The sequence below is a fragment of the Lepidochelys kempii genome, chromosome 1, assembly GCF_965140265.1.
Source record: "Lepidochelys kempii isolate rLepKem1 chromosome 1, rLepKem1.hap2, whole genome shotgun sequence".
Lineage (NCBI taxonomy): Eukaryota > Metazoa > Chordata > Testudines > Cheloniidae > Lepidochelys > Lepidochelys kempii.
In genome coordinates this window covers 187,958,035-188,030,123 of record NC_133256.1, presented here as the reverse complement: position 1 = coordinate 188,030,123, position 72,089 = coordinate 187,958,035, and positions in this window count along the sequence as shown.

Sequence of the window (72,089 nt, the reverse complement as noted above, 5' to 3'; positions counted from 1 at the left end):
GAACCAGAAAGGGTTCATAGATTCATAGATATTTAGGTCAGAAGGGACCATTATGATCATCTAGTCTGACCTCCTGCACAATGCAGGCCACAGAATTTCACCCACCACTCCTAAAAAAGACCTCACACCTATATCTGTGCTATTGAAGTCCTCAAATTGTAGTTTGAAGACCTCAAGGAGCAGAGAATCCTCCAGCAAGTGACCCGTGCCCCATGCTACAGAGGAAGGCGAAAAACCTCCAGGGCCTTCCAATCTGCCCTGGAGGAAAATTCCTTCCCGACCCCAAATATGGCGATCAGCTAAACCCTGAGCATATGGGCAAGATTCATCAGCCAGATACTACAGAAAATTCTTTCCCGGGTAACTTGGATCTTACCCCATCTAAAAACCCATCACAGGCCATTGGGCCTATTTACCATGAATATTTAATTACCAAAACCATGTTATCCCATCATACCATCTCCTCCATAAACTTATCGAGTTTAATCTTAAAGCAAGATAGATCTTTTGCCCCCACTACTTCCCTCGGAAGGCTATTCCAAAACTTCACTCCTCTGATGGTTAGAAACCTTCGTCTAATTTCTAATCTAAATTTCCTAGTGGCCAGTTTATATCCATTTGTTCTTGTGTGCACATTGGTACTGAGTTTAAATAATTCCTCTCCCTCTCTGGTATTTATCCCTCTGATATATTTATAGGGAGCAATCATATCTCCCCTGAACCTTCTTTTAGTTAGGCTAAACAAGCCAAGCTCCCTGAGTCTCCTTTCATAAGACAAGTTTTCCATTCCTCGGATCATCCTAGTAGCCCTTCTCTGTACCTGTTCCAGTTTGAATTCATCCTTCTTAAACATGGGAGACCAGAACTGCACACAGTATTCCAGGTGAGGTCTCACCAGTGCCTTATATAACGGTACTAAAACCTCCTTATCCCTACTGGAAATACCTCTCCTGATGCATCCCAAGACGACATTAGCTTTTTTCACAGCCATATCACATTGGCAGCTCATAGTCATCCTATGATCAACCAATACTCCAAGGTCCTTTTCCTCCTCCGTTACTTCTAGTTGATGCGTCCCTAGCTTATAACTAAAATTCTTGTTATTAATCCCTAAATGCATGACCTTACACTTCTCACTATTAAATTTCATCCTATTCCTATTACTCCAGTTTACAAGGTCATCCAGATCCTCCTGTAGGGTATCCCTGTCCTTCTCTAAATTAGCAATACCTCCCAGCTTTGTATCATCTGCAAACTTTATTAGCACACTCCCACTTTTTGTGCCCAGGTCAGTAATAAAAAGATTAAATAAGATTGGTCCCAAAACTGATCCTTGAGGAACTCCACTGGTAACCTCCCTCCAACTTGACAGTTCACCTTTCAGTAGGACCCGTTGTAGTCTCCCCTTTAACCAATTCCCTATCCACCTTTCAATTTTCCTATTGATGCCCATCTTATCCAATTTAACTAATAATTCCCCATGTGGTACAGTATCAAACGCCTTACTAAAATCTAAGTAAATTAGATCCACTGCATTTCCTTTATCTAAAAAATCCGTTACTCTCTCAAAGAAGGAGATCAGGTTGGTTTGGCACGATCTACCTTTTGTAAAACCATGTTGTATTTTGTCCCATTTACCATTGACCTCAATGTCCTTAACTACCTTCTCCTTCAAAATTTTTTCCAAGACCTTGCATACTACAGATGTCAAACTAACAGGCCTATAATTACTTGGATCACTTTTTTTCCCTTTCTTAAAAATAGGAACTATGTTAGCAATTCTCCAATCATACGGTACAACCCCTGAGTTTACAGATTCATTAAAAATTCTTGCTAATGGGCTTGCAATTTCTTGTGCCAATTCTTTTAATATTCTTGGATGAAGATTATCTGGGCCCCCCGATTTAGTCCCATTAAGCTGTTTGAGTTTCGCTTCTACCTCAGATATGGTGATGTCTACCTCCATATCCTCATTCCCATTTATCATGCTACCATTATCCCTAAGATCCTCTTTAGTCTTATTAAAGACTGAGGCAAAGTATTTGTTTAGATATTGGGCCATGCCTAGATTATCCTTGACCTCCACTCCATCCTCAGTTTTTAGCGGTCCCACTTCTTCTTTCTTTGTTTTCTTCCTATTTATATGACTATAGAACCTTTTACTATTGGTTTTAATTCCCTTTGCAAGGTCCAACTCTACTTGACTTTTAGCCTGTCTCACTTTATCCCTACATATTCTGACCTCAATAAGGTAGCTTTCCTTACTGATCCCTCCCTTCTTCCACTCCCTATATGCTTTCTGCTTTTTCTTAATTACCTCTCTAAGATGCTTGCTCATCCAGCTTGGTCTACAACTCCTGCCTATGAATTTTTTCCCCTTTCTTGGGATGCAGGCTTCCGATAGCTTCTGCAGCTTTAATTTAAAATAATCCCAGGCCTCCTCTACCTTTAGATCCATAAATTCTTCAGTCCAATCCACTTCCCTAACTAATTTCCTTAATTTTTGAAAGTCAGCCCTTTTGAAATCAAAAACCCTAGTTGCAGATTTATTTTTGTTAATCCTTCCATTCAATTTGCACTGAATTAGCTCATGATCACTTGAGCCAAGATTATCCCCTACAACCATTTCCTCTATGAGGTCCTCATTACTCACCAAGACCAAATCTAAAATGGCATCCCCTCTAGTCGGTTCAGCAACTACTTGCTGAAGGAATCCATCAGCTATCGCATCTAGGAAAATCTGAGCCCTATTATTATTACTAGCACTCGTCCTCCAGTCTATATCTGGGAAGTTAAAGTCTCCCATGATCACACAGTTTCCATTAGTATTTACTTTATTAAAAACATTAAAAAGGGCTCTATCCATATCCAAATTAGATCCCGGCGGTCTATAGCACACCCCAAGCACTATCCCAGGGGAGGCTCTAATAGTTTTCTTCCCCAATTTAATTGTTGCCCAGACAGACTCAGTCATATCCATTTCATCGCTTCTTATTTCTTTACATTCTATCTCATCATTGATATACAGTGCTACTCCACCACCTTTACCTTTATTTCGGTCTTTCCTAAACAGCACATACCCTTCAATACCTGTAGCCCAGTCATGACTACTATTCCACCAGGTCTCTGTTATACCTATAATATCTGGTTTCACTTCCTGCACCAGTAACTCTAGTTCCTCCATTTTGTTACCTAGGCTCCTTGCATTAGTGTACAAACATCTTAATTTTTGCTGTTTGGCCTCACTCACATTCTGTACCCTATTAGGCACGGTTATTTTACTACCAGTATAACCTATTAGACTTGTATCTACACTGCCCTTCCTCCTACCTACAGCTGTATCCACTCTTACTTCATTTTCTTTCCACTCTATGCTAAATTCTGGCGTGGAGATTACCTGGACATCTCCCAACCATCTCCCCCAAATTCCTAGTTTAAAGCTCTCTTAATCAGTTGTGCCAGCCTCCATCCTAGAAGTCTATTTCCTTCCCTACTCAGATGAAGTCCATCCCGAGAGAACTGTCCTCTATCCATGAATGCCTCCCAATGGCCATACATCCCAAAGCCCTCCTTATAGCACCACTGCCTAAACCATCTATTGATAGTCATAATCTTGTCACACCTTTGTTGCCCTTCTCTAGGAACAGGCAGAATCCCACTAAAGATCACCTGAGCCTCAATTTCCTTAAGCGTCCTCCCCAGCCTAGCATAGTCTCCCTTAATACTTTCCAGCGAGAATCTAGCCGTATCATTTGTTCCCACATGAAGGATAATTAGGGGATTCTTTCCCGCTCCCTTTAGAATCCTTTTCAACCTCAGGTCTACATCCCGTATCTTAGCACCTGGAAGACAGCACACCCTCCTATTTTCTGGATCAGCTCTGGTTACAGGCCTATCTATTCTTCTCAGTAAAGAGTCCCCAATCACATAGACCTGCCTTTTCCTAGTGACGGTGCTATTCTCCAGTCTATCCCCTGTTCCCTCTGGCTGCAAGTTTTTTCCATTCCCATTCTCCCTTGTAATCCTTTTTAACCCATCCTGTATCCTCCTGGGGCTCATATTTGGTGTAATCTCCATTAACTCTTCCCCTTTTCCTATAGGACTAACCGCTCTTCTCTTCTTCCTTGCCCTGTCACCTTCAGTGACTACCTGCTGAGCCCCTTCTTCATTTTCCAACTCTGCAAACCTATTCTGAAGCTCTATTTCTCCTTCACTAGCCCGTCTTTTCCTCTGCCTAGTTCTTTTAGTCACATGCTTCCACTGACCACTTTCCTCACCCAGTCTCCCCTCAGAATTCCCTAGTCCTGCTTCCATCTGCAAGTCTGAGCTTTTCCCTTCAGATACCTCATGTCTTTGCTCCATAATCTGCTCAAACCCCTTCCTAAACTCTACCAGACTTTCCACCTGCATCTCCAAACCTCTGATCTTTTCCTCCATCAGCTCTATCATACGGCATTTCATGCAGACAAAACTCTTACCAGGTGCCCCCTCCAGGATCATGTACATACCACAGCTTCCACATCCAGTCATCTTCATTGTGTCATCTGCTACATGGGTCACTCCCACTGCCACCTCTGAATCTGTCATAGCCTTCCCACCTAAATCCTGTTTATCTGGGAAACACAAACCACACCAAAACACCACCACCCACAGCAAAACCAAACCCCACACAAGCACCACAAGACAAACTCCCCTTTCAAACTCCCCTGTTTACAGCTCTGTTTGCTAGCTCCTGTGCCACTGCCTGACTGGCTGCTACCTTTATAGGACCCCTAGTCAGTGAAGCCCCGCCCCCTAATCAGGGCTCAGCTTCTCTCCCAGCACAAATCCCCTACAAGCCTCTACACATACAGATACTACCAATACAAAACCAAACAAACACAAATACCTTCTCCTCCAACAGAACTCCCACTCAAACTCCCCTGTTTACAGCTCTGTTTGCTAGCTCCTGTGCCGCTGCAGCTGTCTGCAAGGGTCTTGCTTCCAACATGTGTCCTTTGAGAAGCTTAATCCTCAGCTACTGTGTCCTGAGGGTCTGGGGAATCCAGAGTGACCGTGACAATTCTTTCATCCAACAACAGGTGCAGATAGCCCAGATCCTGAATATTTCTAATTTCTAATTGCTGGGTCTGCAGCCACATCCCAGCTCACTCCCAAGCTAGTATACCCACCATGGCAATCCCTTTGAATTCCTCAGAGCTTGCTGGAGAACCCTATCCACTTAAAAGGACATGGAAGGAAAATGACACTTGGGGGCTGGGAAAAACAGATGTTCCTAAACTTATAAGTGTGGTGAAAGGAAAGGGCCACTGGTGCTGGGTGTGTAATGGGACAGGGCTGAATCTAGGGAGGAGCAGCTGTCTCCAATACATCGTGTCCCATGGTGTATGGGACTATTCAAACAAGGTTGGAGAATGGCGAACCGGGTATGGAAAGATAAACTTCCTCTCAACCTGGGATCAAACCAAAGATTCAATCTCTTGCTCCCCCTACAGCCTCCCTGAGAAAAACAGCACCATCTACAAATGTCATGTGAATGCTACCTCTTCTCCCAGTGAAAATCATCCTGTGTCCTTTGGGGATACTATTCCTCCTTTGTAAATTCTTACATGTCAAAGGGTTGCAGTCAACCCTTCCCAGCTTTAATGGGACATCATTGGGTTTGTGGGGAAAATGCTTACACTGTGTTACCAGCAAATTGGTCAGGTATCTGTTATCCTGCTCAGCTTTTCCCACAATTCTGGGTGCTTCAATCCCTCCCACGAAATCGCCTCCGTAATTTCAGGAGGAAAAGGAGGGACTTGCCAGATGCTAAATGGTATGTGGATAACATAAGCCCCCTAATTTGGGAAGAAGCTGTTGGCATTTCTTTAGTCCCAGTAGGGGGGGTAATCCACCATGCAAAAAGGCTTTTAAGGTTACAAGCGGTGGTTGAGATCATGGCCAATGAAACAGGAGAGAGCTTAAAAGCTCTAGCCAAAGAAGCAGGAGCAGTCCGACAAGTGGCCCTCCAAAACCGTCGGGCATTAGATATAATACTGGCAGCCAAAGGAGGGACCTGTGCTCTAATTGGAACAGAATGCTGTGTATACATACCTGATAATACTAATGAGGTAATAAATTGTGCTAGCCATCTGGAGTAAATTGCATACCTTCCCCACGAAGAACCAAGTTCCTTGTGGAAATGGATAGGTAACTTATTCAATTTCTCTAGTCTGGGAAACTGGTTGTTTCAAGGAATCCTGACTATCCTATTTGGAATTCTAATAATCTTTGTGTGTTTTCAATTGATTTCTTGTTGTATCCAAAACTGCACAAGACACACCATCCATCAGGTTACCCCTAACCAGAGTGCTAATCTAATGTTGTTAAATGTCACCAGTGAAAGTAATGAAAAAGAACGATTGATGTATGGAATCCAGTAAATCATTGGTCATGGGCGTAGCCTTGACCAAAAGGGGGGATTGTGGAAGTATAACATTGTATAAGGGGACATGCTGGATACATTGTATATGAGAGGGCATGCCAAAACATGTTACAAAGTATCTGAGGGAGCACACTTAGGGACAGTCAGCTTTTGAATGGAGAAGCAATTAAGATAGAGCCAGCATGTCTAAGAAGCAGGCATCAGAATGGAAGGTGTGAAGGGCAGTTAGTTAAGTTAACTGGAAGCTGTTAAAGGAGATTGTTAAGGGCGGTAGGTAATTGAAGATACGTGACTGGTCTCAAGGATCTCGAAGGGTGGTGACTAAAATCTTTTTCTTCTTTTGTCTGTAACTTCTCTGTAACTTGTTCTCCAAAAAACTGTATAAATTAAAAGACACAAACCCCGCTCGGGGGGCTCACTTCTAAATGTATTAGCAGAACAGCTTTGCTAATAAAATAGAGTGGTCTGATAAATTGTGAGTCTGAGTCAAACTTTGACACTCTTGTGCAGCGATGTTATATCCATCTTATGCAGAATATGTGCTTCCAAAGATACACCCCTAAAACCATCTTTTTATACCTTACATGTTCAAAAGTAAAAGGTACCATGTACATCATCTGAAACTAGATTTAATCAATCCGTTTTTTATCTTTTCTTTTCCTGGTACCATGGTGTATCCTTTATCTCTTTGTTCCGAACACATGCATTTCAGGTACCAAAGGGTGTGAAGGCACCTCTAAGGGCATTACTAAGGTAGAACAATCATATGTCTTGTCCTCTTCTTTTGGGACATTTCACTACAGGCCTATGAGAGTACCTGCCGCTCTGTTGCTGTAACAAAACACTCATCTGTCCTGATGTTGACAGCTTCCCTATTTGTTCAAGCCAAAAACTTACTTTGGTGAATGCAAGGAGTTATGGAATACTTGGCATAGGTGAGCAAGGTTATATAAAAGTCACAGGCCAATTTAGGCTATATAACTGCTCTAATATGTGTACTTAATGCTATTGGCTCTAAATGCATACTTTTTATACACATGCACACACACACACACAGAGTGCAGCAAATACATGTTATTAACATGACACGTATATATATGCTAGACAGCATATATTAGTTAACAAAAGACAATGAGCATAGAAGTTATTTAAAGTCACTTAGTCAACTGGCAAAGCAGACCAGTATCTCAAGTTGTGCACCCAGGGTTGATCCCCCAAACCCTAGTCACATTTGAAAGTGTAGAGCACTGCTTAACCCCATCTTTCCTAGATACAGAGGGAGGAACCCAGATATTTTTGTGAGTCTGGGGTCCAAATAATTACTCATATATAGTGTCTTTTCTAATTTGAGAGAAAAGGGAAAAACTAAACGAGTGTTCTTAGTTGCCCTAGGCCCGCTTATCTCTTATAATCTTGCTTACTCTCGCCTTAAAATATTTTCTCCCCAATATCATCAAAGCCTCAATGTTTCTTCTTGGGCACTTCTGTCTATGTAGGTTAGGTCAGGAAACAGAAACAATACCACGTGACTTGTGAGAATACAGCACATACTCAGAGACCAATACAAAAGATCTTTGAGCCACTGTTTCCTAAAGTGTGGGGTGATGTCCTTTCAGAGATGGGGCATTGACAGGTCTCAATTATTCTCCCATCTCAGTTTTCATTTTTAAAAAAAGTATCTTTGTTATGGCTGGTAAAAAAAAAATCACAACCCTGATTTTGCAGACAGCCTCAACAACAGTTGTGAAGTGTCCCACTTATTTCAGTAAGAACTAACTCAGAAGCCAATGATAATATTTCAAATCTCACAGATTATATAAGAAAGGCGAAGCAGCATCATATTACCATGAGCTATACAATCTGTTCTGAATGACTGCTCCTTCAGGGTAGGTTTTAACACCACATGGCAGGACTGAAAGGGGTGTGTGACTGATTTAATTTTAATCAAATTTCAGCTATCAAAAGTTTAAGAAACGCTACTATAGGCTAAAAGTTATTTCTGCAAGCTATTTCAACAGCTGCAAGTAGTAACTACATCTGTGAGAGTCATAACCTCTTTACTGATCATTAGTGAATAGAAAAAAGGGCTAAAAGAATCAGATACATTTGCAAAAACATAAAACCTCTTTATTATTAAATGTTTCTCTGTTAACAACAAGTAGGTCCAAGCAAAACATACAGGGCAAGTTTTCATTCAATATCCATATTAGCCACTGCCAAAAATGGACTAATGACCAAATAAGGACTGTGATTAACTGCTAGCCTGCTGACTATTGTAGCCTCACTGCAGTGGCAGCATTCTTTTAAATGCTAATTCCACCGAATGCCAGCACTTAAAATAAGATATATTGAATATGAGGTTAATTACAGTGAGTACATAAATTAACAGGCCTTTTTCACCCAAGTGAAAGTGAAGTAAGTACTGCCAAGAAAGAGAAAGTTACTCAATAATATCAATAAAGTGTCAAAGTTCCTCTTGCTCACAAGAGAAAATATTGGCCTGCAACCACAGGTTCAAAGACCTCTTCATTCAGAGATAGATAAATTTAGTACCACGCAGTTTATAGTATGGAGCTTTTCCACATGAGACCTTACAAGCAAGGTCCTGTCTGCTGTGTGGACACTAAAGATCCCAAGTTATCTTAAATAAGAGTAAGAATTGGCCTGGGTGTCCCTAGTTCAGCTATATTCCTCTCTACTTCTGTTATGCACAGAGGCAGAGCCATACCAGATCAGTGAATCCAAACCAATTTGAACTCAGGTACAAAGTTCAGATCTGAATCCTGAGTCCTATCTAATAAAGTAGATGTCGTTTCTGAAGTGCAATGAGAACTTCAAGATAGAAATTTTCTATTATACTAGCCAAACTTGTTATTGTCTACATAATGAATCCAAACCACTTCCCTCCCAGATATCCCTGTCCAGGACCTTAGAACTACTAAGAATGTGGAAACCTATTATCATTTATGTTGATGTGTAAGTCACTCCACATTTTCAGGGATTAAAAGATGTTTTGTTATCTGTTCCTACATTCTCCAGCAGTGCTGAAAACACACTTTGCACAAACATTTTGCCTAGTTGTAGATGCACGTTCGGTAGGTCCTAAATAATTGCGTCACTTTTATTTGAATTCTCTCTTCAGGTTCACTATGGGCACAGAAAGGTACCATCACGATGGACATACATTTGGAGCAAGGGGGTCCGATTCCCAGCTCGATCAGACGTACTTGTGCTAGTCTTTTTGAGCTAGTGCGCTAAAAATAGTAGCCCTTTTTCCCCACACCTAGACAGCAAAAGTGGTGGCATGGATTAGCAGCCCTGAGTACAAACCCATTGGAGTCCCATGGATGCTATATACCTGGAGCAGGTAGCCTGTGCTGCTGCCCGCACAGCCCATGCTATCACAGCTGTACTGCTATTTTTAGCATGCTGGCTCAAAGAGAGCTAGTGCAAATATGTCTACTTGAGCTGGGAATCACACCCCCCGCTCTGTATGTAGACCTAAGCGTTAGATGCCAGATCAGCACTACCAAGACGTGCCTGGTCAGCAGATGTGAAGGGAATTTTGTGAGAGGTTGCCTGCAGATTTACACCAGAATCAGACTGAAGTATAACTGAAACCTGGAAATATGGGAAGAAAAAAAAGATGTTCATTTGATGCAACTCTTGTAATAGTAGAAAGCTGTAAATTTCCAAAGTAATGATCCAGGTGGGTTCAAGCTATGCAGTGCTAGATTGCTGCTTCCTATTTGATTTAACATTTTGTGAATGGTTCCTTCATTATGTTAGCACAGTAAGTTATTCGCCTCAACCAGAGGAATTTGTTTTAGGAATGTAAACACATCTGTGCACAATCTAGAAGGGCAGGCAAAATTGATTGGGAGGAGAAAATTTATAACATTTTGATTAGGAGGAGAAAACTTTTAACGATTTTATTTTAGAGCAACAAAACTCCAAGCTGTGAGGTTTTGAGAAGACTCCTGCAGAATGCCAACTGCTATCAATGCTTAATTAAATGAATGGGAGTTGAGGACACTCAACCCCTGGCAGGAGGTATTGAGCACTTCACATTATCAAGCCATATAGAAGGAAAAAAGGCTTTTAGGCATTAAACAAAAAAATAAGTCAGTGTGTGTCCTGGAATCAGATAGAAGAGAAACAAATATCAGTGGAATAAATCAGGGGGTAGCCATGTTAGTCTGTATCCACAAAAACAACAAGGAGTCTGATGGCACCTTAAAGACTAACAGATTTATTTGGGCATAAGCCTTTGTGGGTAAAACACCACTTCTTCAGATGAACTGGGTGAAAATTACAGATGCAGGCATTATATAATGACACATGAAGGGAAGGGAGTTACCTCACAAGTGGAGAGCCAGAGTTGACAGAGCCAATTCGATCAGGGTGGATGTAGTCCACTCCCAATAATAGTTGAGGAGGTGTCAATTCTAGGAGACTCAAAGCTGCTTTTGTAATGAGCCAGCCACTCCCAGTCCCTATTCAAGCCCAAATTAATGGTGTTAAATTTGCAAATGAATTTTAGTTCTGCTGTTTCTCTTTGAAGTCTGTTTCTGAAACTTTTTGTTCAAGTATAGCTACTTTTATATCTGTTATAGAATGTCCAGGAAGATTGAAGTGTTCTCCTACTGGCTTTTGTATGTTACCATTCCTGACGTCTGATTTGCGTCCATTTATTCTTTTACGTAGGGACTGTCCGGTTTGGCCAATGTATATGGCAGAGGGGCATTGCTGGCACATGATGGCATATATAACATTAATAGACTTGCAGGTGAATGAGCCTCTGATGGTGTGGCTGATGTGGTTGGGTCCTCTGATGGTGTCGATAGAGTAGATATGGGGACAGAGTAGGCAATGAGGTTTGCTACAGGGATTGGTTCCTGGTGTTAGTGTTTCTGTGGTGTGTTGTGTAGTTGCTGGTGAGTATTTGCTTCAGGTTGGGGGCTGTCTGTAAGCAAGGACTGACCTGCCTCCCAAGGTCTGCGAGAGTGAAGGATCATTTTCCAGGATAGGTTGTAGATCGTTGATAATGTGCTGGAGAGGTTTTAGCTAGGGGGCTGTACGTGATGGCCAGTGGTGTTCTGTTATTTTCCTTGCCGCGCCTGTCCTGTAGTAGATGATTTCTGGGTACCCATCTCACTCTGTCAATCTGTTTCCTCACTTCCCCAGGTAGGTATTGTAGTTTTAAGAATGCTTGATAAAGATCTTGTAGGTGTTTGTCTCTGTCTGAGGGATTGGAGCAAATTCGGTTGTATCTTAGGGCTTGCCTGTAGACAATGGCTCATGTGATGTATCTTAGATGGAAGCTGGAGGCATGTAGGTAAGTATAGAGGTCAGTAGGTTTCTGGTATAGGGTGGTGTTTATGTGACCATCACTTATTTGCACTGTAGTATCCAGGAAGTGGATCTCTTGTGTGTACTGGTCCAGGCTGAGGTTGATGGTGGGGTGGAAATTGTTGAAATCCAAGTAGAATTCTTCAAAGGCTTCCTTCCCGTGGGTCCATATGATGATGTCGTCATCAGTGTAGTGCAAGTAGAGGAGAGGCGCTAAGGGATGAGAGCTAGAAAGAGAGAGGAAGTGTTGTTCTAAGTTAGCCATAAAAATGTTGGCATACTGTGGGACCATGCGGGTACCCATAGCAGTGCCGCTGACTTGAAGGTATAAGTCATCCCTGCTCTGGCTCAGAAGGGGTTAAAAGGCAGCCCTTGGAGAGGGCCAGGGCTGAGAGAAAAAGCTAGGCTGATTGGGGAAGCAGCCACAGCTGGGGCCATGCCTCAATCAGGCCACATCTGGCCCTATAAAAGGGCTGTGAGCCAGGAGAGTCTCTCTCTAGCTCTTGAGAGAGAAGGACCTGTCTGCCTGGGAGAAAAGGGTACCTGGAGTGGAGCAGGGCAGGGGAGCTCCATCCTGGAGAACAGGAAGGCCAGGAAAGGTACTGGGGATTCAGAGGTGTAGCCTGGGAATAGGCAAAGGTAGCAGGTCCAAAACCCCACTTGCCGATGATGAGTCGTTTACAGACTGCAGTCTGCCCCAGTGAGCAGGGGCTAGATGCTGACTGGCAGTAGCCACTGAGGTAAGGTGGGGATAGAGGGTCGTGGGGGGTTCCCCTGGGAGGGGAGACCCAGAGTGTGGGGGCACTACCAGGGGTCAGCACCCCAAGGTAAAGGGGCACCAGGGTCCAGGAGGGACATGGGGGCCAGCAGCAGGTGAGACACAGAGGGCGCTCTGGGCTGGAAGAGCTAATTCTCAAGACAACTGTTAGGATATAGATATTCAGGCCTGTCTGCAAAGGCCTGTACTTTAAGAATTTAGGGGTATTCTTATCACTTGGCTAGTTCTAGAGGTATAAAAGAAAGAATCAAAATCACTGTCTGCTGGTGTAAGGGCCTTCTCTTACTGTGACAGTTTGAGGCCCTGTTCTTAGGCTAAGGCCTTTGGCTAAGCAGCACAGGCAGCCATAAGCTGGGAAGCAAATAGTCACATCCTCACATTCCAAACTAGTCACATTGAAATAAGGTGCTATTGGGCTGTCAGGCACTATCAGGACAGGATTGTATTCCTATCACCTCCAGAGAAAGGGAAGTGCCTAGAAAATGTAAAAGGAAACTTAGTTTGATAGCATCCTGTCTGGCAAGAACTCACTTATCAATAGCTGGGATGTGAAATCCTCACTTCTGTATTGTTTTGTCATTATAGTTCCCACTTTGCTATTGTTTATTGGCATGGTCTCTGTCTGGTTCTGTGACTGTTTCTGTCTGCTGTATAATTAATTTTGCTGGGTCTAAACTAATTAAGGTGGTGGGATATAATTGGTTACATAATCATGTTACAATATGTTAGGATTGGTTAGTTAAATTTCAGTAGAATGACGGTTAAGGTATAGCTAAGAATATTACTATATAAATTAGGGGCAAACAGGAAGTAAGTTGGGATTTGAAAAGAAAGAAAAAGGAACTTGTATTTAAGCTTGCTGGAAGTTCACCCCAATAAACGAATCAAATTGTTTGCACCTTTGGACTTCGGGTATTGTTGCTCTCTGGTCATGCGAGAAGGACCAGGGAAGTGGGAGAGTGAAGGAATAAGCTCTCTAACAACAACCAGCAGGAGGTACCACGCTGTTGAGTCTCAACTTCGCTACAGTCGCCAAATCTGAAATGGCTGTGGGTGAGGACAAAGTCACAAAGCTCAGCCACTAGGTGTGCCATAGCCTCATCAGGGATACTGTTCTTAACAGCTTGTAGTCCATTCTCATGTGGAATATTGGTGTAAAGAGCTTCTACATCCATGGTGGCCAGGATGGCACTATCAAGAAGATCACCAATGCACTGTAGTTTCCTCAGGAAGTCAGTGGTGTCTCGAAGATAGCTAGGAGTGCTGGTAGTGTAGGGTCTGAGGAGAGAGTCCAAATAGCCAGATAATCCTGCTGCAAGAGTGCCGATGCCTGAGATGATGGGGTGTCCAGGGTTTCCAGGTTTATGGATCTTGGATAGCAGATAGAATACCCCTGGTCGGGGTTCTGGGGGTATGTCCATGTAGATTTGTTTCTGTACTTTGTCAGGGAGTTTCTTGAGCAGATGGTGTAGTTTCTTTTGGTACTCCTCAGTGGGATCAGAGGATAGTGGCCTGTAGAATGTGGTGTTGGAGAGTTTCCTGGCAGCCTCCTGTTCATAATCCAACCTGTTCATTATGAGTACAGCACCTCTTTTGTCAGCCCCTTTGATTATAATATCAGAGTTGTTTCTGAGACTGTGGATGGCATTGCGTTCTGTACAGCTGAGGTTATGGGGCAAGTGATGCTGTTTGTTTACAATTTCAGCCTGTGCATGTCTGCGAAGCACTCTGTGTAGAAGTCCAGTCTGTCATTTCGACCATCAGGAGGAGTCCACGAAGAATTCTTCTTTTTGTAGTGTTGGTAGGAGGGTTCCTGTGGGTCAGTACACTGTTCAGTGGTGTGTTGAAAATCATCCTTGAGTCGGAGAGGATGAAAGTAGGCTTCCAGATCACCGCCCAACTGTATCGTGTTCGTGGGAGTGGTGGGGCAGAAAGACAGTCCCTGAGATAGGACAGACTCTTCCGCCGGGCTAAGTGTGGTTGGATAGATTAACAATATTGTTAGGTGAGTTGAGGGTACCACTGTTGTACCCCCCTGTGGCATGTAAGAGTTTAGATAGTTTACTGTCCTTTTTTCTCTGTAGAGAAGTGAAGTGTGTTGTAAATGGCTTGTCTCATTTTTGTAAAGTCCAGCGACGTGGAAGTGTGTGTGGCTGGCTCATTAAAAAAGCAGCTTTGAGTCTCCTGGAATTGACACCTCCTCATCTATTATGGGGAGTGGACTACATCCACCCTGATCAAATTGGCCCTATCAACACTGGTTCTCCACTTGTGAGGTAACACTCTTCCCTTCATGCGTCATTATATAATGCCTGCATCTGTAATTTTCACCCAGTTCATCTGAAGAAGTGGTGTTTTACGCACAAAAGCTTATGCCCAAATAAATCTGATAGTTAAGGTGCCACCAGACTCCTTGTTTTAGTGGAATAAATGTTACAACAGCCCAAATGTATATAAAAATATTAGCATGCAAATGATTAGGGAGGCAGTGAGCTTTGTAATGAAGCTAAGTTTTACTGAAGCGCACAGTCCTCTGTCAGAGAAACATGGAGAGGGCAGCGATCTGGCATTGCGGAGTGGGGCTATGGTCACTCCATAAGGACCCTGCTACAGGATATCATATTAAGATTCCCCCTACTATCCAAATTATGTTTCAAAATGCTCAGATGGTGTTTGAAGAGCATGGTAAGTCTCCAAAGAGGCATAAGATAGCATGAATGGCTATCTCACAGAGAGTAACACTATTAGAAGAGTTGACTTTGCTACCATTATTCTAATTAGATGGGAAGTGGTTTTGCAATCCTGTGAAACTTTGAGATTTCAAAAATATTCCCCAGTGGGACAAAACAAATGAGAAAGGGAGAGAGAGACCTCACCACTCAGAATAACCAATAGCTTTGTGGTTAGGATACTCGCCTAAGATGTGGAAGGTGAGAGTTCAAGTTGCCGCTCTAAACAAGCAGAGCAGGGACTTGAATGTAAGTTTCCCATATCTTAGATGAGTCCCCCAGCCACCAGACTATTGTGGCTTAATTGCTGTAAGTGGCTGACACACTCACCACCACCATCTTCCACCCTTTATCCTTGACCCCCACCCCAAAATCTTCCCAACAAAAGTTTAGTCAAAACAGATATATACCCTCAAAGTTTCAAATTTGACAAATAATTTTTTGACTAAATAAATAAATTAAAAAAAAAATCTTGACCAGCTCTCATTCTAATGACATTAAGGGCAAGTCTACCCCATGACGCTACATCTGTGCCACTGTAGTGCGTCCTGTGAAGACATGCTATGCTGACAGAGTGCTCCCCCATCATCATAATTTCTCCACTTCCATGAGGGGTGGAAGCTGTCAGTGGGAGAGCATCTCCCTCCAACATAGCATCAGTGTGGACAGCGCCTAAGTCGATGTAATTTGCATCGCTCAGGGGGTTGTCTTTTCACACCCCTGAGCGACATACGTTACATCAATTTAAGCAGTAGTGTAGATCAGCCCTTAAACAGTAAAAATGTCAGTATCACCATGGAGAGAACAAATTAAACATGAAGATGATATATTGGTCAACAAGACATAATGGAAAAGTTAATACTAAACAGTATGTTCTGTTAATGTTTCTGAGTGGCAGTGTTGTGATGTAGAGTGAGACACAGCTGTGGAGCTATAAATTCTATGCACACTGATGGTAGCTTAAAGGAGGGTGTTTTTTCCATATTTTTCTCATCTGCCATTATTCTTATTGTTATTACAGCTACTTATTTTGAACAGAACACTTTATTTAAATAAACTCAACAAGAAAAATAGTCTATAAATGTGACAATGAACAAATGTGTCTAAAAACAAGACAACAAAGCATCTTACTTTGTCACCAAGAAAGCTAGACAAAAAGAATTGTTCATTATTATGCTTCATGGACTACAAGCAACATTAGCTTGTATTTATCATTACCATGCTATTATTTCTTTAAAAGTTTATTTTCCCCATTTTTCCAGTGAGTTCACTTTCTGTACAAACACTGATTTGGGTTCTGATGACTACAAAGTTCTACAGAAATTTCTTTAAGTTTCTTCATGCAGATTTTGGACAGAGATTAAAATACCATCCTGTAAACCTGTTGTAATTGAAAGGGAAATCACAAATCCATAAAGAGGAGATCACATAGAGTTTGCATAAATCTAACTCACACTAGCCTACAACTCACTAACAGTTCATATGGCTCCTGCTGCCACCCCTTAAGAGTTCTATAATGCCCTTTGATCTTCCTGCTTTGAAAGGAGAGTATGTCAGTGCGCACTAGGGAACTTTTAGTGTACGGTAGCAGGGTCCATATAGAGAGGGTTAGTGCATGACAGGCTAGTGTGAAGTAGATTTACACCCTGGCTTGCCAAGAACTCAGTCATTGTATAGACAAGACCTGTGGATGCATTAAAAATAAAAATAAAATTTATAGAACCCTCACATAATAAATCCCTGCCAATAATATCACTATTCTCCCTTTAATCTGTTCATATAGCTTGCACTAGTTAAAGGAACAAAACCATGAAGTGTTCAAAGCCCCAACTCCCTTAAATACTGTGTTCAAATTAATTTTATAAATTGAGAAAAGAATGTTTAAACTTCAAAAGCACAGGTTAGGGCTTATATTAAGAGCAGTAATTATTAGCAAGAAAACTACACAAGACTCAGCTAATAGAAAAGAGACTCAGATCAGATCTTCAGTTGGTTCAAATCAGCAAAACTCCATCGTTGTCAGAGGAGCTATGACAATTTACACTAGCTGAGTTGTGGCATTACATTAGAATTGGAGAGCAGCAAAAAGGAAACGAACAAGCGCTAACGAAATTTGATTGTCTCTTTCATTGTTCTGAATAGGTATAACTAAGTTATATAGAAATGTACCTCGTTGTTTTCCATGAGAATTCATCACACTGAAATTGTTCAGTTCCTTTCATCACAGGTCTGAAAACAAAGCTATTGTGGTTTCTCTCTTCTGTAATACAAAAAAACCCAACCAACCCCGCACCTAAAAAAACCCCTCATACCTCTGTAATGCAGCTGTTTTAACAATGTATTTTAATTCGGTTTCAGATTGCTCATAGTAAGCCAAAAATCCGAATCTGTGTGAGAGTAGTGCTGCTTGTAGCTCAAGTTTATTAGCATAATGTTCTGAAAATTGTAAAGCTGTGAGCAATTCCTGAACATAATCATTACTATTTGAATTGCAGCAGTATCTAGATACCCCTATCGTCTACCAGGACCTCATTACGCTAGGCTCTGTACAAACACAGAACAAAGTCAGTCCGTACCACAAGGAACTTACACTCTAAATACTGACAGGTTTCAGAGTAACAGCCGTGTTAGTCTGTATTCGCAAAAAGAAGAGGAGTACTTGTGGCACCTTAGAGACTAACCAATTTATTTGAGCATAAGCTTTCGTGAGCTACAGCTCACTTCATCAGAGTTCATGAAAGCTTATGCTCAAATTGGTTAGTCTCTAAGGCCACAAGTACTCCTTTTCTTTTTACTCTAAATACTGATACTTAAATTCAAATATACTTTAAATTCTGATATACTTTAAATTCAAATATAAAATCACTTGATTCTTCTGCTTCCCTCTGTTCATAGTTTGAGTCTTACTTCTCTAACTGTTCTCTCCATCCCAAGTGATTACTTCACCACTTTAAAGTCCCCTCTCTATAGAATTCTACAAGTTTGATATGCAGTTTAACTCTTTTCTATTAACCATTTTTCTTCCATGTTATCTTATGTCTCACCTGAATATTAGCTACTACTTTTACACTAATTATTAATTGCTCACATATCCTCCACTACCTATCCTCTCCATCCATCTTAACCAATTAAACTCATGGTTTCCTCTTGCTTTCCTTCACCCAAATCTCTCAAACACAGTAGTACTTCTCTTGGAGGACAGGCACATCCACAAACATGACATCCCTCTTTGACCTCACGTCACACTTAATTGTCTCCATTGGCAATCATTTTGGGACCATCTTGGATCCCAACATCTTTCACCTCACACATCTCTGAGGTCTGCAAATATGTTCAGGTATTCCATTGTCTCCACTCTGCCACAGTACTTATATCTCTGGGCACCTTAATTATTTTAATTCCTTTTTGTATGGTCTTTCCCATTGTCCAACTTCATCGCAGGCAGCAAGAAATGAGACAGCTCCACACTGGCTCCCCTTTTTGCTTCAAGACCCTTTGGGACAGATTCATTCCTGCTATTTTCATCTCCCTAATTCCCACTTTGGTTACCACTGGTGTAGGAGAGTTTTTATTTTCTGCCAGGGAACCCATAGGAACTCATTGGTGAAGACTGCCTAGGGAGTGTTTTAATCAGTGCATACTCAGCCACTCTGACTATATCTCTCCCCAGCCCATGCTGCCCACTTCTGGGGCTGAGTTGACTGGTTGTAGACCCTGCCCACTTTGCTTATCTTTACTAACAATGCCATCACATTGTATAGCCTCCTGTGAGCATAGTATCAATTAAAATAAGCATCTTCACATTCAGAAGCAAATGTGTATCTTACAGAAAGTTAAATTCTATGCTAATTAACTCAGTTTCCTCTCTCCCATTTCGTTTTAATCAGTTTTTAATTCACTAGTTACAATAAGGATTATATTTATCTTGGGGGAGGGAAAAATTAATGAGAATACCCATGATGGTTGCACTGTACTGGTCAGTGACGTCACAGAATAAAATGATATAGGCACCTGGCTATTATTTTGAAAGGAATTAATACTTTCATAGTAAATAACCACATCACCGATATTTCTATGGAGAGAATATTGCAATACACATGTTAAACTATTTAGATTTATCTTCTTGCAGCTAAATCAGCTCACATTGAAGTTTGTCGGTGTCATGACTGGGGTGTGGGCAGTCTGACCTAGTAGTCAGAGCAGGAATCAAGCCTGGTCAGATACCAGGAGGTCAGAGTCCAAAGAAAGTCAGAGGGCAAACCTGAGAGTCAGTGTCGGGTTACCAGAAGAGCAAGAGAAGGTATTGCAGGGAGATCCCAGCTGGAGATCCCAGTTGCATGGACAATGTCTTGTGTCTATGCTGGGTTTATATAGAAGCTGTGAACCAATCGGGAACCCCAGTGTTCTGCCAATTGGATTCCAGGACTGGAGTCCCCTGTATGGATTCAGTTTCTTTTCTGACAACTACTAGCCACATCACTGGGTAGCAGGCTGGAACTTACTGGCTCCTAAGAGCCCTGTGGACCAGGGTTCAAGACCTGTAGTCCCTGATAGTGAGCTATGGGCCTTCAACAGCAGCCTATAGCTACAGGTTTTCTAGCTGCTGACTCACAGGGGTCTCTGGTTGGTGAGCCCTTATTCAGCAAAGCATTAAAACATGCTTAAGCATGTGACTAATACTGTCTTTATTCAGCAAGACTCTTACAGATATGCTTAAGTCCTACTGAGTTCAATAGGGCATATGAGGGAGTACTTTGCTGAATTAGTGGCAGGGCCAGTGGCTGAGACCCCTCTTTTCCATGCTAGCCAATCAGCACCCTTTCAGCACTTTCCCTGTCCTCCAATGAGCCCCCCAGAAGGTAAGAGCAAAGAAGCCAAAGACAAGGATCATCAAACACACAGGAGAAAGATAGAGGTAACCATTGGCCCAGAAACAACTAATGAGCATAGAGCTTCAACCAATTTGCATGTGAGATAGAAGGCAGGAGGGAATTAAGGGTGGGACTGAGGACCTGGGAGAAATGGAAGAAGGAGAAAAGAGAGCACTGGACATGGAGCTTAAGGAGAAGGTCTGTGGGTCTGGAGGGAAGAGTTGAAATGTAAATGCCTTGTCTACAGTGATGGTGGCATATAGGATGCAGGCAATACATGTACCTTGGTGAAAAGCAGGCTGCATTTACACACAGGAGTGAAAGACTCTTGCGAGTCAAAGGCAGGAGGACACTACACTGTTAAAAGTAGCAGTATAGATGTGGGAGGTGTTGCATGGACATGTAGAGAACCATGCAGAGTACATACCCTAAGGGTCTGGCATGTCTTTACTCTCCTTGCCTAAGTAGCACCTCACTGTCTACGCCAGAATTTATACCCACACTAGGGGCAGTTTATGTACTCTACAAGCCACCATATGGAGTATTCCGTGTAGACACCCCAATGCTTCTTCAATTTCCCAGTGTAAGGAAGGTATGGGAGAAGAAATGTAATGTACTGAAAGAAAGGGTGAAAGCTAATGGCAGGAAGTGGGGAATGATGCAAGCGTGTTTTGGGGATGGTTGGGTAGAAGTGTACTCACTTTGGAGCTTTAAGATGTGCACATGATGTTAATAAATATTAAACACCCACAATGTTTTGTATATAAAGTTCCCAGAATCCTCTTTCTATGAACCAAAGTGCCAACAGTCTGTACCATAAACCTAAAAGGGCTCTACTTAGGTTGAAACTTCATGGGTGACCAAATGATGGAACATAAGTAATCAAAGATGGAATATATGTAATCTTACTCTCGCCCCATTGACCTGTGGAGAATATGCCCTGATGTTTAGGTAGGGGCCATTTGTGATTGAGGAAAGTACTTTTTATTGCAAATATGTACTGTGATAGATGAGATAATGAACCATTGAGATTATTTTTAACTCATCATATATTCCTTTTGTCACACAGTTTCTGTAACAATGACTTGGTTAGGAAATTTCAGTTTATAAAGGAAATTTCACAAATGATTATATTGTGGGAAAAGGAATTTCTTTGTTTGTAATCACATACAATGTATAGGGAATTGTGGTTTTGAGAGATACTTGGCAGTAAATTGCGCTACAGAAACTTCTCCAGTTTCATAACACATAGCCTTCCTTTCTGAATAGTGCTGTATTAATCCTTGACTAATAATCTTTGATTAATAAATTCCAATTGAGCTTGGTTATCTGAAGTCCTATTAAGAATCAAAATTATACCTTAACAATGTATGTATATGTAAACAGTACACCATTCTTTCCTCAGGCTTTTGATTGAGATGTAGGAAGGTCTGCTGCAGTCTTGTTGTGAGGAAACAAGAAGAAAATGAGTTGAAATGACTGAATGAAATCTTCACTGGATCAATTTTAAGAATGCTATTTTACCCTTTAAAATAGTCTCCGTTTAGACATGAGCTAAATTTTCCAAAGGGCTGTGACAGAGTCAGACCAGACAGCTGTAAGAGTGGTGGAAGGCAGGACTATCGGCCCCAGAATCAGGGGTGAAAGTACAACTGAGCTCTGGTTGGTACTGGGCTGGGTCCGGCCCCCCCAGAAGGGGTGGGACTTCATTCAGAAGAGGCAGGGCTGGAGGTCCGTGTCCCCCAGCAAGCCCACCTGCACTGCCTGGCCTGCGCCACCCAGGCTCCAGTGGCAATTTAAAGGGCCCGGGGCTCCCTTTTAAATAGTGGCCCTGGGGCAGTTACTTCCTTTGCGCCCCCCCCCTCCACACACACACACACACCCCAGCTGTGGCAGCACTTTAAGCAGGGTCCTTTGCCACAGCAGCACTTTAACGTCCCTGCCCGTTTTGTACCCACATCAGCAGCCCTGACGGGTCATTGCTACCCCTTTTGTGCCCCCCAATCAGCAGCGGTATGGGCCAGTACTGGCGGCCACTTTTTACCAGTACGCCGTACCACTTTACTTTCACCCCTGCCTAGAATGGTAAAGACCCTTTTCCCCCAGAGCTGAAAAGAGGTTACCTGAGACCAATTAGGGACACCTGAGTCCAATTAACAGCTCCCTGTGACCTTTAAAAGCTCCTTTGAGAGAGAGGGGGGACTTTTTCTGGGTAAAAAGCCGCTCTCCTCCCTATGGGAGAAGCAACCATGCTAACGCTAATGGACAGTTTGGGGAAGGACTGGCACCCAGAGGGCAGCATAACAAGGCCACCCCTCAGGGAAGGGGGGAGCAGGGTGAAGTAATCGCTTTCTGTGTTATGAACTTTTTGTTTGACTGAAGACTACTCCTTGGGCCTACCTTGAGGCCCACTTTGTAAATACTGAAGAATACAAAAACCCAAGTGAGGTGTAAACACTCGGCAAAGTATGACTGATTTACTCCAAGGCCCCCATGGCCAGAGGGGGAAATGCTGAGCCTGGCAAGGTGAAGGAGGGGCCTTGCCACAGGGCCTTAATCCCCCCCTCCACTTGGTGTGTGCACGTGTTATGCACACAAGAGTTTTCCACATGCAAATGTTATCACGTGCCCAAACAAGTAGTGAGCAAAACTGCTAGGATGAAATCGGCACATGTAAGGTTGCACACCCACAAACGGAGGTCATGTATTAATATGTATATATCTAAGAGCTCAACAGTAACCATAGATACTTTGTACAGATGCACATTGCAGCACATCTTCCTAAAACCCAATACTGCACATTCAAGAACAGTACAATACATTTCAAGACATAAGAAGAGTCAAACCTACAGTATTACCTTAGTATCATGGTTGGCCACCCCAGCCCAGATTCCTCTTCTATATACAGCTACCTTAACCGGGTGCTAAGCTGACAAAAGAGGAATGTAAGAAAAGGAAATGATTCCAAGTAGTTACTTGTGTGTTTCTAGAAGTGACTTTCCATAGCAATTTCTACAAAAGTAGGGTGAATTCTTTTTAGATTTAAATCAGGTTTCAGTCTCTCATTTTCTGTTTGCAGTATGACCCAGCTCTCTGTACTTCCATTTATTATTTAATTTGCTATATAATCCATAACAAAAGGTTCTTTTTCTACTGCACTGAATAATTTTTTTGTGCAGTACTACAGCAGGTAATTTTTCTTGTAATCTGATTTCATTCATTCTAATTTGAAAAGTTAAAAAGAAAACCTGCCTTGGAAGATCGCAAGTTGACATGTCATTTTATTTCTTTTTTTACATACATCTTTAATTGTCAATTTCCTTTTTTCTATACATATTTTAGTGTGCAAATGTTTGCCATCAATATTAAAATATGAATTATCCCATAGTAGTGTACATAGCTTACTGAATGACATCAAATCCAATCTATTATACAGATCTTTAATAACCAAGATAACTTTTTCATCCAGGTTGTGGTTCATTATTTTTAGGATAGCATTTCTAAATTCAATCTGTCAAAAATACTAAGTTTTTAAATTATACTCTTCTCTAATACAGAAGAAACTTCCGAACTGGTACCAATGACAGGACCACTCATGGTGAACTGACAAATCAGTGACACCACCTTGCAAAATGGATTTTGCTTATTAATTCTGTCAATTGTTGTTTGTGATCATATTTTGTACTACACTAGCTTAGTGGGTATGATCATGACTCTCTTTAGTGGCTGATCCAGAAAATGTAAATCCATGACTTCTCAGAGTATAGGGAGTTCTCCTTTAGATCAAGTTGCAAAGGCTTGTGCTTTTGGTGGCAAACATCCCATGCTTAATTCCTGCTAATGACCACAGCATGTGCTTGTCTCTGGGCTGTGATTCACAGTGACTATGATGTGTGTCAATATGGGGTCATCATGAATGTGAAAGCAAATGTATTCTAGAATGTTTTGTAATATCAATGAAGCCTCTAGTAATGATTACAATATTAAACCTTAGTAGCAAAGCAGCTAAAAGAGTAGAGATGGTTTTCAGTTGATACATCTTTTTGCAGTGGGGTTTCAAGGTAGTAGGATAGACACATTTACGGTATTTTTCCTGGCAGAGATATTTTTACCTTAAGGAATAATGATATTTCACTCGCTGGCTATCAGTTCACATAATCAAGAACACTAATTGCAGTAGCAACTCTCCTAACTTTCTAAAATCCAGGAGAGTAAAGCAGCATGATGGAATATTTCTAAAAGCTATTCTACTTAGCATCTCTTGGCTCTCTGGTAGCCTTTCACAGTGATCCCCTTTACTGTGATAATTAGCCCTGTTCTCGTAGCATTGCATTGGTGGCTCCAATACAGCTGTGAGTGAACTTTCTCAATCTAGAACAGCAGCCCAGACATTGAGCACAGACACCTCCTCCCATTGCAGTTGAATCAGGTGACTCTCCCTTCCCTCCCCTTCAAGTTAGCCTTAGATTTATAATAGCAAAGCCCTTATTGCTGGTCCTATTCCCCTACTGCTCCTTATTTGGATCAATAAAGGCCTTATCTGATCTAGCTCATTTGGCTCTAGGTTGTAACATTGCAATCTACCTAAAGTAAGGAAGCAGCGCATAGGTACGCTGCCCCAGGAGCAGACCAGGGACTGGACTTATGACTGACCACAAGTCAATCCCTGTTTCCCTCCTTCCTTCAGAAATGAAGTAATTGGCACTAACTCTTTACTAGGAATAGATTACTTCCCCTCTTTGTCAACTCAGCTGTGCTGGGTAGGAAATCATGGGGTGGAGTCAAAGGATCTCCTCACCCATCTTCCCACTCCAGACCCACCACAGAGGCTGCTCTTTCTCTTGTCCTACTGTGTCTTGCAGAGGTATAAAGGGATCCTTCCACCCTCCTATTTCCTTGGATGGTCATATAAACTACACAATAATCTTGCCCTTTGATTTTGCCTCTTAAAAATGGAATTGGATTACACTGGCTATACCAGAGACTTTGAAAGATGGCAACCCTACAGGTATCTAGGCATGTGTAACCCCCTTACCAAACCTACCCCTAGTAACTTAAAATAATTCAGGACAATAAGAACAAAACATAAGAATGACCATACTGGGTCAGACCAAAGGTCCATCTAGCCCATTACCCAGTCTTCTGATAGTGGCCAATGCCAGGTGCCCCAGAGAGAATGAACAGAACAGGTAATCATCAAGTGATCCATTCCCTGTCACTCATTCCCAGTTTCCGGCAAACAGAAGCTAGGGCCACCGTCCCTAAAGGTGTGGGGAGTCTTTTTTTGAAAGGAGTAGCTAAGGCCTGGTCTACACTGAAGTTAGGTTGAATTTAGCCATGTTAGGTCCATTTTATAATTAATGCATCTACACAACCAACCCCATTTCCCCCAACCTAAAAGGATCTTAAAATTGACTGCTGTACTTCTCCCCGCTGAGGGGAGTAGTGCTAAAATTGACTTTCCTGGGTTGAATTTGGGGTAATGTAGATGCAGCACTGTGCAATTCGATGGTATTGGCCTCTGGGAGCTATCCCTGAGTGCTCCCATGTGACTGCTCTGGATAGCATGTTCAATTCCAATGCACTAGCCAGGTACACAGGAAAAGCACCAGGAACTTTTGAATTTCATTTCCTGCTTGGTCAGTGTGGCAAGCTCAGCAGAACAGGTGACCATGCAGTCCCAGAATCACAAACGAGTTCCAGCATGGAGTGAACAGCAGACTCTGGATCTCATTGCAGTATGGGGAGAAGAATCTGTGCAGGCAGAACTCTGATCCAGCAGAAGAAATGCTAATATATATGTCAAAATTGCACAGGGCATGGTGGAGAGACACTACACCAGGGATGCACCAGTGCCACGTGAAAATTAAGGAGCTCAGGCAAGCCTACCAAAAGACAAAGGAGGCAAATGGTCGCTCTGGGTCAGAGCCCCAGACATGCCTCTTCTATGATCAGCTGCATGGCATTTTAAGGGGGGACCCTACCAGTACCCCAGCACTCTCCTTGGACACCTGCAAGGTGGCAGCCTTACACAACATGGATGAGGATTTTGTGGATGAGGAAGTGGAGGAGAATGCACAGCAGGCAAGTGGAGAATCCATTCTCCCCAGCAGCCAGTACCTTTTCCTCTCCCTGGAGTCAATACCCTACTAGGGCCTATTATTCCTGGACCCTGAAGGCAGCTCTGGTGAGTGCACATTTGTAATGACACTACAGGGATTAAAAACAATTGTGGCTAATGTTTTATTTACCCTGAACAATTGGGATGCATTTGCAGCCAGTACAGCTACTGGAAAAGTCTTAACATTTCTGGGGATGGAACAGGAATTCTCCATGAAGCTCTCCTGGAGGTACTCTGAAAGCCTTTGCAGAAGGTTTCTGGGGAGGGCTGCTTTATTTCATCCTCCATGGTAGGATACTTTACCATGCCAAGCTAGTAGCAAGTAGTCTGGAATCATTGCAACACAAAGCATGGCATCGAATGGCCCTGGGTTTTGGATGCATTTATACAACATTCGGTCTTCATCTTTCTGTGTCAGCTTCAGGAGATTGATAACATTCATGGTCACCTGGTTGAAATAGGGAAAGTTTTCTAAGGGAACAGTAATCCCCTCTGTTTGGTGATTCCCAACACATTAGAACCAGGGCATGCTGGGCTGTTTGCATTTGGCTAAAAGGGATCATCCCAGAGAATAGCCACACAGGTGGGGGTAGGGGGGAAGATGTGTGCTGCACATCCACCCCAAAACCGCAGCCCCTCCTTTTAAACAGCAGTCACAACCAGATTTAGTTGCTATAGGAAAGGGGGGTGCTGCAGTTTGAAACCATTTCCACATGTTATGAACATGGAAGAAGCCAACCCCACATACCCTTTTGCTTACCATGGCTGCCTGCAAACTGAATTCTGTTGCCCATCCATGTGTGATGTGTCACCATACTGGCAGGTACTCAATATAAAAGGCAAAATGTGACCTTGTACCTAAAACACATGTGCTGTCTGCTGTGAATTGCTTGACTCAGTGAAAGTCTCCTCAGAAATATATCTTAAGTGTACTCTCCCTTCTCCCCCCCCCCCCCCCGCAGTTGCAAATGCTTCTATGCTCTCCACATCAACTCCATCCCTGAGGTTATTGCAGATTAGAAGGTGGGAAAAAAAAACACTTGTGATGACATGTTTTCAGAGCTCATGCAGTCCTCCCACACTGATAAGACACAGCTGAATGCATAGAGGCTTTTGGTGGCAGAGGCCAGGAAAGCATACAGTGAGCATGATCAGAACACACAGGAGGAGATGCTGAGGCTAATGGGAGAGCAAATGGACTTTATGAGGTGTCTGGTGGAGCTGCAGGAAAGGCAACTAGAGTACAGACCCCCACTGCAGCCATTGTGTAACCACTTGCCCACCTCACCAACTTCCATATCCTCCTCACCCAGATGCCCAAGAATGTGGGAAGAGGCTCTGGGCACCCTGCCACTCAACTCCAGGGGATGGCCCAAGCAACAGAAAGCTGTCATTCAAACAGTTTTGATTTGTAGTGAGGCTACAATAAGCAATGGGGCCTTGTCCTTCCCTCCTCCCACACCCCACCCTGTTATCAAACCCTTTGTACACCTGGGCTTCCTTTTACTAGTAAGCATGGTCAGTGATCAAGGGTGTTTTTTTAAATAAATAAATAATGAATGAATGGATTCAGAATAGGGTCTTTATTTTCTGTGCTAGCTATGGTCGAAGGGGGGAGGGGGATTGGCATCAAGGAAAATACACACACACACACACACACACACACACACCCCTCTGTCACACCATAGCCTGGTCAGTCATGAAACTGTTTTTCAAAGCCTCTCTGATGCACAGCACACCTTGGGGTGCTCTTCTAATTGCCCTGGTGTCTGGCTGTTCAAAATTGGGCACCAGGTGATCTGCCTCAACCTCCCACCCCCCTATAAACATCTTCCTCTTAATCACAGATATTATGGAACACACAGCAAGCAGCAATAACAATGGGAATCTTGCTTTTGCCGAGGTCTAAGATACTCAGCAAACTGCATCAGCACCCTTTTAAATGTCCGAAGGCACATTCAGCACCATTCTGCACTTGCTCAGCCTATAATTGAACTGGTCCTTACTGCTGTCCAGACTACCTGTGTACAGCTTGTTAGCAGAAGGTTATTGATTGCCCTGGCTACTTGGATCACAACAGCCCCCCACAGCAGATTTTCCCACTCCAGATTGATTCCCAACTGACCAAGCTTGACCAGGTGTTGCAAGCTTCCACAGGGCTATCACTTCTCATCTTGGTATTCCTGCACTTCAGGGCAGGGGAAAGTAACTCAAAATTCCATGAAAGTTGTCTTATGCATGCAAAAGTTTTGCAGCCACTGGGACTCATCCCATACTCACAACAGTATGAGGTCCCACCAGTACGTGCTTGTTTGCCGGGCCCAGAATTGACATTCCACTGTATCAACATGCCCCAATGCCACCATGATATTCCAATTGCCACATCCCATGCTTTCAGGAACATCTGTGTCCATATCCTCCTCACCATCTTCCTCATGTTAGTGGCTCCTAAGCTAGGCTCTGCACATACTGCAGGATAATGCAAAAGGTGTTTGCAATGCTCACAAAAGCTATGTGCAGCTGAGCAGGCTCCATGCTTGCCATGCTGTGGCATCTGCATGGATAACCCAGGAAAAAAAGGCACAAAATGATTATTTGCTGTTGCTTTCAAGGAGGGAGAGAAGACTGACATACCCGAAACCACCCGCAACACTGTTTTTGCCCCATCAGGCAGTGGGAGCTTAAACCAGAATTCCAGTGGGCAGCAGGGACTGTGGGATAGCTATCCAAAGTGCACCAAACCATGAGTCAATGCTAGCTACGGTATTGAGGATGCACTCCGCTGACCTAATGCACTTGGTGGGGACATGCACAATCAACTATATAAAATCGGTTACTAAAGATTGACTTCCATAAAATTGATTTAATTTCATAAATTAGCACATGAAGAGATGTTTTTCAGTACAATTTCATTTGATTTCAGTGAAATACATTTACTAAGCACATTGGAAGTTAGCAAGTAAGAACAACAAATGTTCATAGCAACTTCAGCTTGGTGAACTGGATCAACTGACTGACAAATAACAGAGGATCATCATAAATGGTAACAGATTGTTCTAATTATTGGCAAGTGGGATTCCCCTGAGCTCAGTGAAGGGAACCATTTTTATTTTATTTTAAAGCATAAGTATACAAATATACATAAAGTGCAATTCAAATAACAAGCCCTGGTTACAGAACTCCAGGTGCACCCTTTTCATGCATCTCTTACATTAATCACAATTCAGCTTTCTAAGAAGAGAGACAGACTAAGAAAGAAGAGGAAGAAAAAGCAAAAGGTGTGTGGGAAGAAAAGGATGGCACATGCTTTTAGTAGAGACCTTAAGAGACCCCTTTTAGTGAACCCAGAGGAGCCCTTTACCCCTATGTACACCTGTGCTCTCTGCCAGTGGACATCAAGAGGTCCTTGAGTCACAGCATTATATTCCTCATCTCTCTTATCTCCTTACTGATTGTGCCTAGGATTGAAAGTGATTTACTCATGAGCAGAGACAGCTCAGCGTAGGTGGTTTATGATCTACTGGAGAATGAAGAATACCACCCTTCTTGATGTCACCGTACTCAGAGAGTCTGTTTCCCTGATTAGATATATGTTCAGTCTTAAAGCAGAAAGAACTCCATCTGGTTCATAAATCTGAATTATCTGCTGTACTGGAGGGGGCTTTTTTATTAGGTTTAGAATGCTCACACCAAAGCTGTCAGCAACAGTGAAGGCCACCAAAATGTGTTATAAAATAGGCAGGAGAACTCTTACAGGTCTGACTGTCTGGTAATAGTTCTGAGCTGTGGTGGTAAGTAGCTCATTTCACTACTCAGAATTTAAAGAGCTGAGAATGGTGGCAGCACCAGAGCCCACATTTCTTGTGTAAAACATCCACAGGATAGGGACCATAGGATTCTGCCTCCAGTGATTACAGTCCTAGTTATTTTTTATCACTTAATTAAAAATATGTACACAGTCTATATTTTAAAAAGATAGCATTTTATATAGCAGTAAGACATGCTTGTGCAAGCACAATGTGTTAATTCATGCACAGCTCTGACAGCAGTCAGCCTTCAGACTCATGCCTAACAACCCACTAGGTGTAAATTAATGCAATACAATTCATGCCCTGTCATGTCTTATTGCTTAATTGTCCAAGTACAAGGAGGAATATTGTGTGTTGAAATATAAGAGTACAATAATTTGCTATTAGAGATATTTGGATGGTCTTTTCTGATCAAATTTGCTTCTGACTATTTTCATAGACAAAGATTCTCTCTCACACACAATATCTTGATATATCAATGATAGAACTAGACAAATTGAGGGCAACTGACTTTGGAATGTTAGCTACCTTTAAGAGGCACAACATTTAAGTTATCTAGAAACTCAGGACTTGGGGGAAATAAACAGAAGACAAAAAGGCTAAAAAGCTTAGGGGGAAAAAAATTCACAAAAAGAACACTGAAGAAGTAGAGCCAAAGATAATATGATGTTTGTGTAAACATAGGAAATCTGTATGAACTGGGAAGAAGTCCAAAAAGAGAGAGATGACCTTGTGTGATACACTGAAGGAAAAGCACAGATAATTGGAGTCACCGTTGTTTGTGTGTGTGATTTACTAGTAACACCTGCAAGATCGCAACCTTGGGTCATTAAAGATAAAGGGCCCATAAGTCCCTCTGCATTGCACCATGTTTCTGCTATCAAATATCCTAAGCAGGTGAATTGCAGAGAAAGCATATGGCAATGTAGCTGGAAAGTAGGCATTAAAAGATAAATTGCTCCCTAATTGATTCTCACACTCATTATAATAGGGACTATGTCACAACTCATGCTTTTGAATCTAAGACAAAATATTGGAGGATGTAGAGTTGCAAAACTCCATATATTTCTAATGGAAGTTAGAATAAAAAATTATATGCAGACATCTGGTAAAACTTTACCCAGCGGTATCCTTTATAAATATTTTTTGTTTAGAAAGCAATGCATGGTTTTATGTTCTTTACCATTAACTGTTTGTAATATCTGTTAAAATTAGCAGAGCACAGAAACCGGTTCACTCTCATTTGGAATTTTTCTCCCTTTGTCTCACCACCACAAGCCAAAAATTCTTCTAACTTCCCTAGAATGAATGAGAGACACAATTTTTCTGGAGGTTCAATCAAAATTCCTTCATCCATCCACTGGTTACAGGTTAAATAGAAATAAAGGAAGAATTTAAAAAAAAAAAAAAAGCAAACTTCTTGAGGCCTTCTAGTTAAGTTTCTTAGAAAATGTCCGGCTTCCTTACCTTCCCCATTGTTAAATGATCACATATGGTGCCAGGAGCCACTAGAATAATTCCTGTCAGTTGGACATTTAACTCCTTCAGAAAGCCAGAGCAACCATGGATTCAGAAGATCCATCTCCTTGTACATTGGCACTGAGAATACATGTTTTAGAGATCATGCCTTACTTTAGCATACACTTCCTTAGAGATAGTGACTATATTGCACAAAAATAAGAAAAAAAAACACACTTACCAATGGATTTGTATTATCACTTACCGTTGTTTCTCTGTTGTGGATTATAATAATGCCAAATAGCCTATCTGAAAGGCTTTTTAAAAAGAGAAAAGCTGCAACAGAAACATTTTTAAGGGCTCCCATGAATGTTAGACATAAATATGCAGTGAACAATAGTCCACAGAGATAAAATGACAACCAGCTCCCTCACAAGTACAGCTGATGAACATTTTCACTGCAAACAAATTTGATGTTAAAATATATTTTCATTGAAATGCTTGTTTTTCTGTTTTCCAACCAGCTTTAATCTCAAGTAATAGCTTCAGTTAGTTCCCATAACACTGTTTTAGTCTGTTAGCTAAACACTTGCATGGTTGTGTTGGCGGATGTGATTGCAGAGCTATTGGCCGTTATCTTTGAAAACTCATGGCGATCGGGGGAAGTCCCGGATGACTGGAAAAAGGCTAATGTAGTGCCCATCTTTAAAAAAGGGAAGAAGGAGGATCCTGGGAACTACAGGCCAGTCAGCCTCACCTCAGTCCCTGAAAAAATCATGGAGCAGGTCCTCAAGCAATCAATTCTGAAGCACTTAGAGGAGAGGAAAGTGATCAGGAACAGTCAGCATGGATTCACCAAGGGCAAGTGAATCTAGACTAATCTAAGTGACTAGATCTAAGTGCCTTCTATGACGAGATAACTGGTTCTGTGGATGAAGGGAAAGCAGTGGACGTGTTGTTCCTTGACTTTAGCAAAGCTTTTGACACGGTCTCCCACAGTATTCTTGCCAGCAAGTTAAAGAAGTATGGGCTGGATGAATGGACTATAAGGTGGATAGAAAGCTGGCTAGATTGTTGGTCTCAGTGGGTAGTGATCAATGGCTCCATGTCTAGTTGGCAGCCAGTATCAAGTGGAGTGCCCCAAGGGTTGGTCCTGGGGTCGGTTTTCTTCAATATCTTCATAAATGATCTGGAGGATGGTGTGGATTGCACCCTCAGCAAGTTTGCAGATGACAAGGTGGATACGCTGGAGGGTAGGGAGAGGATACGGAGGGACCTAAACAAATTGGAGGATTGGGCCAAAAGAAATCTGTTGAGGTTCAACAAGGACAAGTGCAGAGTCCTGCACTTAGGATGGAAGAATCCAATGCACCGCTACAGACTAGGGACCGAATGGCTCGGCAGCAGTTCTGCAGAAAAGGACCTAGGGGTTACAGTGGACGAGAAGCTGGATATGAGTCAACAGTGTGCCCTTTGTTGCCAAGAAGGCCAATGGCATTTTGGGATGTAGAAGTAGGGGCATTGCCAGCAGATCGAGGGATGTGATCGTTCCCCTCTATTTGACACTGGTGAGGCCTCATCTGGAGTACTGTGTCCAGTTTTTGGCCCCACACTACAAGGAGGATGTGGATAAATTGGAAAGAGTCCAGCAGAGGGCAACAAAAATGATTAGGGGACTGGAACACATGAGTTATGATGAGAGGCTGAGAGAACTGAGGATGTTTAGTCTACGGAAGAGAAGAATGAGGGGGGATTTGATAGCTGCTTTCAGCTACCTGAAAGGGGGTTCCAAAGAGGATGGATCTAGACTGTTCAGTGGTAGCCGATGACAGAACAAGGAGTAATGGCCTCAAGTTGCAGTGGGGGAGATTTAGGTTGGATATTAGGAAAAACTTTTTCACTGTGGTGAAACACTGGAATGTGTTACCTAGGGAGGTGGTGGAATCTCCTTCCTTAGAAGTTTTTAAGGTCAGCCTTGACAAAGCCCTGGCTGGGATGATTTAATTGGGGATCGGTCCTGCTTTGGGCAGGGGTTGGACTGGATGACCTCCTGAGGTCCCTTCCAACCCTGATATTCTATGATTCTATGGTGTCCAGGATAAATGGGAGCTCCCTGGAAGTTGTTTCCTACTTGAGAATGGCCATTTTAATTACATCACATTAACTTTGGTTCTGTAGGGAAATTATTAATTATCTCAATTCCAGTAGCACAGAGCAGCCCAAATTGAGATCAGTGTCCCACTGTGCTGGGTGCTTCACAGACACATAAAGGGACAGTCCTTGCCCCAGAAAGTTTCCAATCTAAATAAAGACAACAGACTAGTGGTGGAAGAAAGGAAGCTATTATACAGATGGAGAACAGAGGCAGAGAGAGTCATAGATTGTAAGACCAGGAAGGACCACTGTGATCATGTAGTTTGAACTGCTGCATAACACAGGACATAGAATGTTAACACACAAATGCCAGTTTTTCCCCCCCATAATTTCTGGTTGAGCTATAACATCGCTTGTTGAAAAACCATCCACTCCTCATTTAAAGATTCCAAATGAGGATGGATCCACCACATCCCTAGGTAAAGTGTTCCAATGTTAATTATCCTCACTTACAAATGTGTACCTTGTTTCTAGACTGAATTTGTCTAGCTTCAGACTTTTGCCATTGGATCTTGTTATGTTTTTGATAAATTGAAGAGCCTTCTATGGTCAGAAATCTTCTCCCCATGTGAGTATATCAAATCTCCTCTTACTTTCTCAGGAATGCACTACACTGAACTTTAGCCTCACTGTGAAGGCAGGTTTTCCAGATTCTTGTAGCTCTTTTCTTTCTGAAGTGTGGGCACCATAACTGAACACAGAATTACAGTAATAGATTGTTAATGCTGTATACAATGGTAACAAACACCTCCCTATTTCTACTCAATATTCCCCTGTCTATATTATTACTAGTAGTCCAGGATCCTATTGGACTAGGCATTGCATAAACAGAACAAAAAAAAAAAAAGACAGTCCCACCTTATATATCTATGGATCACATTTTCTTTCTTTCTTAGAGCCACCTTATCACACTGGAAGCTCATATTTAGTTGGTTATCCACCAGCTGCCCCTTAGTTCTTCTCTGAGTTACTCTTTTCCAGTGTACTGTTTCATATTCTGTAACCATGGCCACCAATATTCTTGGTTTAGATTAAGTGACTTGCTTATCTAGTTAAATCTGTAGTAGAGCAGGAAATTTAAACCAGATATCCTTAACCCAGTCCTTAAACACAAGAACATCAAAGCTATTAGACATACTGACCAAGTGTTTCCTTTTAATCATCCAAAACTGCAGAAGCCTGAGTGCCACCTGGGAGGTACAGAAGGACATCCAATTACCCTGTAGGCATATGGGAGTGGATGGTGCTCAGCAACTCTAGGATCAAGGCATTATTTTTTAATCAGCATACTATACGAGAAGGTTATTCACCCTATATAGTAACTGAGGTTCTTCTTCAAGTAGTGCCCTTATGGGTGCAGTAGTGTCCCTGTGTCTGGGATTGGCACAGGGACATGAGCTCCTCCCCTTCTCATGCTATGACCAGTCTCTATATAGTGCTGTGCAATCCAACTGCCTTCAGTCCTTTCTCAGACACCCTTGGTCTGGGATGGAATCCTGAGCAGAAATGTTCATACATCTGTAGCTCCATTAATAATCACACTGTTTCCATTGTACTGTCGTGGTTATTAGCCATTTCCTTTATTTTTCTGGTTTTGCCCTTTAAAGAAAAAAAGTCTGTTGCTCTTCCCTCCCTTTTGCTCTTTAGTTTAATGTAAGTTTTATTTTTTCTTTGCCCTCCTGATTGGGAAGTCCTCTCTTCTCAGGGTTGTGCCCGGATCCCCTGGGTTTCAGAGGTGCCTCTCCCGTCATGAGGCCTTCCCTGTGAGCAACAGTCACTCAGAGTGACTGTGCTGTCTAGATGAGGGGCACATCTCACAAAAGTACACCTCAAACTGAAGGTTTAGCCCAGCAAGGGCTGTGAACTGAGGCAAAAACTTTTATTAATGGAGAGCTCTCTGTGACCAGACTCAGCCCTTTGCCCCAATGCTTTTCCTATGTGTCGCTTCACCATCGGTAGTCATTGACCAACCCTGACTTGGTACGCACCACTAAGAGAAAGTCTACACTCTCCCTCCCAGATGAAAATAAATGGGCCACTAGCTCACCCATTAAGGAGCCGCCTCAAAGAAAGGCATCCTCTACAAGGTGGAAAGCCTCAATATCTTCAGGGGTGAGACTGAGCTCCTGTGACTGTCCAGGCACTTCCATCACTGGCACTACAGAGAGGTCCAAGGACCCTGAACAGGCAGGAACACAGACAGGAACACTGTCACTCGGCACCGAGAAGGAAAATGTAAAGATGTTGAAATTGGCACCGACCGCCTCAACTAAAGCAATTCAAAGTGCTTCGGCACTGACCAAGCCCTGGGCTTTGACAAAGCCTTGACACTCCGGGATCAAGGCTTTCGTTTTTCACCACTGTATTATAAGAACTCTTGTATCACAATAATTGAATCAGAATTAAAAAGATGTGATAGCCTTTTAAATATGAATATACCTTTCAGAATAATTATTCATGCTGTTTAATATAAATATTAGAATGTGCAAGACACTCAGATATCAAGGTGATGTGTGATATAGATACATAGTGGTTTAAACCACTATCTAGTACATTAGTCTATCTGCCTAACCAGGATTTCTTAACACAGACTAAGAAACATTACTGTACAAGATGATACCATAAATTAAAGTAAGTTATTAAAATCACTTAAGCAGTGCCAATATCTAGATGCAGTTCATGGAGATTTAATCCCCTCTTAGAACGGATGATGAGTTGTGTAATATTTGCACCTATAAAAATGATTGTATTCTTGATTACCACACTTTTAGAAGAGGGGAACAGAACCCTTTATTTTACGCATGCATGCATATTTTCCAAGACAAAGAAATTACAGAAACAGGTATTTGTCTATGTTTATGTTTCATATGAAGAATTAAATTGCCTGAAAGAAAAAACAAATGGAATTCCCTTTCACTGGGCAGAGTCACTCCAAATTCAATAATTAAAAAAGGCTTTAGTGGAAGTTATTATCAGTCTCACTGTGGCAGAAATTTGTTTACTATTGGTTTCAGTTATGCACATAAATGAAGGGCACTGGCTCTGAAATTGAAAAGCTGATGACAAAATGGCCTGTGTTATAAACATAACAAATGGTTATGAAACTGTTGTTAGAATAACAGTTGTTTGATCTAAATAATTTTGATGGATCATTGCATTCACCATGATAGCATGGAAAACATGAAACAAGGGAATACAACATGGTCTTACTAATGCTTTTTCGAGTTCTCCATGCAATACTATTCTGTCACTCAACTACACGATAGTTACCTCAGGAATTTATGCATGCACACATTTTTACACACACAGGAGAGGGAACATGTTGATTTCAATTAAATTTTAACTGAAACCTGCCTGGTTTCCTGCCTGCTCACCTGCTTCCCCCGCAGCTTGGGCTTCCAGACCCCTACCTACTTGGTAGCCCACCTGGTCAGCTTTCATGGATCCAGAGCTCCCAGAATCCTGTAACAACTGGCTTCCTGACTGCCTTATTCCCAGGCCAGGGGAGCCAGGGAACCATAGCTTTCAAACTCCCAGGCTCCCCAGCAGTCTTCCTGGTGGGCTGCCACAGAGGTGGGAAGGTGAGACCAGAAACTTTTGAAAAATTGTTTTGGAACAAAGTATTTTGGGAAAATGTGAAATTTTTAACAGGAGGGAAATTGTGGTTCCTGCACAGCTCCTACTTAGACACACAAACATACCCAACATCATCTGGGAGTCTATACAGGTCTGAATTGTCTTTCACAGTGGAAATCTATATGGGCACAATACCAAATAAAAAAAAATACAAGGATACTACCAGTAAAGGAGTATATAATGCAGAGGGAGAGCAGAGGCAACTAATTCTAATAAAAACAGTAAATAGGCAATTTAAACTATGCTTTTATCAAAAAGAAAAGGAGTACTAGTGGCACCTTAGAGACTAACCAATTTATTTGAGCATAAGCTTTTGTGAGCTACAGCTCACTTCATCGGATGCATTCAATGGAAAATACAGTGAGGAGATTTATAGACACACAGAACATGAAAAAATGGGTGTTTATCATACACACTGTAAGGAGAGTGATCACTTAAGATGAGCTATTACCAGCAGGAGAGCGGGGCAGGGTGGGGGGGGAACCTTTTGTAGTGATAATCAAGGTGGGCCATTTCCAGCAGTTAACAGGAACGTCCAAGGAGCAGTGGGGGGTTGGGGGGGGGAATAAACATGGGGAAATAGTTTTACTTTGTGTAATGACCCATCCACTCCCAGTCTCTATTCAAGCCTAAGTTAATTGTATCCAGTTTGCAAATTAATTCCAATTCAGCAGTCTCTCATTGGAGTCTGTTTTTGAAGTCTTTTTGTTGTAATATTGCGACCTTTAGGTCTGTAATCAAGTGACCAGAGAGACTGAAGTGTTCTCCGACTGGTTTTTGAACGTTATAATTCTTGACGTCTGATTTGTGTCTATTTATTCTTTTACGTAGAGACTGTCCAGTTTGACCAATGTACATAGCAGAAGGGCATTGCTGGCACATGATGGCATATATCACATTGGTAGATGTGCAGGTGAACGAGCCTCTGATAGTGTGGCTGATGTGATTAGGCCCTGTGATGGTGTCCCCTGAATAGAGTATGTGGACACAGTTTTTATCACTCTCACTGACATTGTGCTGTGCACACGAGCACTTATGTTGGTGTAACTTATGTCGCTCAGGGGCGTGGAATATTCACACCCCTGAGCTACATATGTTTTGCCGACATAGACTATGTCTACACTACAGCCTTTGGATGGAGGCTATTTAAGTATATTGTAGAGTCACTGAAGGCATATATATGCCTAAACAAAAGACACAACATAGGAGGGTCTCTACTGATTATAGCTGTGGCTGTATGGCCTAAGAATATAGGCTCCCTCAAATAGAAAGGCCACAAGCCATTTAAGTCTTTATAGCACAAAATCAAACACCTTAAATTTCACCCAGAAATCAATAGACAGACATTGTTGATAACAGAACACCAGTATCATGCATCCCTGCTGAGAAACCTCTATCATGTTGACTGAGGTCTTCTGCACCAATGTAAGTTTCCCGGTACAGTTAAGATGCAACCCTGCCCGATAGACTCCATACCTTTGTCACCTTGAGATATGATTAATGCTAGGAGTTACTAAGTCTTCCTCTGAAACAAACGGTTACCATTTCCTAGCCATGTGTTATGATGCAATTTGCTGTAAAAAGTGCGTATTTAGAGCCCAACACTGTGAGCTACTGAGAGTGATGCTAGCAGACCAGGCCAGACCAACTCATGCTAAGGCTCCTAGGCCTCACAGAACAAAAAATAAATGCACAGCTGGAAACTGGTCTGGTGTTAGCATTATTAAAATAGATGTTAAGTTGCTAAGCATGTGTTTTGTATTTAGACTTGATGACATGCTTGTAGTATGCTGCATGTATTGATCTCACTTATCTGTAGCTCATAGTATAAAGTTATACTGAGTGTTTGCACGGTAAACCTCTATAATTGTGTAACTCACCAAACAGGAAAGAAGCATTAATTAATTTAAAGTGCTGGTCCTGCACACAAGAAGGCCCACGGAAACCAGAGGAGCCATTGTAAAACATCAAAGGACAAAGACTTTGTTGATTTCTCCCGCACGCACCCATGAAGAGGAGACAGGCAACATTCCATCAGTTTGAACTCTGGGGGAAGGGAATAAAAATACCCAATCAGAAGGAACTATCACTGTGCTGCTTGGAATTTAGAGAGGGCAATATTTTTAAGCATAAGCCAGGGATCCCCAAGCTGCTTGGCTTAGCTCTGGAGGACATAGAAAGCTTGCCTAACACAGCAATTTCTATTACCTTTTAGAACCTAAGACTGTAACTCATTTGTGTGTGTACATTTACCTGCCTTAATATTGTAAATAAGTTATTTCTTTTTCTTAGTTAATAAATCTGTAGTTAGTTTCTTATAGGATTGGCTACAAGCATTGTCTTTGGTGAGAGACCTGAGGTATAATTGGTAAGTGACTGGTCCTTTGGGACTGAGAGCAACCTGAATATAGTTGTAGTTTTTGGTATAAGGGACCATCTGTCACAAAGGGAGGCTTGTCTGGGTGGCAAAATAGACTTGACTGCCCAAAAGGATTGTCTGTGACTCCACATTAAGTTTATTACAGTACTTAAGGAGTTCACACTTAATACTTGGTTGTTGAAATCTAATTATAGAACACACAACCAGTTTGGGGTTTGTGCCCGGGGTTTGTTACAGTCTGCTCTGAGGTTAGCACCTATGTTTGTGAGCCACTCCAGCCTGACACAGAGAATCTTCAGAGGGATGTTAACTGCCTTCCACTGAAACACACGGGGTTGGGAGTGCTCAGCTCTTCTCAAGACCCTCTCTGCACTTAGCAGATCAGGTTTTTAGAGCCTCTTAAATGTGTATTGTAAGAATAAATCAATCAATCTTGTAAAGTAGGAATTTTTAGCTCTAAATTCAATACCAGGCATACTTTTTGTTATACAACAACTATTTAGAAACCTCAGGGTGTGTCACTAGACTGGAGGTTTAGGTTTTGTCAACATGAAATTAACTGGCCATCTGGCTGGCTAGAACTATGGTTGGCAACTAGACCAGTACATTCTTAAAATAAAAATAGATTAGCTAGATAAACAAAGTCTGTACAGTAAAGTAAGATGTTCTATTTTACTTCACACAGATAAGCCAAAATTGTTTTTCCTATACAGTAGGTAAAAATAAGACTATCAATAGATGCCAAAGCAAGCCCTAAAGACAGCATATCATTTTCATATTTGTTCAGAGCAGTGGCAAAGGCTGAACTTGGTAGGGTATTTTTGGGGTGTGTGTATGTGGAATAATTAATTTTGCATGTTGGTCTGTGCATTAACCTGAAAAAAAAATCCACTCATCTGGTGAAAAGTAGAAACTTCTCAACTGTTTTAAATGTTTTCTCAGAAATGGAAAGCAATTACCATATGCCCCCAAACAGTTTTGGTTTGCTATGAAAGTGTAATTTTCTACTTAAGACAAATTTTTGCTAAGGTTTTTTAAAAAATAAGTTCTAACAGATAAATGAAGGATGAAAAAGAAGGATTCACTGCAGTCCAGCATGTAAATATTAAGCATGTGATTTTTAAAGTGCATTCGTTAAAGTGCAAAGTGCTTTGTACTTCTGTAGCAACTTTAATGAAAGAATTTCAAGATGCTTTATGTGTATTAAACATACACATTAGCTATGAAACTAACACTCTGCTGTGTGTATCTCAGCCCAGTTATCTTGTCCATTAGCTAGGTCCTCTTCCACTGGTGAGAGGGAGGAATAGCAGAAGAAACCTCCTCTTCAGAGCAGCTCCTATGAAGGCTACCAAAACCTAATAGCTGTAAAAGTATTCTTTACCTTAATACCTGCTCTCCGCTGCAGAATAATTGTGGGAGGACCAGAGGATCCACATAGTAGCAGATTCTCCAGCCACACCCTCACCCTATTTCAAAACACCAGTAAAGCTGAAGTACATGGAGCTCCCACGGAGAAGTGTTTGATGCTGCACTCATAAAATTCTTGTCTATGGAAATAAGAGCTGGTCAAGATACAGAATTTCTGTACCATGGGAAAGTCCAATATTCTGAATTCCCCCCCCCGCCGCCATTTTCAACAAATAAGTGGATTTTCAAGATTTCTTGAGGAAGTAAAATCGAAAACATTTTGGTTCAAAATGATAAAAACAAAATTGGCTCTCCGAGCCCTACCAGACTGATGGGGAATTGGGCTGAGCTTGGAGCCAAGACTCCAAGCACCATGGCAGGGAGCCTGAAAGCCCTGAGAGACCCAGCTTGAGATGAAGGTGGTCTGGGTTTCCAGGTTCCCTGCCATGGAGCCAGAAGCCTTCCTGCTCTGGGAGCGCCACCACAGGGAGCCTACCCCAGGACAGTCCATATGACAGGATTACTATGGAGCCATAGACACTGAAATCCCTGGGGTCCCCTGAGCTGAAACTGGGGCCTGTTTCCAATGGAAGTTCATCAGAAGCTGACAGAATTCTATACATTTCTGTGAAACATTGCAGGTTCAATGAATAGGCATTTTCCAACAAAACCCTAATTTACAGAAAAATTCCCAATCAGCTTTACTAGAAATACATTGGTTCTGCTGCCTGAGAGCCCTACACACCCCCAAAATAAGGGGCAGGATTTTCCCCCCTATGCAGATTTCACTTTATACTGATTTTTTCTGGATTCATGTGTTTAAATAAAAATGTGTCTCAGATGCCAACTTATGAACTTGCCAGAAGATAGGAAAGTCTAATACTGACAAAGTCCATCCTTCTGGAGTTTGAAAGTAATTTCAAACTAATTTTGCTCTTCATTTGCATGGTAGAAATCGCTCTGATTACTTCCAATTTCCCTTATTCTCTTTTACAATTACTTATTATCCTAATAGAAGATTTTGGTAGCTTGGTTATATTTGAGCAATGAACTTTACAGATATATTAAAAACTAAGTACAATTAACATGCACTTGTAATTAATGTTCCTTCTTTCTGTCTTGCTTCTAAATTGAGTTAAATGAAGTCTAGTATATTTCAGTTCCCTCCACTCAAGGCAGGACTGAGTATTATCTAGACCATTCCTGACAGGTGTTTGTCCAACTTGTTCTTAAAAATCCCCAATGATGGAGATTCCACAACCTCCCTAGGCAATTTATTCCAGTGCTTAACCACTCTGACAGTTGGGAAGTTTTTCCTAATGTCCAACCTAAACTGCCCTGGCTGCAATTTAATGTCCTATGTTATGCCACCTAAACTTAAGCTGGTAAGTGGAGGCCATGTTGTTTCTGCATTGACAGACACTATTCATGCTGTTATTTTAAATCCCTTTGTTATAGAGGCTTTCCTACCTACTGTACCAAGCACCCCAACATTCATATCCCAAAAATTCTTTATTGCTGGATATTACATAGGATGTAGCACATCAGATAAGACCATTGGTTCACATCCATATACTATGGCAGAAGCCAATACTGGAAACTTCAGATGATCCTCCCTGTATAGATGTAATATATACTTAGACGTTTGTAAGGCTGTACCACTTTCTGTTTCAAACAATTAGCAGTATACAATATCAATAAAGCACACATTAAATGGGCTAAGAACTGCCTGAGCTCGAAAAAAAACTCAAATGAGGGAGTTTCTAGCAGGGTTCTACGAGGATTTGTATTAAGACTAATGCTATTCAACATTTGAGGACTTCAATAGCTCAGACATAGGTGAGAGATTTTTCGCAGGAGTGGGTGGGTGAGATTCTGTGGCCTGCGTTGTGCAGGAGGTCGGACTAGATGATCATAATGGTCCCTTCTGACCTTAGTATCTGTGAATCTATATTATCTCCCAGAGCTGAATTGTGGATGGTGCAGAGCCATAGGGAGGAATGGATAGGGGCTTGTTACTTTGTGTGACTCACCACCCTGGTGCCTCCTGCTAACTCTCTTAAGGATTAGCTCCACAAATCAGTACACCCTCTCCTGATAGTGCCTTGCCCGCCATCACATCTGCTTTCTGACCCATGTCAATCCAGTGACTGACATGTCCTCTTCATGACACAGCCCTCAAGCTGTGTCACCATCTGTGCTCCTCCTCTCCAGGGTTTGTACTACAGTCTGACTGTCTAGGCACTTCCCCAGCGGCAAGTGATGAGTCCCTGAGCCACCCAGTACTCCAGGTCCTGACCCAAGAATCCTGTAGATGGCAGCCATGTGCTGCATCTCCTCCAACTTTTCAGTACATGTCCCTGGGGCACTTCCTCTGACCTCCAGCACCTGCTTTGTCCTCACCTCAGAGCCTTCAGGTACTGCTGTGTCAACCTATCTTCTAGGAACCCTGTCCTTGAGGTTGAGCTCCAGGCAGTGTCTGATACTGCTCTGCCCTAGGGCTTTTTATATGGACCAGCTGGGCCCTATTGGCTGCTCCTCACAGCATCTCTCCTATTAGCTGCTTCCCTGGGACTCTATTAACACCTTTCAGACCAGTGTAGGGTAGACACCCCATCACAGGTCCTTTTAGAATTTTGTTGTTCTACTATAAAATACTGTTTTGTGGCTAAATTTTGTGGCTAAGAAAAGTGGATGGGCCTGATTCCTTAGTCCATTTCTCTAGTTTTCCACGGCTGTAACTTCACAGAAATCAACAGTTACACCAGCAAAATGGAGCAGAGACTCTAGAGTGAGGCACAAGATGCAGTAAAAGTTAAAAACTTTACTTCTATTTTGTGGAGAAGCGATTAAGTACTGTACACTAGGATTGTTGAAAAATGCACAAAAGTTAACACTATTTGGGAGTTCCATGTGAATTTAAAAGATTAAGGAGAACAGACTGCATGATTTTCCAGAGTGCAATAGGGTCCACTCACCACGGGGGCACATCCTGGTGGAAGCAGTTGGGGATTAGCTCCTTTCAGCACTAAGCTATCCCATGGGAGACGTGAGCTACAGGGGTGCGAGCTAAGCCACATTCCTCTCTCAAAGTGCCTCCACCTGGACTGCAAGGAGGTGGCTATTTCTGTTTAGCAACCCATGAATCGGAACCAGGCACCTAGGGTTAGGTGGCTTACATGCCAAAGGTGTTTGTTTCCCTGAATTGAGTTAGCCATGGGCCTTGCTCCACACAAAGCAGGTGGTGGTGCCACCCACATTATAATTTTAGCCCAGTGATTAGAGCATTCACCTGGGATGTGGGAGATTTATAACAGGTTTGAGACCAATTGCCAATTTTTTTTCAGGAAAATTGTCAATTCAGATTAGTGTTTGTTCCAAAATGGTTTATAAACACACCAATGAGCAATGTTTTTTAAACTAGGAGTATCCGCAGTTAATGTAGAACAATATAGGATGTTACTAATTGACAGGGAGTATAGATATTTTGATATCTACAACAACAACAGCTGGCATCTATTTCTTTTCAGTCAACAGTTTTTTCTTCTGGGTCCCAATAAGAAGGACTCATGCATTATAGCTCACGTTTGACAATGTTCAATAGAATAATCATAATATTATAGGACCTGAAAAACTACTGTTTTGTACAGTGGAAAGAAGTAGGCAATTACCCATGAGCATTTTTCCAGTACCACTTCCATTTCCTCAAGGTGGAGTGGCAAAATACCTTGTTTGCCTCAGCAGGCTCAGTTCTTTTTAGTCTTGGAGACTCAGGTTTGGGGCAAGGCGAATCCTTATAGGTGGCACAGGGTCCTGCTACTCCTCTCCTCAGTCAGACCCTTGTGTTTGTTTTCCTTCCCTTCTGGGGAGCAAGTGCAGCCTCCCTACTGGGAAGGTTTGGTTGTCTTGCTGCAAACAGCCTACTGGCAGCTTCCCTGCTCCTCTCACTCTCCCACTCCTACCACCCAAGTAGTTGGAGTCAGCTGAACCTAACTGGTTCCCTAGCAACCCCTTTTCCAGCTGAACCTTAGTGTCCTGTGGTTCTCTCTCCTCAGTGGATAGGGAGGTGCCTTTTAATCCCCTGGGACTAATTACTACCATCCCACCTCCCCCCCACTTTTGGAGCTGTTTGTTCTGGGTTTACCACAGTAGGTGATAAGTGTTGTTCAATGTGTCTCTTTATATACTGAGTGAATTGAAAAAGAGTCAGTTCTATAGTTACCACAACTCAAAAGCAGCTTTTGTAATATGTTGCTGGGGCCTCAGCCTATTTTTGGTATATAATTGTGGCTGGTTTCAGAAAGAGGACAAGGACAAAACAAGCTTAAAAAATAGTAGTCCTGTACTTCAGTTATGCAAGTGACTTTTGAAAGAACACCTGCTGCTAGTTGTTTATTTAGCATCTGCTCCAGTTTAAGAGGGTAACCTTGCTGAGAAGAGATCCCGTTCCCCAAGAAACTATCTTCCTTGCTTTTATCCTCACCCCATTATTTCCCCATGCCAACAATATGACCCAAATTAACAATTTACATTTGAAAGTAGGAGGAGTATGAGCAACAGTAGCACTCCTTTGGCTAGAATCATTTTATAAAGTAGAATTTTGTATAGCACACCAGTGGTATAAAGTGAAATCATAGTGCATAATCATAGTCATTATTATACTAATAGTGCCCTCATGGAATTAATCAGACCTACTGTATCATATTGAATGTGCTAACATAACACTACCGGTGATTAAAAAAAAAGTGACCCCCACACACAAAAATTCTCATTAACAATTTGTTTTTTTTCTCCCTTGAAAAATTTTGAAGTGTTTTTGGCCAGCTCCAGTTAATAGAGATGAACAAACCTTGAAAGGATCAGAGGTTCAGATTTGTTGCAGATAAGTCAAGATTTGGATGCTTATCTTCAACCAATCAGGACTAAATAAACGTTTTGTGGCCAAATGCCTCTCCACTATCAGCACTTAAAGTGTTCTGGGAAAAAAAGAAGGCTCTTTCATAGTCTGGGAGCAGCGACTTTAGTAAAACAGTGATAAAAGTGCACCCCTCAGCATTGGAACAAGGTCTTTGACCCTTTACAACCTCTCCTCTCCCCATTTCAAGCACTGCCCACTATCTGCCTTGTTGTGGAGATATGCTTCTTTTTTCCCTCTGGTGGCAGCAGGAGACTTCAGGAACAACCCTTTGCCCCATGCCACAGGATTCCTATGGAGAAAGTTCCCAGCATCCCCCCTTCAGCAGCAGTTAAATGTAACCAGACCAAGAGTACTGAATGCCCTGTTGCAACACGTTCACATTCCAGGGCTTCCCTGGCTGTGATGCCTAGAGGGCATGATGTGACTGGGAAGCAATAGCTGAGAATGATTGGTGACTCCAGGTGTGCTGCATCATACTGTAAATAAGGACTGGTTAAAACTGGCCAGCATTGTCAATTGCATGTACAGCTGCAAAGTAAATTGGAGATGAGAGGTGTTATAGTAATGATTGTTCCTATCATTGTTAAGATATAACATAATATGCCAGCCTGCTAGGCACCACAAATCCACCAGTAATCCAAATCGCCACTGATTCTTATGACTACAGAAATATGAAAGGTATATTTTTAAAAGGAAAGCTCCATATTAAGACAGCCACACATTTCACGTTAAAACCTGCCGTGTAAACATGACTCACAGTAGTCAAACACTATGGGCTGGAACTTTCAAGAGAGCTCCACACAATGAGCCCCAAGTTTTTAGCTCCCACTGGAGCACCGAAATAAGCAGGCAGATATTTATGAGGGAGTTCAGCACTTTGGGTGCATGGTGGGTGCTTTTCTGAAAGTCAAAGAATGACAGAATCATAGAATATCAGGGTTGGAAGGGGCCTCAAGAGGTCATCTAGTCCAACCCTCTGCTCAAAGCCGGACCAATCCGCCAACTAAATCAACCCAGCCAGGGCTTTGTCAAGCCTGACCTTAAAAACTTCTAAGGAAGGAGATTCCACCACCTCCCTAGGTAACGTATTCCAGTGTTTTACCACCTTCCTAGTGAAAAAGATTTTCCTAATATCCAACCTAAACCTCCCCCACTGCAACTTGAGACCATTACTCCTCGTTCTGTCATCTGCTACCACTGAGAACAGTCTAGATCCATCCTCTTTGGAACCCCCTTTCAGGTAGTTGAAAGCAGCTATCAAATCCCCCCTCGTTCTTCTCTTCCGCAGACTAAACAATCCTAGTTCCCTAGCCTCTCCTCATAAGTCATGTGTTCCAGTCCCCTAATCATTTTTGTTGCCCTCCGCTGGACGTTTTCCAATTTTTCCGTTTTCCAAGTCTGGCCGTGGGTGTTGCAATGGGAGCTGCTGTGGCCTGAGCTCTTTTGAAAATCTGGCCCTATGTAATCTGAGGATATAAACCACTCTTACCAGAGCCAAACTACATTTTAAAATATACAGTAAGACAGCCTGATGAAAAAAACTGAAATGGTTTAGAGTTTGGAGTCTAGACACTTATCCAAAATATCTTAACCTATCCCAACCAAGCCACACACACCCCTTCTAGCCTTACTGCCATTGCCTTCTTCAGGGAAAGAATGGTGTCTTTCTTCTACTTTTTGGGTTTTGTGTCACAGCAGACTCACCTCCTGAGTCTATGACCACCATTCACTGGACTTCGTAGACAGGTTATTCCTTAAAGTCTGTCATCTTTCTCAGTGTTCTGAAAGAACTGCAGAATAGCTTTTTTAATTGGGTGCTATTTTCCTTGCAATCTGAATAGATGTTGCAAAGAAAACATTGTTACTGTAACACTGCTCAATCCACAATGACCCATTAAAATTCTGATTAGAACCACATCCTCTTCCTCACAGGGCCTTGGATTATATCAAAATTTTCAACTGTTGGCCATACTTCACAGAATTTTTTCCCCTTCATTTCCACAGTTCTTGCCATTCCCTCCTTCGCTTTTTTTTTTATTAAATTCCAGTTTGCTCAAGGGGATCTCTAGGTTAACTTGTTCATGCTTAATAGCATTTTTTGTCTTTTTGTCTGCCAATTCATTGCCAGCTGTCACCAGGGTTCTGCTACCCACCTCTGTCATTTATAGTGCACTGAGTACTCTTGCATCCATTGTCCTGGGACATTCAATTTGATGACATACTGCAGCTGAGTAAATTATACAGAGTAACATCCTGCTGCTGCTATTTCCATCTGGAAAATAATCAAAATTGGTTATGCTATCACTCTTGACCACAAGGGGTAGGTTCACCTATTAGGAACCTAGAATCAATATTGTGTGACAAATTTCAACCAACCATGCCATCTGAAAATGAAGAGATAATTTGTGCAAAGCCATACTGTGACTCGGTGTTTATGATTTCATACCTGTGCACCAATAGTCAGGGCACAGCTGAGACCTTATCACCAGGAGAAAAAAAAATAACCCCACACCCTGTATGTTAAATAAATGAGGGTGGAAATATAATAGAAGCAACAGATCCCATCCCACTGTAGAATTTACTGAAAATGTCAAAAGGATGGTGCAATCCTTAAAGTACAATTAAGAAATTACAAGTCTCTCTTTTTCAATTAACACTTTACATGAAAACTGGTTCTGCTGACAGTGTCATAGCTTACATTTTTGCAGAGGTTTCTATGTATTTATTTTCTATTTTGGGGGTGTTGTTATAGAATCTATTTACATGGACAAATCAACATGACTGATACTATATTTTAGGTTATGACATTCTTCCGTTTCTCTAAACATAACTAGTTATCTATGACTGATTATTTCCTACAGCTAGTACATTTTGAACTGTCTAAAAAGCTCCCTAAATTCAGTGCTAACTGAAATAACATATCTCAGTGAACTGTGCAACAGTTGAGAACTATTAAATAATATTAAAAGTAGCTGCACCATTGTGAAATTAAGGAAACCTTCCCATAGTTAATGTTGCAAAGCTCTATTTTAGCACTCATAACTTTGGCTTGTAAAATTTGTTTAGCCAGATGTTTGTTAGGCTCAATGAAGAAGGCAAGGAAAAATTTTTCCACAATGTTTGAGAAAGACATCCAAATGGTGTTTTGAGTTATGGGTCTTTAAAAAACTGCCCCAGAGAAAAAACAGACTACACATGTGGTCATAGCTCTCTCTCTATCTCCATTTTTGATTATATATGGCCAATAAAAAGCTCTATATACATATAGTCATACACACACATGTATGCACACATATTAAGACTGTGCCATCCCCTCCAGTATAAAATGGAAGTAAAAAAAATCATGTGTGTGGCGGGAGGGGAAAGAACTAGAAGAAAATCAATTTTTAAAAGTACTTACCAGCTGGAAAAGAGTGAGAGACAGGAAGCATCAGCCAGTTGCTAGATGTCTGCTTCAGAATTGCAGCTTTTTGGCTCTGCTAAATTTAAACGGTCAGCCCCCAGAATAGCCTCAGAGGGAAAAAAATCCTATACAAGAACAACCTGGGAGTGGAAAGACTTAGTGGAGGTCAGGAAATTGCGAAGGGTGCAAAATGATTCTGGGAAAAGGGCTGTCTGGGAATTGCATGTCTGTGGGCACATATTATATGTTATAAAAATTACATCCAAAATATAGGTTAAAAATTGTTAAGGTTGCAAAGCCAGTTGCAGTTAAGGTTGCAGAAGTTAGGAAATTCCAGCACTAAGGTTGCCTGTACAACCTTAATTCAGATACTTTTGTGCTGTATGCATTATGATCCAAATACATATGATTTTTCCCCCATAAGCCTCCTACCAAATTGAAGGAATGGATACTTATTCAATATTTCTTTTTAAACTTCACATTCAGTGTGGCTCAGACTTCACTTATCACTCCCCATCCACACCCTGCGCCGCTTACAAAATCATGGATTTCCTCGTGTGTATTTCCATGGTGCACGTAGGGTACATCTACACTGGAGCTGGAATTGTGAATATGCAACTCCAGGAGACACAGCTGTGCTAGGTCTCTTCAAACCTAGCGCCCTACAAATAGAAGTATAGTCACAGCAGCTTGAGTGGCTAGCTGTCCTAAGAACATACATATGGTCTCATATTCTGAGTTAGCTAGACCCTCCCACTGCTCATGCTACTTCAGTTATGCTTTTATTTTTAGCATGCTAGCTTGAGCAGAGCTAACATGGATACGTGTCCTGGAGCTGGAATTTACATCTTCCAGCTCTAGTGTATATAAGAATGCCCATACTGGGTCAGACCAAAGGTCCATCTAGTCCAGTATCCCGGCTTCAAGTGATAGCCCCTAGATATACCCAAAAAGAAAAGGAGTACTTGTGGCACATTAGAGACTAACCAATTTATTTGAGCATAAGCTTTTGTGAGCTACAGTTCACTTCATCGGATGCATACTGTGGAAACTGCAGAAGACATTATATACACAGAGACCATGAAACAATACCTCCTCCCACCCCACTCTCCTGCTGGTAATAGCTTATCTAAAGTGACCACTCTCCTTACAATGTGTATGATAATCAAGTTGGGCCATTTCCAGCACAAATCCAGGTTTTCTCACCCCCCCCCCCCCTTTTTCCAAAAACCACACACACAAACTCACTCTCCTGCTGGTAATAGCTTATCCAAAGTGACCACTCTCCTTACAATGTGTATGAAAATCAAGGTGGGCCATTTCCAGCACAAATCCAGGTTTTCTCACCCCCTCCCTCCCAAACACACACACACAAACTCACTCTCCTGCTGGTAATAGCTCATCCAAACTGACCAATCTCCTTACAATGTGTATGATAATCAAGGTGGGCCATTTCTAGCATAAATCCAATAGGCTACCTTGCATAATGACTTAGCCACTCCCAGTCTCTATTTAAGCCTAAGTTAATAGTATCCAATTTGCAAATGAATTCCAATTCAGCAGTTTCTTAATGGAGTCTGGATTTGAAGTATTTTTGTTTTAAGATAGCGACCTTCATGTCTGTAATCGCGTGACCAGAGAGATTGAAGTGTTCTCCGACTGGTTTATGAATGTTATAATTCTTGACATCTGATTTGTGTCCATTTATTCTTTTACGTAGAGACTGTCCAGTTTGACCAATGTACAAGGCAGAGGGGCATTGCTGGCACATGATGGCATATATCACATTGGTGGATGTGCAGGTGAACGAGCCTCTGATAGTGTGGCTGATGTTATTAGGCCCTGTGATGGTGTCCCCTGAATAGATATGTGGGCACAGTTGGCAACGGGCTTTGTTGCAAGGATAAGTTCCTGGGTTAGTGGTTCTGTTGTGTGGTATGTGGTTGTTGGTGAGTATTTGCTTCAGGTTGGAGGGCTGTCTGTAGGCAAGGACTGGCCTGTTTCCCAAGATTTGTGAGAGTGTTGGATCATCCTTCAGGATAGGTTGTAAATCCTTAATAATGCGTTGGAGGGGTTTTAGTTGGGGGCTGAAGGTGACGGCTAGTGGCGTTCTGTTATTTTCTTTGTTAGGCCTGTCCTGTAGTAGGTGACTTCTGGGAACTCTTCTGGCTCTATCAATCTGTTTCTTCACTTCTGCAGGTGGGTATTGTAGTTGTAAGAATGCTTGAGAGAGATCTTGTAGTTGTTTGTCTCTGTCTGAGGGGTTGGAGCAAATGTGGTTGTATCGCAGAGCTTGGATGTAGACGATGGATCATGTGGTGCGGTCAGGGTGAAAGCTGGAGGCATGTAGGTAGGAATAGCGGTCAGTAGGTTTCCGGTATAGGGTGGTGTTTATGTGACCATTGTTTATTAGCACTGTAGTGTCCAGGAAGTGGATCTCTTGTGTGGACTGGACCAGGCTGAGGTTGATGATGGGATGGAAATTGTTGAAATCATGGTGGAATTTCTCAAGGGCTTCTTTTCCATGGGTCCAGATGATGAAGATGTCATCAATATAGCGCAAGTAGAGTAGGGGCGTTAGGGGACGAAACTTCCTGAAAAAGCACAAGATCAAATCCGCACAGATACACCCCTGGAACCCCGACCTGGGATATTCTATCTACTACCTAAGATCCATAAACCTGGAAATCCTGGGCGCCCCATCATCTCAGGCATTGGCACCCTGACAGCAGGATTGTCTGGCTATGTAGACTCCCTCCTCAGGCCCTACCCTACCAGCACTCCCAGCTACTTTCGAGACACCACTGACTTCCTGAGGAAACTACAATCCATCGGTGATCTTCCTGATAACACCATCCTGGCCACTATGGATGTAGAAGCCCTCTACACCAACATTGCACACAAAGATGGACTACAAGCCGTCAAGAACACTATCCCCGATAATGTCACGGCTAACCTGGTGGCTGAACTTTGTGACTTTGTCCTTACCCATAACTATTTTACATTTGGGGACAATGTATACCTTCAGATCAGCGGCACTGCTATGGGTACCCGCATAGCCCCACAGTATGCCAACATTTTTATGGCTGATTTAGAACAACGCTTCCTCAGCTCTTGTCCCCTAACACCCCTACTCTACTTTTGCTATATTGATGACATCTTCATCACCCGCACATCCACCAATGTGATATATGCCATCATGTGCCAGCAATGCCCCTCTGCCTTGTACATTGGTCAAACTGGACAGTCTCTACGTAAAAGAATAAATGGACACAAATCAGATGTCAAGAATTATAACATTCATAAACCAGTCAGAGAACACTTCAATCTCTCTGGTCACGCGATTACAGACATGAAGGTCGCTATCTTAAAACAAAAAAACTTCAAATCCAGACTCCAGCAAGAAACTGCTGAATTGGAATTCATTTGCAAATTGGATACTATTAATTTAGGCTTAAATAGAGACTGGGAGTGGCTAAGTCATTATGCAAGGTAGCCTATTTCCCCTTGTTTTTTCCTACCCCCCCCCGCCCCAGACGTTCTGGTTAAACTTGGATTTATGCTGGAAATGGCCCACCTTGATTATCATACACATTGTAAGGAGAGTGGTCAGTTTGGATGAGCTATTGCCAGCAGGAGAGTGAGTTTGTGTGTGTGTGCGGGGTGGGGGGGGGGTGAGAAAACCTGGATTTGTGTTGGAAATGGCCCACCTTGATTATCATGCACATTGTAGGGAGAGTGGTCACTTTGGATGAACTATTAGCAGCAGGAGAGTGAGTTTGTGTGTGTATGAGGGTGGGGGGGTGAGAAAACCTGGATTTGTGCTGGAAATGGCCCACCTTGATTATCATGCACATTGTGGGGAGAGTGGTCACTTTGGATAAGCTATTACCAGCAGGAGAGTGAGTTTGTGTGTGTGTGTGTTTTGGGGGTGGGGGGTGAGAAAACCTGGATTCGTGCTGGAAATGGTCCACCTTGATTTTCATACACATTGTAAGGAGAGTGGTCACTTTGGATAAGCTATTACCAGCAGGAGAGTGAGTTTGTGTGTGTGGTTTTTGGAAAAAGGGTGGGAGGTGAGAAAACCTGGATTTGTGCTGGAAATGGCCCAACTTGATTATCATACACATTGTAAGGAGAGTGATCACTTTAGATAAGCTATTACCAGCAGGAGAGTGGGGTGGGAGGAGGTATTGTTTCATGGTCTCTGTGTATATAATGTCTTCTGCAGTTTCCACAGTATACATCCGATGAAGTGAGCTGTAGCTCGCGAAAGCTTATGCTCAAATAAATTGGTTAGTCTCTAATGTGCCACAAGTACTCCTTTTCTTTTTGCGAGTACAGACTAACACGGCTGTTACTCTGAAATCTGTAGATATACCCAAAGTCTCTGAGTACTACACAAACATTAATGAATTTATCTTATCATAAACCTTGCAGATTAGATGGTATCGTTATCCCCATTTTATAGATGGGGAACTGAAGCACAGACTGAGCAAAATTGTCAGTGTCCACTAATTTAGAGTGCCCAGCTTGAGAAACCTTGGCCGTCTTTCAGAGTAATTAGCATTTTTATATTGTGTTATAAGTTCAAAGCATGGATCCAATCTATTTCAATTGCAGTTGTGAGCACTCAGCAATTGTGCCAGCCTGGCCGCAGGGTCACACGGTGCATCAAGAGAATGAGAACACAGCTTGAGAACACAGCTTGTGACCAACTGTGAGAGTTTTGATTTAAGGTGAAACTGTGTGGTGCAGGGGGGGATAGGATCCAGTTCTCTAGGCGGGCACTCAACTTTTGTTAATCACAAGACCATCCTTCCTCTTTTTATAATCCAAGGTTTCATTCACCATATACCTTCCAACTTCTGCAAGAAATGAGGCAAGGGTGCTACAGAGTACAGCTCCTTTCACCACACTGTCCTGATTCATCCCCAGAACATGGAATGTCCTGTGCAATGAAAGATGCAGGGTCAGGGGGAAAAAACAATGTGTGACAATATAATTAAAGATTATCAAAATTCATATGCACAAATTAAGGTTGCACAGGAAATCTAAATTTTGGCATTTCCTTAATGATTTTTTTCCATGATAATTTTTCTGGATTTAATTTCTTAATTAAAAAAAAAAACCTTCGAAAGACAGAGATTTCATCATATGGGACCATATTGACCCCAAAATTGCGTCATCAGCAGGCTTCATAACCTTGACCCACAACAAAGATATCTACAGTTTGAACTAACAGAGTAAATGGTAGTAAGTAGCTGGCTGCTCACTTCTATGTTGACCAGTCACTAGAAAGGGGATGGGACACACATTTTGTCAGTGGGTTTTGCAGCTATTTGCTGACAGCAGGGAATGTAAAGACTGAGGACTCAGGTCAATTTCAGGTTTGATAAAGGAGTGTTCTGTAGCAGTTATTAATCCTTCTGCATCTAGGCTCTCTCTGACCCATTCTGCTCCTATCCTATATACCTGGCTCCTGTCCTCCTCTCCACTCCCATCCAAACCCAGCTGTGAGGGGACAGAGCATGCTCAGTGTACATGGAATCTGCAGAGAATTTAGCTGCCAAAGTCTAACAAGTCTCTACTGAGCATGTACAAACTGCAATTTTTTAGAGTCTTAGAACTTGGCCACATTTGGGCAAATTTTCAAAGGCACCAAGATGTCCCCCTCTGCCAAATTTCAAGTCTCTGTGCATGTGCATGGAGGCACTAAATATTGTCAATGAAATGAGATTTTTCTTTAAACAGGAACAAGCATTTTTCACTAACCGCATTCTTGGAAACTACTAAACCATTTTAGCTGCATGTTTTTTTTTTTTGTTTTTTTTTTTGTAATTAAGGTGAGTATCGGCACATGGCTTTGAAAATAGTTAAAGTTTGACAAAGTTATGAGCAACTGAAAATAGAGTCTTATAATGGATATTGTTGTAGGTAACATTAACTAAAAGCGGTACTACTAGTGCCACATATATCCATGTGTGTGTTCATGTTCTCTCTCTTATTCAGATCTACATATTTATTCTGTACAAAAAGCTACCTTAAAAGAATACTAAAGCCCTTATCCTGCAAAACACACATTTAACTTTACTACCATAAGTAGCCCAATTGATTTCTAAGGTTGTAAAATGAAGCACTCAAAAATTAGGCATTGCCAAACTTAAAGTTGCTCATACAACATGAAATCAGCCTCCTATGGCATATGCTTTCTGACTCTGTAATTAAAGATTCTTTCATATACTTTGTTTTCACAGAACTCCTGTGTCACTCAATCTGAAACTCGAATGATGCCCAGAGGATAAGGTAGGTGGTAATATTTTCTTTTATTATCCCTGTTTCTGGGTGACCCCATCTGACGTGTGGCCTCCAGCCCTGGCTCATTCTCTACAAGCCATCTGTTATACCCAATGAGGGTCAAAATGGGCTTTCAGTTACACAGGGTGTAAATCTGGATTTACTTCAGATTTTCACCATGGTAACAGCATGTAGAATTTAGCCACAACTAAGGCATCTATCTGCAAAAACACTGCCACAATCACTATAAATCCCGGCTTTGTTCATTCAGAAAAAGTATTGCACTAAAATAAGTTACTGATGATAGACTAAAGTGTGTTTATGAGGGATCAATCTGTAGAAAGGTATCATTTTTATGAGCTGAAAGGGCTATCAGATAATATAGTGAACACTTCTTTGGGGTCCTATACAACAACGGTAGTGTGCTCACTTCCAGTTATAATTTTTCTTATATTACCTCTCAGATGGAGATGGAAACAAGCACAAAAGTAGAATGGTGTTTGGGGAGTGATGATGTTTTCTTCTGATTTAGATTTTATGTTTCAGCAATGGCTGTCCTGTGTATGCCTCCACAGTTAAAAAAAAATGTAATCTATAACAACCGCTGCTCCTGAGTGTATAGTAAAGAATTTATTTTATTTCAGTGTAGCTATCATTTTTCATTCTTGGGAAAGGATCATAACTCAGCCATTTAGATAAGATGGGCAACTTGTGTCCATTTTCCACAATGTATTGAACAAATCTATCGCATGCATGATTTAATACAGAAAGAGGTTCTTTTCTTTTATTTAAAGAGTACTTTTGTCTGAGATAAACAGGGTCAAATTTATTCCTGCCATAAAGCCACTGATTAAAATAGAGCAACAGCAGACATGCATTTGGACCGGTATATATACACATTTCCGTGGACGCTCAGAGTGTTTAACTATTCTATTACATACTAGATTCCCTGTGTAGGGATGGATAAATATACATTAGAGTAGTCAGCTGGGCTCTGAAAGCATTTAACAACTCTATAATTTGAGAAAGAAGGTATAAATCTAATAAAGACTTGATAGGTTCCATATTTTGACGGACACCAACACAGGACCATTGACACTTAGTATACTATATAAGAGTATACTATACAATCATGAAATACTAGTTCAGAAAAATCAGTTGCATATACTTGTTTGCAGAGAAGCATGAGGAAGATTTTCTTTTAAACTATAGGACCTTTCCCCCATAGAATCATAAAAAAGGAGGTATGAAAAAGATGTATTGGGTGAGTCCATGCAGTAGTCCATTCCCCTGCCAGTAGATTGTTCTCTATCGTGGTTTTTCTAGTCCTTTGACCAGTCCATTTTTTAAAGTGCCAAGCAATCAGGCTTTCACCACTTCCCTTGAGAGACTATTCCACAGCCCAATAGAACTTACAGGGGCAGAGTCTGCTCTCATTTACACTGGTGTAAATCTCAAATAACTCCCCTGCCAGCTCTAAGCCACTGATGGATCACCCTGCTTGCAAATGATCCTCTTGCGGCCAGATGTGTCATCTTTTGGACCAGAATCCTCTAGCAGTGTAGCTCAAAGCATCTAGCTATTGTACACAATATCACATTAATTACAGTTCTAATTAAAGAAAGAAAAATGTACATCTTTCATGACATTAGTTCTGTAGCACCGGTAAATAAATGAAATAATGAGTAGAACTGATTTATTTTTGTGATGAGGTCTTCAATCCCTTGAGAGGGTCACAGCAAAGAGTATGGGAAAATTTATTCCACCTTATTAGTAGAAACCAATTGCACAAATAAGGTAAGGATGAATCATAGCATATAATCTTTCCTTCTTTAGGTCCAATGTCTGTCTAGTGTGCAGAAAGCCTCTGGGCTATGGGGATGTATGGGGTGGAAGTTTTCAATCCCATTGCTTATTTTCCCCATGGAAAAGTGAGTTGTCAAACTGTCTACAGGAGAGGATATGGAAGAGCATTTTGGGTCAGATTCCCAGAGCTGAGTGGGTATGATTCACACTCATCCTGTGCATGTACATCTTTTGACCCAACCAATGGCAACCAAGTAGACACATGCTTGTGCAGATTATTCCTGCTGAGAACCAATGGGACCCTTTTATCACAAGAACATAAGGATTGCCATAATCTGTCAGCCTAGTGGGCCATCTAATCCAGTACTTGGTCTCTGACAGCAGCCAATACCGGACGTTTCTGAGGAAAGTGCACAAATTCTCCATTACAGACATTTATAGTTCAATGTGCACACACTGTAAGTCACTTCCAACACTCTTTTTTAAAATGCTTGGGTTATAACCTTCTATCCCCTCATACATTTTTGTAAATCCTATCAAATGTAACCGTGGATGTTCTAATTATCCATAAAAATGTCTAATCTTTTTTTAATCCTACTAAGCTCTTGGCCTGCATGATATCTTGCAGCAATACATTTTACAGGTTAATTATGTGTTGTGTAATGAAATATTTCCAAGTGTCAGATTAATATTTGTTGCCTTTCATATTAAAGGTAATACTATGCAAATTTTTACTATAATTTATTGCAGCAATTTTTAATCTGATATCTATTTCTTCTTTTACTCTGATTGTTTCCTGCTTCTTTAAGATTCCTATCTTTTTATCAAATTAATTTCCCTTAAATGTGATCTGCTTGTAAATGAAACATGATTTTTGATTTGTTGACTAACACTTAACTGTGATCACGTTGAATAATAAAAGCAGTTAATTCAATATATGAAACTGATATAATTAGAATGCAGGAAAACTATAACAAAAATTCAGTTTTATTTCCTCCAGATAACAAAATGAACCTCCATTCACTACAGTCCATTAGCTGGAAAGAACAGTTAGAGGTCTTTTGATCTCTGGTGTTTAAAAAAGTTGTTTCAGTTCTCTGATGATTCCCACTACTAGGAATCAATCTCTTGAAGACAGATTTCTGAAAGCTGTTCTTAGCATTCCTTCTTCAACGTGTAAAATTCTTTACCAACCAGAAATTAACCACAAACCTTTTCAGACTTTCTACAGGTATTAAATTACTTGCTCATTATTACCGTAAAAGCAACATTCTTCCCTACCCAGTTCTGCTGCACGAATAACCTTCCATGCAAAATTATCTCCGGAACTTTTCAAATGATCTCAGGATTCCACATTGAGAGGCTGATCTTACAAGTGGCCGGGAACTGAGGTTGCTCAGGTTTTTTCAGGAGATACTTTGTCTGATCTGGTTCTCAGCCATCTACACTCTAGAACTTAAGTATTATGAAGAGGGTCGGTTAGGGGGCGATCCATGAAGAGACTTAGGTGTTGTAATGCTAAGCATCACAGCACCTAGAAAATTATAGGAACACTGTAATCCACAATCCCTGCGTTAGACACACAGGCTGCCTAGACCATGAATGGGGAGAGATAGTTGCCTTAGAATGTGATCCACAAAAACCAACACACTAGGCAGGGGCCACCTAAGCTAGCCAACAGGAGATGCAGACAAGAGAAGTATGTGCTAAGCCCTGCACCTCTCTCAGAGATATGTGCCTGCAGGGAGGCTCCGATCTCTGCTTAGCAAAGTGCGAACAGGAACCAGCCTCCTGGAGTCCGGTAGCTTAGGTGTCCAAGATGTTTGTTGTAGGATTGAGTTAGGCACCTGCCTTGCTCCATACAAAACAGGTGGTGGTACTGCCACATTCCTTATAACTTCCAGCCCATTGGTTAGAGCATTTACCTGGGATGTGGGAGACCCAGATTCAATTCCCTTCTCTTCCAGACAGGGAGGAAGACCTCTGACAGGGAGATGCTCTAACCACTGATTCTGCTATCGGACTCCCCTCAGCCCCGGTCTACACTACAGTTAGGTTGATGTAAGATGCCTTATGTCCACATAACTCTGTACATGTCTACACTAAAATGTTGCTCCCACCAATGTAACTCAACCACTACATGACTTAATAACTCTACTTCTGTGAGAAGGATAGTGCTTAAGTAGATATAGTTAGGGCTTTACTCACCACACTCAAGGCCAGCAGCCAGTGGCTGGGGCTAGGGGGCAGGCCAGAGTTGGGGATGTCCAGCACCTGCTCGCCATGCCTCTTCCTCTCCAGTGACTTGGGCCCCTTGGGCAGTGCCAGCATCCCCACCATGGCCCAGTCCAGCAGCACTGGTCGCGCTCCCGGCCTGCCAGCTCCTTGGCAGCAGGGCCTGCACCCGGCCATGGGGATTGGAGTGGGCAGGGTTCCAGAGCCCCACCCCTCCGCCCCGCTATGATGCAACACATGCTGCTGCCATCGCTCAAGAGCTCCTGGGAGCAGCATGCAACCAGACACCCCTTCCCCCGCAGTCCCCACCCCTGTACCGCCCCTTCTCCTCAAGGCCCCACGCGCTCATCTCCGCTCCCTCCCTCCCCATCACTAGCCCTTGTGAGATGGCTTGCAGCTGCAGATATAGGTAAAAGATGGCTCACGGATTACAGGTCAGATCACAGGTTGATTCTGGCAGATGCAGATCAGCAAATCCACATTTTTGTATTTGCGCAGGGCTCTAGAAATAATTAGGAGAACACAATGCCACTATATTGCTTACATTGACTCTTGCTGCCTTTTGGAAGCCATCCCACAACGCCCCACACTGACAGTTAAATTGGGGCAAGCACTCCTGTTAAGGACAAGCATTATCAATACAAGGAATTTAGCGTGGACACACAAAAGCAGTTTAAATACTGTGGTGGCTGTACGTCAATGTAGCTTAGGTCAACTTAAATTTTGCAGGGTAGACTTGCCTTCAGTTTCTCATGTTGAAGCTGTTCCACTCTTGATAAATAATGAGTGATTGGTGCAAGAAGACTGAACGTGGGTCTTCCACCTCAGGGTGCTCTAAAAGCACTGGACTACAGAATTCCTTTCATGCTGTCTCTGGACCAACGACTTGAAAGAATTTATTCAACAAACAGTCAGTGTTAAATATTACTTAATCATGCCTGCCCTAATCACTCTATTATTTATCTACAGTGGAACAGATTCAACAGGAGAGTTTGAAGAAGACTCACAATGGAATATCTCATAGCTCAGTGTTTAGATCATCTCTTTGAGTGGTGGGAGACTCCTTTTCTCCCCTCTGATAGAGAGGGGAATTGAACCTGGATCTCACACATCCCAGGTGAGTGTGCTAATCATTGGGCTAAAAGTTATAAAGTGAGCACCTCCTCTGGTGCCCATATTTTGAATGGGACCCAATCCAACAGGCGGCCTCTGAGCATGCCTACCAGATTGGGCCCCACACATGAGATTTAGGTGGCCAAATGTCTATTATCGCTCTGTTCATGAATTGCTCTGGAGCTTAGGCAGGAGCTAGGCATCCTGGCACCGAGGATGGGGCAACAATGTGTGTTCCCAGAAGCAGAAATTTAGGTGCCTAGGGAAGTTTTACCCTGCAAACTTAGGCCCTGACTGAGTTTAGGCACCTACAGGGTTCATCAGGATTTTTGTGGCTCACAATGGAGCCAAACTAGGAGTTAGGCAGCTCATCCAAGGTTTGGGTGCCTAACTCTGGGGTTTAGGCACTTAACTACCTTTGTCGATCCTACCCTTAGTGCTTTAGATGTCTTAAAAAACCTTCTGGGAAAATACAAAGGATTACAATTTCCCTCCTTGAAACAAAAGCATTCCTAAACTGTATTTCAACATTGTAAGTATGTTTATGTTTTTCTTATGGCTGCGCTCTGGATTTTCTTTTTTCCCCTTCAAATGTATTTTGTCCAGTTTTTTTTTAAATTCCCTTACAAAGAGATTGTGAACCAGATCCTCCTCTGGTACAAATCAGCACAGCACAACTGAATTAAATGGAGTGATGGGGATTTTTGTTAACTGAGGAGCTGGACCTGTTTCTCTAATACAGAAATGGATATCCCTCCAGGAAAGTTTTGTAGACCTGAACAGAAAACAACAACCTTTCTATATTTTTTACTAACTTCAATAGAAAATTATATCACTGGTACAAAATTCTATAGAATTGGGAGAGGGGGAACCAATAGGAAGAACTGGTCCATTACATTCTGTAGTTTTTTAGACTAATTTCCAAAGACTTTTGTCTAGTATATTGGCCCATTGATCCTTCATAGGTATCCCTAATACACAGTTTCTAAAATGGTCTGGGAGGTACAAGGTATCTCAATACCTCTTTTGTCTGGTTTCAAGTTTACACCCCAATCCTATAAAGTCATATACATAGATAACTTTATACACAAAAGTTGCCTCACTGAGTTCAAGTCTTTTCAGGATCAAAGCCTGAAGTACTACATGCCATAGAGCGCTATTGAATGTGAAGTCTATCTGTTCCCCAATGTAGAAAATAACCCAGGTTTGGCTTTCTTTAGCACACACTTTTTACAATTTTTACATTTCAATTCATAGTTGTGGTTACATCAGGTAAATAAATCTACTTCATAAAAGGTTATAACCTATGATCATATACCCCACTGACCAACAGAATCCCATATTTCCAGTCACCAGAGCTCTCTGATGTTGTTTTCAAGGACCACTAGCTCTTGCTTATTTTCCTTATATTCCTATCATTACCGTTATATAATATTTATATTAAGTAGTCACCAGAGGACCACCATCAGTATAAGGGTTCTGATGTGCTAGAAACTGTGCAAATGCCTAGACACACACTTGCCCTGCTCTGAGGAGCTTAAATATCTCACTAATTTTTAATTTCTAAATTTACTTTTCCTGAAAAAAGTTTTATTCAGGGAATCCTACATGTCTCCAAGATGACTTCATTCCCCACCAAGAATCAAAGCAACCCATTTGTTGATAGCAAGATCAGTTTCTCAGAAAGATACCACTAGTCTGGAGATATTCCTGCCAGTGGCATATGCCTTGGAAATGATCCTGTTTGTTGAAAATCATATGGTATAGAGGAATCCACATGGGCAATAGATACCAGTAAGATTACAGCAAAGCCTTCTGAACATTTTGAAGAAGCTGTTCTTTTGGTTTATCTTTTGCACAGTACTTCAGTGGTCTCTCAAGGAAAGGCACAGCCCCCACTATCATTGTCACTAGGCACTCAAGATAGGAATTCAGACATTCTCTCATCTATAGATGAATTGTCACCGTGAAGTGATATATGAAGCTGACAGGTTTTAAACCATCTGCACATAAGTCAATAAGGGCAGTTGTGTACTATAAAAGTCAGAACTGAAAGTTAACAGGGCTGCTAGCTAACAAAGGCCTATGGTGCCCTGATTAGCAAAAGAAAGAATACATATGAGAGGATTACCATCAGTACTTGTAAAAAGAAAAGGCGTACTTGTGGCACCTTAGAGACTAACCAATTTATTTGAGCTGTAGCTCACGAAAGCTTATGCTCAAATAAATTGGTTAGTCTCTAAGGTGCCACAAGTACTCCTTTTCTTTTTGCAAATACAGACTAACACGGCTGTTACTCTGAGTACTTGTAAACTATCTTCCCTATAGATAATCATTTCCCTCTCCCTCCCCCCGCCCCCCGGCACAGAATATTTCAAAGGTAGAAACTTTAATTTGATGAGAGGGTCATTTCTCTCACTCCTGATTAAGCCTCTGCCAATATGTGTCATAATTCTGACCTGGCTATGTTGCTGCGGAATTCATGCCGTAGTGAATTAATTTAGTAGAACTATACTGCATAAAACAATTTCTAAAGTCTTAAAATTATGTAGTCTATCATGCAGTCCAAACTGAAATGTTAATGATGCTGAATGGTATTGTAAAAAATCTGGGGTTTTAATGTGGTGTTTTACTGTTTTCCTACCTGCTTTGATGTAAAATATTATTATTAAAGTATCTGGTGGAGTAGAATATTGTAGTTAAGATGCTGCTTGTTCTTAGAAATCTTACTGCTAGGGTAGAAATCCATCAGTTCATGAAAATGAAATTGTGTGTGTGTATTATAAAATGCCATTAAATATAGTAGTTGCAAATAAATGTTAATTATATCTGCCTTGATATTTCACGGGGATATAAGCACTATTAAAATTCACATAACAGAGTGACAGTTGGGCTAAAAATCCCTGACTAAATTTTATAACTGAGAACTTACACCAACATGACACACAGTATATTTTACAACAGTGAGATTCTAGGGGTACCTGGTGACATTTTCCATGTCAAGCATGCTGTCAGCTCACAGTGGATATCAGCAGAATGTCTGTGGCATTGTGTAACGCCGACAGACCCTGGTGGTCATGGGTGGGATTGAACTGGGGACCTCTGGAGCTTAGTGCATGAGCCTCTATTGCATGAGCTAAAAGCCAACTGGCTGTTAGCTAAGGCTGTAGAGCAGACTCATTTTATCTCTCTCTCTCTCTAAGTGGGCTCAGTAATACCAGTCAGCTCTGTGTTCTTGGGGAACCTGGGTGCAGTATCCAGCCTGTCTAACTCATGAAAGACCTCCTCCCCCCCCCCAGCCTCTGCTTAAACCAAAACCCATCCAGAAAAAAACTTGTGGAGAGCTATGAAGGGCAGATGGGAGGCATACTTAGACCCCTCCTGACAAGGGTGACAAGATTAAGACATCTCCATTAGCATACAGAATGGAAAACAGAGACAACTCCCCTAGCCTCATCTGCAAGAAAGATGGGACAGGGAGACATCTCAATTTCCATAGAGAATGGAGAACAGAGAACCACACTGAACTCTGGGACCAGAAAAGCAGGGAAGCATGGCATCATGGGGCATATCTGCTCCAGATGTTAATGATCCTATGCCTGCACACACCCCAGCTCAGCAATTATCAGACCAATTCTAGTAATGAATCCTTGATTGATATCCAAAATACTGAAGCAGCCTAGTTGTATTGTGAGCTCCCTGGAAGAAAACACCACCCATAGCCAAGAGTGATCAGCTCCTATTGTCTAGCCTAAAGAAAACTCTTGAGTCATCAAAAAGAAAAGGAGTACTTGTGGCACCTTAGAGACTAACCAATTTATTTGAGCATAAGCTTTCGCGAGCTACAGCTCACTTCATCGGAGGCATTCCGTGGAAACTGCAGAAGACATTATATACACACAGAGACCATGAAACAATACCTCCTCCCACCCCACTGTCCTGCTGGTAATAGCTTATCTAAAGTGATCATCAAGTTGGGCCACTTCCAGCACAAATCCAGGTTTTCTCATGCATCCGATGAAGTGAGCTGTAGCTCGCAAAAGCTTATGCTCAAATAAATTGGTTAGTCTCTAAGGTGCCACAAGTACTCCTTTTCTTTTTGCGAATACAGACTAATACGGCTGTTACTCTGAATCTTGAGTCATCAGTTTACCTATAAACAAATCTAGTGTTCTCCCTTGAACCACTGTATTTTCTATACAAAAAATCCTACTCACCCTTCAGTCAGTGTTCTGATGCATGGACCCAAACTCCGCATCAGTTCCACTGGGACTCCATCTCCTGACTGATCGTGCTGGGGGCTCTGCCTGTCTACAGCACTCAAGACCCTGAGCTACCACCATCACCTGGGAACCCTGACCAGTTCAAGCTGCATAGAGTGGGAGAGATCCCTCTCTCTCTCTCTGTTCTCTTTTCTACCTCAGGTATTAACATTTAATAATGTACCTGATATGTTTGTTTAGCCTTCCTTGTGTAGTTATCACTATTAGTCAATAAATAACTTTTATGGTTAAGCTGGTTGCTTCTCTCTCTCTCTCTCTCTCTCCCTCTGAACTTTACTCTTTTGTGTTTTTAGCTTCCCCCATTTACTCTGCAGCAACGCTTCTTTACCGAAGCTAAAGAGCCCAGTAGCGCCCAAAAATACTGAGGGGTTTGCTCATCAAGTGGGTTACTGCCAATACAATTGTGACGTGAAAGTGGGGAAAGGGACGTGTTAAACCTTTGGCATATAAGGGGTCAGGCAGCTGAAAGTGCTGCTTGACCCAGCCCATTGAGCACAGGGGCATATAAGGGGGATCAGCTTGAGAGTGCCAATTGATCTGGTCCACTCAGACTTGCTCTGTTAGTGTGTATGTGCACGCGCGCGTGCATCTGGTTCTAGGGCTGGAGGAACCCAGTCCTGGGGAACCTAGGTCCTGCAGGATAGCTCCATTGGGAGGGGACTTGCAGAAGGAAGGAGTACAGCTCCATATGAACACACAAGTGACATAAGCAGTACATTAATAGAATTACAGAACCCCCGCCTCCCATAAGAGTAACCCTAATGAATGAGCATACCCCAAAGTAACGGGCATATCTGGTAACATCAGTGCCACTAGATGGGACAGACCCCCACACCCAGATATGTGGGTTACAATTGTACACTATAAAAGTGATATGATTGGCTGAAGAGACTTCTCTCTAAATTAATTTATATTTCATGACTATAGAGATAATTCATCAATCTGATCATCTCTATGTTAGTCAGCAAAATATAAGGTTTTAAAATCCATTTTATAAAATAGGAAAGAACAAGTGCTACATGCTATTCTCAGATATATATATGTGTGTGTGTGTGTGTGTGTGTGTGTAAGTCCATTGTTGTGTGTGTATTTGAAGACAGAATGTGACTCTTAATTTAGGTTAATCTTCTCCTACTTTCTACTGTCATGGAACCACATCACTATGAAAAGCAGTAATTGTACTGCAAGTTATTATATGGCATTATTATTGTTTTCCTCCATTTTCAACACTGACTTTCCATAGAATATCAAGTAAAATTTGAGTTCTCTGTCCTTATCTTCATGGTGCTCAACGGCCGGAGCCCAGAATACCTAAGAAACTCTGGAATAAGGATCATTGTGGAGAACTCTGCCTCTTGGGCATAATGGACCTGTCCACAGCAAGAATAAAGTTCCTTTGTACTGAAGACAGAGCTTTCTCTGGGGGCAGTCCTAGGCTGTGGGAAAAAAATCCCACAGGATCTAAGAACCACCTATACCACTTTGAGCACAAGGCACACTTCTTTGACCTTGACTTCAATAACACATCCAGTGCACATAAGACATCAAATAAATGTTTAAAACCTCACAATTTTTCCTTTGGACAGCAAATAGGAGAAAAGGGTCAGGGTGGGGAAAGAAGAAAGAGTCACACATGACACTAGTCACATCACTTAATGGACATCTGGAAGGCGCTTAGATACTACGGAGATGAGGAGTGTATACAAACCCAAATAGAATTATAGCAAGTTTAGCTGAATGTATATGCAGTTGGAGCTTAGAGAAACACTGCTACAGGATGACAGAAACCTTGCAGAAACCATTGTCTCAGATGAGTTGTGACAGAGAAAAGTTAATACTGAAAAATCAGATCAGGGAGTGCTATGAGACTCTGGCTCAAGCACTCTAAATAGTGTAAGGCAGTATAAAAGCTCAGTGCGGGAGGTCTAGATGAAAATGTGTTCTACCATATACTTAGGCCCAAAACTCCATGTCAGAATGAGCCATGCTTCGTGCAGAATCTAAGGGAAGGCAAAAGGAGCTTACAGCCACATTTAATTCTAGGTGCAGCTGGGAGTTGCTCTGGCCCTCGGTGAAAGCAGGAGCAGCCTTGCCTCAGGGTTCTTCTAACATACATCAGCTTGTCACAGCTCCTAATGGCCATTACATTTCCTAGGGAACTGCCAAAGCTCCAGATGCTCCAGGTGTGCCCCTCCTGCTGCAATCACAGCCCCAACATGCTCTTACACTGCTACTGGTCGTGGTGGTGGTAGAGAGTCAGCTATGCCAGCTCTACAGCATGCAGGGATTCCTTTATACAAGAAGATTCTTTGGCTACCCTATAAGGGGAGCTTTATGTATCCAGAGCTGAAGATCTGCTCCTTAAACTACAGTACTTTGATCAAAATAAAAAAAACCTTTTCTTACATTCCCATGACAAAGGAGAAATGGCAGCTAGAGCACTTAACAGGAAAAAGGAAAAATGTGAATGGGGTATTTTAAATGTTTTAATGGCTTTTAATTTAAAATGTATACACATTATCATGAATAAATAAATAGCCTGTATGGTTTTTAAAAGCTACACGGTAAAACAAAATTATGTTGGTATGTATGGGGGTCATTAGACTGGCAAAACCATTTTCGGTTTGAGAAATTCTTCTGAAGCCAATCTGAAAGTTATCCTCCCTCGAAGAATAAGTGCAGTGATGTGTCCAGTCAGCTGTGTGGGCTGATCTGCAGCCCATTGACATTCATGGAGTCACTCACATCAACATCAATGGGCTTTAGATCAGATCCGCTCTGTACTACTCTTGTGGGATAATGGCCTATAGGCCACATTCAGCTCTCAGTTATTTCAATTTACTCAGGTATAAATCCACTGAAGTCAATTTAAACAAGTATACTAGATAACAGAATCTGGTCCATTTGATTCTATTCCATGCTTCAACACAACAAAAGGGGCTGACTCTAATCTAATTTACACTGATTTTACACCATTGTTAATCTAAGGATTTCAGTGGGTTTCTATTTCATAAACCCTAGCATCAATGAAATCAGAATCAAATTGTGAGTATGCTGGGCCAAATTCATCCTTTGTTTAACCACAGTGATTTTGGTGGGTTTACACCAAGGATTTGGCCCATCAACTGATACACACATATTCAGGAGTGTATTACATATAGTTTCAGAGTGTGTTGCATTATGCAATTCTGAGTTAATACCTACAATATAGGATATCTACCCATCTTCATTTTAATAGCCATCACAGACTTTTACTTTGTAACTCTCACTGATTACCCATAACACCCACAATTCTTCAGTCACACTTCAAATTCTCTGTTTTAGATAAGAAATTAATGGTGCTCTAATTGGATACTTATAGTCAGTTAAATACTAATTGAAAGGCTTACTTGAGATACTCAGTATAAAGTGTTATTAATTTTTCTAATTTAAAAACAAACAAAGTATCAAGCATTTTGCAGAAGTCACTTTATAAACTGTATTGAGATTTTTCTTTCTGAAAAGACGACTTTATGGTATTCTTCTAGTGGCACAAGCCTGTTATTAGTGCACACCAGGTTTGAATTAAATGTTAATTCTTTGACATTATACAGAGAACTCCTGAACCAAAGATAGTAAAAAAATATCCCATGATAAAAAATTATCTAGGCAATTAAAACAATATTTTAAGGTTGCCTTTAAAGAGTTCGTCTTTGTATATCAAATAAATCCCCACTTCATTTAAAATATTGAGGGTCCAATCCTATAGTCCTCATGCAAAATAATGTGAAAAAGGTACCTTTTGATGTTTTTTATAATTCAAGACAGTAAAAACTATGCAAGTCTCATTGTCTTTTGGGGGTTGCTGTGTGTGCAATAGGGAAGTTTTTTATGGATACATAATCATACTGAAGTGACTTTTAGTGTGTACTGCTTTTCAGATGTTTTCATAGCATTTTAAATATGGTGGGTTTTGTCCTCTATAGCAATTCAAGAGAAGTGAAAAGTGCTTTACAAAGCAAGAAATAAAATACTCCATATTTTATATATGTCTCTTAAAATTGGGGTTGTTTAAAAAAATAATTCCTTGAAGTCCCCAGATTTAACCTCAGAAGGCCATATTCCACCTTCATGTAAAATAGGCAGAATTCTTTCGATTTTAATAGCACTGCACCCAATACTGATACCAGGACTGAATTTGCAGTATAAGGCCTGAGGCTTATCCCACTTACATTAGTTTTTCAACTGGTGTATTTACACTGGCTTAAATGGATTTTCCTGATCTACAATAGTGAAATGAGAGGAGAATTTGGGCCTATGTTTGTTGTGTGTGGGGGTGGGTGGATGGGGGGGGTGTCATTTGGTTTTAAATCATTTCATTATCTATTTCTTTGGCAAATACATTCTTTGGCAACTACTTTTAAGGTTTTGAAAGATGCATACTTTCAGTTTTGAAAGATGCATACTTGTCTTCTGATGTATATTACTTACATTTCTTACATGTTGTGAAGTACCCTGAAACTTGTGTATAGTATTGCAAACCTCAATATAATCAGAGCTTGTGGCCTGGTATATCTTTAAGGCAAGACCAGTAGCAACAGGTAATGTGAAGACAATTATAATAGTTATCTGTTCCCATGATAGCAATAGGAAGTGGGAGTCAGATTAGGTAGAATAGCAAGAGTCAGCATTGTTATGGCAGTTGTAATGTGTTTAGATTGCTTCCTTTGAAATTGCTCTGAAAGAACAGTTATGCAAGTGAATATTATGTGCAAATTGTGCCCAAAGCAATATTTGTCTTTTTCATTCAAATGCAACTGCACGCAACCTGAGCTCACAGGCCATTACCTTTCTTTTGGTACATTACTACTAGTAGTAAATATAATTCACAGCTCTTCTATGGTGCTTTATGTTAGTAGATTTCAAAGTACTTACAAAGAAGGTATCAGCCCCATTTTACAGATGGAGAAACTGTGGCATAAGAGGTGAGGTGACTAATCCAAGGTCACTCAGCAAATCAGTGGCAGAGACAGGAATAGAAGCTAGATCTCCTGAATCCCTGTCTAGTGTGCTAGCCACTGATCATTTAATAAGGTTCTGTTGAAAAAAAAAACAACCCCACACTCTGATGATCCAGAATCTTAAACCTTTTTACTTCTTTTTCTCTTTAGTCTGTCTTACTTACGTGCATTTTTAATCAGTAAATTTTATTCCGTTTACATTGTTTCTGCCCATATATTTGTGTTTAGTAGTGTATCTCATTTGGTTCATAAAAACAACATAGTTTGCATTCTGCATATATAAAGTTATTTTAAAAAAAATTGAAATGGACCCTCCAATCTGGATAAAAGCATATTAATGAAGCATTAACGTGCATCAGCAAGGTCCACAGGGACAGCTAGTGAACAGCAAGCTAGCGCAGATAGATTCACACCCAGCTTGCCATAAACAAATTGTTCTTAGAACTGCTAAGCTGCATCTGGTTGCCCATGTCCCCCATGTGACCGTTCTAAGAGCTAGGGATGGCCAGAGCACAGTAGTATCCCAGCCACACCCCTTTTTGGTCTGAGAATTCCCTCATACTAGAAGCCAGAAGGTAAATTGGCACAGAGCTTCTACACTGATTTTATGTTACCCAATGAATCAACCTACATGGGGGGAATCCTTAAGGATGAGTTAGCAAAGGGCCATAAAATTGACCTACGCCAAAGTAGTGTAAAGGGGCCACAGTGGGATAATAATCTGGCTCATTTGACTGCAGTGGAGTTATTCTAGATTCACACTGATGTAGTGAGATCAAATTCTGGCCCATTGCCTTAAATGTCAGTAGAATAGATATTCAAAGAGTATAATAAGTTTGAGTACCTGGAGCTTTATGCTTGTCGAAGGGTTCCTCTAGTCTGTCACCTCTTATAATCTTTCCCCTCTATTTCCTTTTCTCCCCTGGCTGCTTCCATTTCTACTGCCCCATAACCATGCTGTCTGCATAATGGGATTTCAAAGTTAAATTTACTAAATTAGATAATTTCAGTTTGCCTCACAGCACATCTGGGCTTTGCTCCTGTCCCTTAAAACTAGCTCTGAGATAGAGAAATTTGCTCATATATTACAAGGAACCCACGCTCTGAAAGAGGGAAGGACAGGATATTTATTCCAGGTATTGCCGCAATTCTTAGATAAACCTAAGAAATGTTAAAACTCCTATTGACTTTAATGGGGCCAGGATGTCACCTAATGTCTTTGGGAAGAATCCTTCATTTTCCAGAAGAACATTCTGGACCTCACAGGTAGATTATTTTTTTTCCCCTTGGAATGGATCTAGTGGGCATGAAGTACCTGACATTTCTGACAGGAGAAAAGCAGTACCACTCCAGAGCACTTTATTTTGACTCCCCATGTTTCCAAGCAGTCACGGCACTGTTTATATGCAGAATGGGAGAACTGGTTTGGTTTAACAGAGTGGGAGAACTGGTTTGGTTTAATAAGAATCACAGACTGGGAAGTACTTGTGGCACCTTAGAGACTAACAAATTTATCTGAGCATAAGCTTTCGTGAGCTACATCTTATGCTCAAATAAATTTGTTAGTCTCTAAGTGCCACAAGTACTCCTGTTCTTTTTGTGGATACAGACTAATACGGCTGCTACTCTGAAAGACTGGGAAGTGTAAATGAAGGTGTTCTCTGGATGGCACTCATAGCATGGGATGGCTCTGCAGGCTCCCTACCTCAGGTTCCTTTCAGGTTCTTTGCAATAATTGACTCAGAAAACAGAATCCTTAGAATAAGATTTCCTTACATGAGATTTCATTTATTGAGTCTTTTTCCAACTGTAGACCCTGTAGTCCCACAACCCTCCTTCCTGGCTCTTTGTGATAATCCAAACAAGATTCTACTCCTTCACACAGGAGTCCCACAGCTCTCCTGATTTC